This window comes from Bidens hawaiensis, unplaced genomic scaffold (genome assembly GCF_021521415.1).
Source record: "Bidens hawaiensis isolate Kalapana, Puna unplaced genomic scaffold, B.hawaiensis_p1.1 tig00007860_1, whole genome shotgun sequence".
In the NCBI taxonomy this organism is placed as follows: Eukaryota; Viridiplantae; Streptophyta; class Magnoliopsida; order Asterales; family Asteraceae; genus Bidens; species Bidens hawaiensis.
The window spans coordinates 21,272-93,360 of NW_027491547.1; the positions used below are offsets into that span (position 1 = coordinate 21,272).

Genomic DNA, 72,089 nt, shown 5'->3' on the forward strand with positions numbered 1-72,089 from the left:
GAGGTGTCCTCAGATGACGACATCTAGTAATGATGATGCTTAGATGGAGGGGTTGTCTCCATCCTAACTATTATTATTTCTATGATTTTAAGGATTGATTGGAAATACTTTGTGGCGGATACAATGGTTTTAATCATGAGTTTTATTTAGACTAATGTGTGGTTGTGATGTGATGTTTTTTTTTTTCTTACCTATCTTTTATTACATGTATGGTGTGTTGTATATGAAAGAAAAATTCATGTTTAACATTTTATACTGTGATTCTAGGAAATGGCCGGAAGAAACGCTGGACGAGGACGTGGTAACATCAACATGACTGCAGCTGAACTCCAAACTCTGCTGAATGACCATGTGGCGGCCGCTTTAGCCGCACACGTTCAGAATCAAACTGGAGGTCCGAGTGGAACGTGTACCTTCAAGAACTATCTTGACTGCAAGCCCAGTACGTTTAAGGGCACTGAGGGAGCTATAGGCTTCCTGCGTTGGGCTGAGAAGGCCGAGTCGGCCTTTGAGATGTGTAACTGTCCCCCTGCCAGTAGAGTCAAATTCGCTGCTGGGACACTTGAGGATTCCGCCCTCACTTGGTGGAATTCGAACGTCCAGATCCTTGGATTGGAACTGGCTAACGCGATGAACTGGGAGGAGTTCAAAAACATGATGCGAGAGGAGTACTGTCCGAGGGAAGAAATTGCGAAGTTAGAATCGGAGTTTTGGTCGTTGAAGATGGTGGGTTCGGAGATTGAAGCCTACACTACTCGTTCGCACGAGTTGGCAGTGATGTGTCCGCGGATGGTGGATCCGCCGAGCAAGAGAATAGAGTTGTACATTGATGGGTTAGCACCACAGATTCAGGGCATGGTGACGTCTTCCCGACCAGCCACGATCCAACAAGCGATCCGTTTAGCTCACAAACTGACGGATCAGGCTGTGACCCAGGGTGCGTTACCACCAAGGGGTTCGACTGTTAAGGCCCGTGACAACCCGAGTAATGACCACGTCAGCAACAGTAACAACAACAGCAACCCGAACAGCGGGAAGAGAAAGTTTGACAACACCAGATCTTCATCCTCAAACCTCCCACCGCAACACCACTACCGTAAGCCCGAATTTACTCGGAGTTTCAACACTCAGAATCACAACAACAACAACAACGGTAGCGGGCAGGTTTCGAGCGGATATGCTGGGAAATATCCAAAGTGCAACAGGTGCAACTTTCATCATGTTGGTCAGTGTGACCGTGTCAAGTGTCAAAGATGCGGAAAGATAGGTCACCAAGCGAAGGAATGTAGAGTTGACCTTGCGGCGAAGGGTGCTCCTAAGCCACCGATGACGACTAAGGGATGTTTTGAATGCGGACAGGAAGGTCATTTCCGGAAGGATTGCCCCAAGCTGAAACAGAATGACAATAATGGGGGTAATGGAAGTAGCAGTAACGGTGGAGGAAATGGCAAAGGAAGAGCGTTTGTGATTGGATCGGGTCAAGCCCGCAATGATCCGCATGTGGTGTCTGGTAAGTTCCCTGTAAACGATTGTTTTGCTTCTGTTTTGTTTGACACTGGAGCTGATAGGAGTTTTGTGTCAAAAGCTTTTAGCCAACTTTTAAACCTTACTCCAACCCCGTTAGACGCTAAGTTTCCTGTTGAATTAGCTAACGGTAAAACTGTAGTAACAACTCATATACTTGCGGGATGTAAGTTGAAACTGTCAGGTCATGTCTTTGACATCGACCTTATTCCTTTCACGCTTAGTAGTTTCGATGTCGTTGTCGGCATGGACTGGTTATTCGAGAACCGAGCGGAGATTATATGCCATGATAAGATAGTCCATATTACCACCCCTTCCGGCGAGATCATTTCGGTCCGAGGCGAGAGAAGCGGCATGACCACCAGCGTCATTACCCTTTTGAAGGCACAGAAGTATTTACGAAAGGGTCATCCGGCAATTTTGGCGCAGATTGTTGAGAAACCCGCGGAGGAGAAACGAGTTGAGGACATACCGGTTGTGCGAGACTTTCCGGAAATTTTCCCGGAGGATTTGCCCGGACTCCCTCCTATTCGTCAAGTCGAATTCCAAATCGAGTTGACACCCGGTGCAGCACCCATAGCACGAGCCCCGTATCGACTCGCACCGGCGGAACTTCAGGAGTTGTCCACTCAGTTGCAAGATTTTTTGGATAAAGGTTTTATCCGACCTAGCTCATCGCCATGGGGAGCCCCTGTCTTGTTTGTCCGAAAGAAAGACGGGACTTTCCGAATGTGCATCGACTACCGGGAGTTGAACAAGGTGACGGTCAAGAACCGTTATCCTTTACCCCGAATTGATGATTTGTTTGACCAGCTTCAGGGATCGAGTTACTACTCAAAGATCGATCTACGATCCGGTTACCACCAGCTGAGAGTGCGCGAGGAAGATATTTCAAAGACGGCTTTCAGAACACGGTATGGTCACTACGAGTTTTCGGTTATGCCTTTTGGCCTAACCAACGCGCCAGCCGTATTTATGGATCTCATGAATCGAGTATGCAAGGCGTACCTCGACAAATTTGTGATTGTTTTCATTGATGATATTCTCGTCTACTCCAAGAACGAGACTGACCACGAAGAGCACTTAAGGATAATTCTGGAACTACTGAAGAAGGAACAACTGTATGCTAAGCTCTCGAAATGTGAATTTTGGCTTCGCGAGGTTCACTTTTTAGGACATGTGATCAACGAGAATGGTATCCATGTCGATCCAGGTAAGGTAGAGGCCATCGAAAACTGGGAAGCACCTAAGACTCCGACTGAGGTGCGACAATTCCTAGGACTGACCGGCTACTACCGGCGTTTCATCGAGGGATTTTCAAAGATTGCTCAACCCCTCACCGCTTTGACTCACAAGGGCACTAAGTACAATTGGGGTGACGCGCAAGAATCCGCTTTCCAACTGTTGAAAACCAAACTTTGTAGCGCCCCTATTTTAGCTCTCCCCGAGGGAACGGAAAATTTTGAGGTACACTGTGACGCATCTATACAAGGTCTCGGTTGTGTGCTGATGCAACTCGAGAAGGTTATAGCCTACGCCTCTAGACAACTACGGGTTCACGAGAAGAACTACACGACCCATGATTTGGAACTCGGAGCTGTAGTGTTTGCTCTTAAGATATGGAGGCATTACTTGTACGGTACCAAGTTTACCATTTACACCGACCACAAGAGTCTCCAACATATCTACGATCAAAAGGAGCTGAACATGCGACAGCGTCGTTGGGTCGAGCTGCTTAAAGATTATGATTGTGCCATCAAGTACCACCCTGGCAAGGCCAATGTGGTGGCCGACGCCCTCAGCAGAAAAGAAACAGATAAACCCAGACGGGTGAGAGCATTGCAACTCACGATTCATGCCAGCTTACCCGATCAGATTCGCGATGCGCAACTGGAAGCTTTGAAAGATGATAATCTTCCATCGGAACTCATGCGGGGCATGAACAAGCAACTTGAAACCAGATCGGACGGGGTCCGATATTTTGAGAACCGGATTTGGGTTCCACGATACGGAGAGTTGAGAACTCTAGTGATGGACGAAGCTCACAAGTCCCGATATTCTATCCACCCTGGCTCAGATAAAATGTATCATGATTTAAAGGCACTTTACTGGTGGCCGAACATGAAAGCCGACATTGCCACCTACGTGAGCAAATGTTTGACTTGTGCCAGAGTCAAGATAGAATACCAGAAACCATCTGGTCTTCTGCAACAACCGGAACTCCCAATGTGGAAATGGGAACACATCTCTATGGACTTTATTACGGGTTTGCCTAAGACACCGACGGGATGCGATACCATCTGGGTGATCGTTGACCGGTTGACTAAATCGGCACACTTCCTAGCGATTAAAGAAACAGACAAAATGGAAAGACTGACTCGAGTATACATGAAAGAAGTGGTGTCTAGACACGGAGTGCCTGTCTCGATCATTTCCGATCGAGATTCTCGTTTCACCTCACACTTTTGGAAGTCGCTGCAAAGCGCACTGGGCACCCGTCTCGATATGAGTACAGCATACCATCCTCAGACGGATGGGCAAAGTGAACGGACTATTCAGACCCTGGAGGATATGTTGCGTGCATGCGTTTTAGATTTCGGAAAAAGTTGGGAACCCCACTTACCCTTGGTAGAGTTTTCGTATAATAACAGCTACCACGCAAGTATTAAGGCAGCGCCGTTTGAAGCGCTGTACGGACGGAAGTGTCGATCACCACTCTGCTGGGCAGAGGTGGGTGACAGCCAAATCACTGGTCCGGAACTGGTACTCGAAACCTCGGAAAAGATTGTTCAAATCCGAAATCGCATGGCAGCAGCACGAGATCGCCAAAAGAGTTACGCCGACAAGCGCCGAAAACATCTCGAATTTCAAGTGAACGATCGGGTGTTACTCAAAGTCTCACCTTGGAAAGGTGTGGTTCGCTTTGGGAAGCGAAACAAACTCAACCCACGATATGTTGGCCCGTACCGGATAACTGAGCGCATTGGTCCGGTGGCGTACCGACTGGACCTACCAACAGAACTCAGTGGCGTACACGATGTATTTCACGTATCAAATTTGAAGAAATGCCTATCTGATGAATCCCAAGTAGTCCCTTTGGAGGAACTACAAGTTGATGAACAGTTACGTTTCATTGAAGAACCAGTCGAGGTTTTGGATTGGGAAACCAAAACGCCCAAACACAGCAAAATTCAAATCGTTAAGGTTCGTTGGAACTCGAGACGTGGACCGGAGTTCACGTGGGAACGCGAGGATCAAATGATGAAAAAGTATCCTCACCTTTTTGAAGGGCTAACCAAACACCGAAAACCGCGAAACCCGGCAAACCGTCAAACATCACCGGAGGTATGAACTAAATTTCGGGACGAAATTTCTTTCTACTAAGGGATGATATGACAAACTGAAAATTTTTTCTTACTTTTTCAGGCTCTCATCACGACTTGACTCAAATTTTCGGGACGAAAATTCTTTAACATGGGAATGATGTGACAATCGTCAATTTCAGGTTAACCCCGTTAACTCAACTCCGTCAATTCAAACTTTAAGATTGTTGAATCTATAACGCACACTTCATTACATTTAAACTAGGGTTTAAATGACGCGTAACACTTACTACATGTGTAGTCTTTCGGGATTTGCACCGAAACGCAAACGAGTTGACGCGAACGATTGATAAATAAACGACAAACGTCAAAACACTAATTATGTGATTATTATGTGTTAGATATATGTGTGCTACTTGATTGTTATGTGGAATGTTAAACAAGAAACAAGAACCAACTAGTTTAGGAGATGTAACACTTGGAAGATTAGGGGCTAGAGTGTAACTTGTATTATTATAAATATAACCTATTCACAAAACCCTAACCCATTCACCCCCACCCGATCGCCTCTCTCTCTCTCCTTGTTCTTCACGGCTGCCGTCCACCAAGATCACACATACACACATCAAATCAAGAGATTAATCCAAGAACTAGGTGCTAGGAAGGTATACTTGATCACCTCTTACCTCTTTGTTGTTTAATTTTGATGTTTAATGGGTTGTGTGTAAACCCTAATCGGCCGATCATGTGCATGTAGGTGATTAATATGCTTGTTGTTAGTTGGATTATGGATTGATAACTAGATTGATGTTGTTGCATGATTCATTGTTGTCTTTGATTTGAATTAGAACACAAACCCTAATCTTGTATGTATGGTGTGATTGATATGCATGGATAGTAGTTATAGTGTCTAGAGGGTTATATGGATGCATGATAGTTCATAAATTGTTATTATGTTGAGTTTTGATGTGAACAGATTCTGGACAGAATGTATATACGATGTTTAAACTGACTGTAACGAAGTGTAAACGTGAAAATTGATTGAGATTGTGGGTACTGCAGTAAACTAGGTTGAGTCTAGTTTCTATAAAGTATAAATTCGTAATTTTTGGATAAGTGGAAGTATACTTTTATGATTTTACAAAAACGTGATGCAAAGCTGAGCTGTTAGACCTGCTGTTAGGTTATGTTGTAAATGTTATATCTCATGAACTACGAGACCAATTGGGTTGGTTCCACTTCTGGAAGTTGACTCATTGAGTTAGGAACCAAACCCAAGTGGTCTTGCATTTATTGGATTTTTCGTTTAATGGGAATTGCAAATAAAATTCTGTTGTGCATGAATCTGACTGATATGAGTTTGCTGTAATGTTTTGGTCATTATAGGAAAAATATGAGGAATAAAAATAAGATAAAATATGTTCTGTAAACCTAAGATATGTATGCTTATGTGCTGATTTTTGGTGAATTAATTGAGACGTTATGATCGGTGAACTAGTGCAATCTTTCAAGTAGAAATTCTGTCAAAACGAAACTAGCTGCTGAGTTGTGTAGGAATGCATGAAATATGATAGTTTTTGTATAATTGTTGTATTTTGACCAAAATACCTTTGCGGGGAATAGTTGTTAGTTGATTGCCATGAATTGACCAAATTGCCCTTATGGGGAATAATGGTTAGTTAATCTTTGTTTGTTGACCAAAATGCCCTTACGGGAATAATTGCTAGTAAAGTATGTTATTAGTACGTGACACGAAAGTAATTGCTCACTCATGTATCGTATCACAATTGTACTTGTTTAAGTCACACACAATTCACAAACGAAACACGAAATCTGTTACGTGCATAGGTATTATGTGCCGAGTCTAGAGACTCGTTAAACGTACCGATACTTAGAAAATCTCTTTGTTATTTAGAACGCTAGAGAGTTTCTACGACGCACATCACTTGGTGATCTAGATCGGGATATTCTTCGCAAACAGTGAGTTTCACTTACCCCGCTCTTTGAACTGTTTTCAAACGTTTTTCACTTGGGGGAGATAACATACTCCGATAAACATATTTTCTGAGATAAACGCATATTTAAGATTTTGTTATAAATTATATATCACTTGTAAAGGGCTAAGCGGCAAACGTAACATTTGAAGTCCCACACATCGGACCGGTTAATATTTGGAATAGCGAGTCACTGTTGAGTAGTACTACTGGGTTTGACAAACCCCACCCGATGTTAAGCTCAACTGGAGGTTGAGTGGGTGTAATTTTGGCTAACACTTACCATGGTCTGGATTGACCTGGTGACGGGCACTTGATAAATAGTCAGCTTCGGTCGCGAACCACTTAGCGATACTTGTTGTATAGATTAGCTACCTATCGATATATAATTTGACATAACACTATCTGGTAATGCAAAACACTTAAACGTTGTGTAACGTGGTTACACAACACTTAAACGTCGTAACGAGGTTACGCAACACTTAAACGTCGTAACGTGGTTACGCAAAACACTGAATCGTCGTAACGAGGTTACGCAAAACGCTAAACGATTTATCTTATTTAACTTGTGAACTCACCAACCTTGTGTTGACACTTTTAGTATGTTATTCTCAGGTAGCCGAGGCGGGCGCGCGGTTTAGGAGCATGCATTAAATGAAAACACTTTTATTTTGCAAACATACTTTTAACAGTTATCTTTGGTTTTAAGTCGTCCTGCGTGACGCAGCTTTTGAATTAAGGTTTTTACGCTTCCGCACTTATTTGCATTTAAACGTTTTTATGGTTTGATTATAACTGATGATTCCGATCCTGCCAGTTCACACCCTCTGACGGTAAAACTCCGTTAGTGGATTTTGAGGGTGTGACACTCTTGGACCCCGCTGCAGGGGCGCTGCCCCCGGACCCCCGCTCGTTGAGGGTAATAACTAAACTAGAAATACAATATGGATAGGATATATATATTGATACGAATAATTAATGTACAGTCACCCGAGCTCAGTTAAGGAAAGGAATAACAATAAACGGAGAACGAAACTGGATTCAGGTGAGTTTCTAGCCCCATTTTCTTGTTATGTTTTCGGGGCTGTGTGCATACCTGATGTAATAGTTAATACATTTACCTTAAATGGTAAGTGTATGCCATGTATGATTTATGTGTTAGATATTATGTTATGAATGTGAATGAAAGCTTGTCGGCACGTGAACGGTCTTCGGATATTGCACGTATCGACAAGGGAGGTATGTATATGAAAGATGAATGTGTATGATAAGTATATATGTACAACATATGAATATGTATGAACGATTAAAGAAAGTACATGTACATTATGAGTATGTAAAGACAATATGTGCGAAGATGAAGAAGTAAGGGATTTGACCCTAATAATGTCTGAGATAGAGAAAAAAGGGATCAGACCCTAATAATATCTATGATAGAGAAGAAAAGAGGGATCAGACCCTAATAATATCTGAGATAGACAAGAAAGGGATCAGACCCTAATAATGTCTGAGATAGACAAGGAAAGAGGGATCAGCCCTAATAATATCTGAGATAGAAAAGGACAGTAACTATATAGTATGAAGGTAATACAGTATGAACGTATGTATGAAATTATGTAATGAAAGTAAATAGATGTATCTTCGGATGCATGATTGTAGGTAAGTATATGTATTGTATGATGTACTATTAACTAGAACTCACTCAGCGTAGCTGACTTTTAGTATGCACGCAGGTGAGTAGAATGAGACAGTTGGCTTGAGCGGGGACACATGACAGAAGAATAAGAGTCTGGCATCTGAAGACGCAAGTTGTTTTATGTCTAATGTTTTAATTTGAAAGACAAGAATGTTTGATTAAGACAAGTTATGAATTATTTTGTAATGTTTATTAAAGTTTTATGTTCTGCGTAAAGTTTTAATTAACTCTCATATTTAGAATTGTGTTTATGAGTAAATCAAACGTCCAAAGTAGGGAACCGGTAACGGGGCCTTACAACCCATTTATTCATCATTCTATCAATGATAATTTTATTATTTCACCATTCTTATCAATGGGAATTTAATTTTCCACTTTTCCTAACATAGCTATGTATGTCTTAAACAAAGCGTGCTAGTTGTAAATGAGCAAAGAGTACAACACATGTATGACTATCATATATGATAAACCTGATACATATCAAAATCCAAATATTCCCACCTTTTCCAACCAGAGCGACTGGAAGAGTGGGGGGCGTCACCCCGATAGATCTAGCAATATTTTTAGGCCCTTTCACTATAGGTTAACGGTTTTTCCTTTTATAATGACTCATCCCATTTAACACAATTTGTAAAATATATAGCCCTTTTCTTTACATACTTCTCCCCCGAAAACAATTATAAATCATTAAAATATTTAAAGTGGGGATTTACGAGAAAACTCACCTTTGCCTCATCTCAAATAACATTTAAGTGCGATAATATGCCAATCAACGTCAAGATCTTATTAATAGTCAATCAAATGATAACCGGATTCCTATGTTTAATATCAAGTATATTAATACATAAACATAGATATAAATCGAATCTTATTATAACTTAACTTATTATCCTCACGTGTCTTATTTATGATTATTCTAATAACTAAATTACAAACTTTTATTGTTTAAGAAAAATCGTAATTGAATCGAACGTTTTAAGATATCTTATAAATATATTAGAACAGCATAGTTTCAAATATTCGCTGTAAAACTAATATATGTTTTCGAAACTAAACTTGTACGTTATTTAATAAAAAGTATATATTTATTATTTTAAAATATAATCTTCTTTTATAAATACATTATTTGTCATATAGACGAGTGCTTGAATTCTAACAAATATATTACATACCATTTTTTTAACAAAACATAATATAACCATTACTATTATTTATACCGAAACGTGTTATATTAATATTCTTAATATAAAAATTTTGTTATCATATTTTATACAAAAGTTTACATGTTCTAAAAGTATATTTATTTTTAATATTATTGGTGGTCACTATTCGGATAAACTATTTCAGTCCAAATATCATGTGTATAAATATATACAAATACACGAAATCGTCCAAGTCTCAATTGTACCATTTTTATTACTCGATATTATCTAGTGGTTTTCTAAATAATTATCAACAACATTTTGTCCAGGTAATTTTCGATAACATTATTTATATTAATCTCGTGTTATCTATCTTTTTCAACACTTAAATGTATACCTCCTCACGCACGGTTCGAGTCTATAAATCTGCTCAAAAGCCGCATGAAATGCGATCCGGATATACCAACGCGTTCGTTTTTGTGGCACGAACGTTTCTCCGGTCTCGGATCATCCGTACGACACATCAAAATCTACATGCAACTCGTTTTAAGAAACTATTTTCATTCAGGAATCTGACTAGTAAATGACGGAGCCTATAACTCACCATCCAGACATCTGATCATCGATTTTTTTGGGGGAATCAAATATCTATAGTTTAGGAAGATTCACCGAAATTTTCAGCTCGATCCGAATGTCAGATCTCCGGAAATCTGAATTTCTTTAAAGCTGCGTTTCAAAAATCCGCACATCTAAACACGAAAACGGCTTTAGAAACCCAACTTAAACAACTCTGATCTTCATCTCCACCACTCAAAATGATTATATATGGGTTTTGAATCCTCTATATAAAAATCAGGATGATTGGACTGTTAGATCTTTCATTTTAGAGCAATCTTTGTGGACAAGCAAAACTAATACAATCTGTCCAGATTTTAAAACTCTTTTTTAACAAACTTTAGCTCAAAATTAGGTCAATCGGAGCTTACCATTGCGTTCGGGAGGTCGAAAAATGGTTCCAGGTAAAAGACGGACATCGGTCGCCACCGGACCACCACCGGCCGCCGCCAGACTGTCACACACCACCGCCGGACCACCGCGCACAACCATCGGAATTCTCTGACTTCTCTCTACTCTCTCTCTCTAGATTTCAGAAAATATGTTGTTAAATGAGTGAACAGTGGGGTGACCCACCTTATATAGGTGCGGTTTGAAACGTATTTTTACGATCGCGTTTCGGTTACTCGTTTTAACGAACCCGCTACTACATATGACGTTATATTATCCAAATATATATCATCAAAATATTTATTTTGTTCCCGACTTAAAGTTTCTCGTTAGATTATTATTTCCGTTAATGAGTTATTGACGATTGTTACCCGATGTCGGTTCCGTATTACTCCGAACTTAATGAAAGTAGTGTAGTTGTTTTTCCTAAAAACATCTCATCCAAACTTATGGTGACTATTTGATTTATTTTATCTAAATAATAAACATCAAATACGGAGATCATATCAACTTTTACAAGCTCATCGGTACATATGTTTTAATGATCGTGTTCGAAAATACTAATTTGCATTTTCCCGCTTTGTTATAACTCAGACTTGAGCCACGTTTTCGCCTACGTGCTCGATTTTCGATCCTCTAAAATATTCAAATGGATTCACTCCTGGACACTTTCTCGAATATCGGGTTGAATATTCACATGTTTAACCGAATACGTTCATTTCTCCATTATTTATCATCGAAATTTCTTTATCCCGTCTCACTTCTCACGTGTTTTACAATGTATATTCCCTTTACTCTTATATTAAAATACTATATTTAACTTATGGGTCTTAATCTTCACTTAATCTAGCCTAAACATGTCTTAATCTCATTTATGGAATATAATAATGCTTTTATTTTACCGGGTATCACAGTTATGAGCCACATGAACATGACCAACAATACCTCCTAATCTAAAAACACAGAATCCCTAATTTCAGTCAACAATCACAAGTACACAAAGATGGCAGAACAAATCAAACACATAAACTTTACCAAAATTAATAATATAGTGACTCCTTCCATTATGAAATACAGTTGGCGGCGGGCGGTGGCTATGGCAGCGGAGGACGAAGACGGCAAAGGTTGGTCTCGCCGCCGCTGGTGGTTAATTGGAATTGCATCTCTGTTCCGAAACGTAGGAGCCATGGCTTTGTTATAACAACCTTTAAAACTATAAATTATGGATATGTGGGTATGTAAGACTGAAAAATGAAATTGGAGGATAGAGGTGTTGTGACGACACGTCATGGCTAGGGCTTTGGGGAAAGGGAGAATCAGGGAGATGTGTTGAGAAGGTGAAGAAAAGGCCGCTGGAATACCAGGGTGGATGAAAATTAGGGTTTAGATAGCTAGCCTGTTTGAAATGTGACGAGAGAGAGGGGTTTGAGTGTAAACTATGCTTAAAACTTGTAAAACTCTTATTTTTAAGAGTTTTGGTAAAATGACTATCCTATTCTTGCTATATGTATTTTAATATAGTGTATATATATATATATTGGTTGATTAAATTGGTGATGTTGTCAAGAAATCCGGATTCGAGACGAGAGCTTCAGTTTACGCATTTAGCTTCAATGGGGAAAAAGCTTCTGAAATATCTTGTTTTAGCAATAAATAGGACTTCATTTGTTAGTTTTATGTGTGTGCTTTTATGGTGTAAATCACCCACCAAATGGAAGCTCACCTTGGGTAGGTTCGGTTCGTTTATTTTATATTTAATCTTTTGCAACCGGTAACGAGATCTTTTATTATTATATTATCTGTTTATTATTTACCCAATCGTTTGATTTACCGCACCCGTCTTGATCGTTTATCAAGAACAAGATCCGTTCATTTGTCGGATCCGGTGTCGGGACCTGAAGTATGCACACTGTACAATATAAAAATAGGGGAGGCATGTGACCCTTTTACTTGTTTATATTGTAACTTGATATTTATGATATGATAATGTAAACATAGGGAAGGCCTGGAAACCTTGTACATCTTTACTGTATAGAAAGGGTCCTACGGGACATGTGGAATGATAATGACGATGGTGAATTGGTGATTGCGCGACGCGATTGTATGGAACCTACGAGACGTGTGGGACGTATTAGGTGAATATAGGGAAGGTTTGTGATCCTTGTACTTGTTCACAATAGGATGTATGAATGTATGGGATATGTGATGTTATGACGTTACAATTATGAATATGCTATGATGACGCGGTATGATGTTATATAGATAGTATATGATACGTTATGAATGTTTGACATATCCTATAAAATTAGTACTCACTTAGTGTAGTTGGTTTTAGTATGCACATTAGGTTGATGCACGTAACACCGTGAGTAATGAGAAGTGGTTCGGTGGGCTATCCGGAATAAAGAATGACATCCATTTAGCAGTGTTATGCTTGATTATGTTTTGGTTAGGACCTTTTTTTTATTTATTATGTTTTATGGCTTGGATATGATTCCGTTGCAAATATTTAATGAATTTCTCTGATTTAAGAACTATGTCTCATGTGTAAATCCAATGATGAGACTACCCGAGTTCAAACCGTTTCACTCGTCCTTTGCGATTTAAACAAATATTGATTAATTAAAAGAATATGAGTACAATAAGTAACAAATATTAATAAAAGAACATCTCTGATTCATTGAATGATGCTATTAATCCTTACATAATCATTGAAAAATTAAACACACCAACAAACAATAATCATCTTTTTTAAATAAATTTTTGTTCAACAAATTAAAGCGTAATATCCATAAGCAACTCCAAATTAAGAATCGACGTCCTCTCAAGAAGTATTCATCGATTCATCCATCAACTAGTTACCATGCCTGCAAAATGGATCAATGCATTCATAAGAACTCAATAATTACTATTTAAGAGTGCTCTACATATAAACCACGTGAATCATGAATCAAAGTCACACTACACTAGCTTTATATATATATATAGTGTAGTTGCACATTAATATTAAACATACTGGTTTACCCAATGTGCATGAAAACCTATAAAATAAACAGTTATTTTATTGGTGAAAAAAGGTTAGCAATTCAAGACTGAGCTGGGGTTAGGGTTTAATGAAAATACTATAAACAGAAAGTTACCTGAGTAAGGGCCTTGTAAATTTATAGGGGGCAAGTATAACCAGGAGGAGGGGTCTTGCCACAAGTAACAAGCAGTTGAAGAGCGAGTGGAAGATAAATTTTGAGGTTCAAAAGCTTAATCTTTAGAGTTGTGCACAAGCAAACTGCAGCCTCTAGCTCTGCTAATCCCGCTATAATTGGGCAGCATTTGTTAACCACGGGGTCACCCAAACCAACGTGGACTAACCCTCCAAGAAGATCTACACATGCTCCCAGCTTTAGAGTGTCGATTGGGCATGTTGCTGGAGGCTTAGATGTTGGTGGGCATGGTTTTCCCTTTGGTGGTGTGACACTTGGTGGGAGAGGGAGTACTGGTGGTAGGGGGAGTGGTGGGAGATCAATTGGCGGTTTCACAGGCGGGAGTGGGAGAGGGAGTGTAGGTGGTTGTGGAAGTGGTGGGAGATCGACTGGCGGTTTCACAGGTGGGAGTGGGACTGTAGGTGGTATCGGGAGTGGTGGGAGGGGGACTGTAGGTGGTATTGGGAGTGGTGGGAGAGGGAGTTTAGGTGGTATTGGGAGTGGTGGAAGATCGACTGGTGGTTTCACAGGTGGGAGTGGGACTGTAGGTGGTATCGGGAGTGGTGGGAGGGGGACTCTAGGTGGTATTGGGAGTGGTGGGAGAGGGAGTTTAGGTGGTATTGGGAGTGGTGGAAGATCGACTGGTGGTTTCACTGGTGGGAGTGGGAGTGGGAGTGGTGGAAGATCCACCGGGGGTTTCACTGGTGGGAGAGGGAGTGGTGGAAGATTCACCGGTGGTTTTTTGACGGGTGGTATTTTGGTGGGTGGTTTTTTGGAGGGTGGCTTTGGTTGGCCACAATCAAGAACGGGACTTGCTGAAGAAACCAAGAACATAGAGATGAAGAAAAGAGCCGTAAGCTTGTTAGAGGGCTCCATGTTTGGTGGATGCAAAATGAGGTGATATGACGAAGGAGTTATATAGAGTGCATGCATGTTTTTACTATTTATTTGTTATTTTTAGTTAATTTGTTTTACTTTAATTAGGAACATGCTGTTCAGAAAAGTAACAAAAAAAATTTAATGAGACAGCAAGAGAAAAGTTAGGGCACATGTACCTCTTTTGTGCATATTGGAGATGACAAAGTTTGCTAGTTGGCAAATAATTTATCATTTTATGCCTCATATTTGTTTTTCCTTTTACATATACGACTCTACATCTGATATTATATGTCACAATTTCTACTCAAGCTTCATAACTAACAAGTTTATCACTCTTCGTTAATGAAATTGCAAATTGGTGCAAAACTACAATTTGCAATGCAGTTATCCTCTGTTAAACATGATTAATGTTTACTATGAAATTGAGCTTTATTATTGAACATAGCGACTATAAATATATTGTGAAAAGCTCGTAGCATCTCTAATAATTACTTAGTTTTGGGATGCTTTATTGTGTTCGGAGTTCAATAAACGAAAGAAAATAAGGGAAGGAGAATTGAGAGAAGAAATGGAGTTCAAGAGAAAAATGCAATTAACTATGGTGTTCCCGTGTCTGAATGAAATTTAAATAAAAAAATTAAAGATTTTATGTGTTAAAAATAATTTCCTTTCAATCTCTCTAACATGGAAGGATTTGGAATGAAGGAAATAAGAATAAATTTTCATTTGTCTTCATTTGTTTACTTCAAAAATGTGAAACCCAGTACTTTTGCTTGATATTCTCTTATATTCATTCTTTTTTAATTTCCTCACTAAATGAGACTTGGGGCATGAAGAAGAGAGGAAAGAGAGAAGCTAGCTTTCGAGGAAGGATGTCTTGAAACGAGTTTATGCTTACTTGGTTTTGAGACCCACGTACTATTGTGGATTTGTGGGTGCACCCAACCAAGTTTTGTATATTGTTATGTGAATATAATTATATAATTTATACATAAGCTTTATCTCCAATTAAAGGATGGTACATTATGTTCAAGGCATAATGCGTACGTATTTTTTGTTACGTGGATAGATATTATTGCTTGCAAAAGTACAGAATTTTCCTCGATGTGGAAGGTTTATCTCCATACATGGTTATTGTGGTGAATGCATGTTTTCTTCTATTATAGCTCTTGCTTATGGACTACAATTCATTTGTTACAAGAATATTTAATTGTTTATTAAAAATTATTTACTTTTGCCGCGTTATATACATGTTCAGGTATTGTTTTTTCCTCTTTCTTCTTTATTGAAGTTAATTAATGAGTTAATTTTTTAATTTAGAAAAGAAAAATGCACGTATCTGGTTATATTGTAAATCAGATTAAAAAGGCCAGGTGACGTGTGTGCATTGTAAATATATCCAGAGTGTTCATAGAATGTATAAACGTATCTGATTATATTGTGTTCTCTATTAGTTCTTTTATCACCCGTTTGTTCCAGGCTTAATATGAAAGTCAATAAGATTCTGATTTCTGAAGGCTTTTCCTTCCACTCAAAGGCTTAATTACGTAATTAGAAAATAGTTAGTTTAATTATCTCTACCAAATTATAACTAGTTATGTGGATTTTACATCACTAGAGAATTAACATTGAAAACCAACTGTCTTCTTGTCTCAACCACATACCCTGAAATGTTGTTGTGGCGGGTGGTGGCAGTAGCGGAATTGGCGGTGTGTGGAGCTGGTGGTGGGTGGAAGCGACACGCGGTGGTGGTGGCTGGCAGCGATGGTAGGAGGCAGCGGGGGCGGTGGCGCTAGTCGAAGGCAGCGATGACGACGATTGGTGGTGGTGGTGATCGGTGACGGTGGTGATGGTGGGTGGTAGTGGTGGGTGGGTGGCGGCAACGATGCTCTATGATAGTGGTGGGAGGATAGTGGAGGTGATTTAGGGTGCATTATGAAATGGAATGCAAAAAAAAGAAAAAAATAAATGTGTGAATGAAATGAATTTAGGGTGCTAGGCAATAGATAATCCTATTCCAATATTCCATTAACTAGTCAAACACTATTTATTTCATTCTTTCGCGATGATCTATTTCACTTCATCTCTTATTCCAGCATACCAAACGTCAACTTACTACATACATAGTAGCATATAATTAAAAACACTACATACGTAGATAACAATGACAAATCACCATTTCATACAAATGCTAAATATAATTGCTTACATATTTTATATAATTTATTCATCGACAGAATTAACATGTGATCATACTATTAACATCAAGAAATGTGGGTGCTAAAAATTGATTGATATGGTTTTTATTGTGAATTGACCATAAAAGATTAGTTGTTCTTAAAGGATGGACTTACACAGTGCTGTAGTCAGAAATTTTTTTTATAGGTTTGGAATTTTTGATGCTCAATTCTTTTCTGGCGTTAAAGTTTCCGGGTCGAGATAGGTCGAGTTGGTCATTCGGTCAGATAAATAAAGTGTCATATCAATATAATAACAAAAGTACATCATTAACATTCAAAATTGCACAAAGCCATATTAAATAAAAAGAAATAGTTGGTCGACCGTTGTTGTCAGGTTGAAGTCCGTCAGATGAGTGCTGAGGTCGTGAGGCGATGGTTGTAGCCCTGAGGCGAACTGGTGAAGGCAATGAGACGAAGAACGTACTCTCCTGTTCGATATATAGAAACATAAGTTGGCCGATCTTGTTTTTGTTTTTGTTTTTGATTATTTATTTAATTTTTATTTAGGTATTTTGTTTAAAAATGTTAATTGGGTTGGGTTTATTAACCAATTCTATTAATTATTTTATTTTTTTTATTATGTATATCCGGGTTATTATTGGCCAATTTATAATGTTTGTTAGTAATTTTTATAATATTTTTTAAGTTTTTTAATATTTTATAAAAGAAATATTCATTATTAAAAAAAATTAACTAAAATTTTCATAACCAGTGAAGGGATGAGCGGCTACCAATACTGAAATGTTTGGTTCAGTACTAGTATTGAAGGCAAAATTTGGAAAATACCGGTACCGGTACTGAAAACTCAAAAACTTGGTATAGATTTGTTATTGACAATACCAATTTCGGGAACACAAGTACCCATTTTGTTCATCCTTAAATTAATGGGTTCAAGTGATTTTTATTAGATGATATCAGGTTCGTTCACCGAAAATAATGGGTTCGCTTGTTAGTTCCACACTACAGGTTGTATATAAAACCGAGAAAAGACCGAGTTCAGCCGAACCCGGTGTACTTAATGTGGCTCCGCCACTAGACTTACAGGATAAATAACTAATGCAACATATATTTTGGGTCCTATAGGCTATAGATAATAATAAAGGACGTTTGATATACTGATATTTATATATATTTCCCTTGTATATTAGTTGTATTATATTATTAATTTTTGTTTGTTTTTAGTTAATATTTGTATACTAATAACATATTTGTGTTGAACGTGGTTGAAAAGGACGACAAACGAGTCAAACTAAGCTTAAACGAGAAACCAGAACAAATCAGTAAGGAACCAGTTGTAACATTCGTCAATTTTCGGACCCGAAAACCCGACTCGTTTAATTTTTTTATTATTAATTTATTTGATTTTAGTTATAAGATTGTACAAAACCAACCCTTAGCCAACTTTGATTAACTTTTGCATCCAACACCATAAATCAAGGACCATATTGCAAATATTTTTTTTCAACTTCCTTTTCCTCCTCTTCTCCCCCTCCCGTCAGCAGCCAACCCCCCCTTCAATTTCGGACTGTTTTACGCGTAATTGATGATGCCCAATCAATCCCTTACCTTAATTCGATCCTACTGATACCCTAAACTTGGTAAACTATTGACAATTGATAGCTATTGACTCGTTATTGAAACTAAACAAACCGCGTCCTTAATCAACCTTGTAACACTATAAATACTCGCCATCGTTTCAATTAAACCTGCACACACAATCACCTTAACCTCACGACTCTAAGCCCTAACCTAATTGCAGCAAACGAAGCCATCAAGGTTGGTTTTGATAAGCAACTTGAGCCGCAAGCCCTTGGTTCGTTGTCTGCCCCGTTCCGATCATCGTGTGAGGTAATTAGGTACATCGTGTTGATCGCGAGTTGATGTTCTTCGTTAACCCCATGGTTGATTTGATCAAATATATAAGGTTTGATCCAATCAGTTTCTAGGATTTATATAATCAAGATTGTTCATATATGTATGTGTATTTAAATTATAAGAACTGGGTTTATTTGCCTCTGCTGGATAGCCCAGTTGGTAAAACACTAAAGTTATGGGGTGGAGGTCAAGGTTCGACCCCTGCATTCCCAAATTTTTAGTTATATTTTGTTAAAATGCTTTTTAAATCAATTAACAAATAAATAATAACTAATAAGGATTATTTTGATAAAAACCGACTTAGCAACACTCGTTTAATTTTCGTTTTCATTCATGTACGTGTTAACTAAAATGTATAATTTTATGTGTGTGTGTGTATATATATATACATATATATATAAAGTATATTATAAATTAAATACTAATGTTTTAACATATATAAAAAATCATGTAAACTAATTATATATATATATATATATATATATATATATATAACTACAAGTAATAATTAATAAGTTATGTTTTTTTTAAATCAAAATGATTATTCTATATAATAAAAGCTTATATATATTATTATATTATTTAACTAGTTGTCGTAATAAATATCGTACTTAAGCATATCTGTTACTCGTTTCTTTTAGGCTTTAACGTTCTCGCGTGATTCACTTTCGTCTTGTTATCTTTTCATCTTTTGCTCGTCTTTGAGGTGAGTTTACATATTCTACTTTTTCCATCTTTTATATTTTGGGGATGGAATGTATACCCTATTTACATTACTCATATTTTTTCCACATCTATTCAAAACACAATTAAATATATGTTTATGTGTGATTATTGCATGCTCTACGATAATGCTCTATGTGCTTAATTGTTTATTTTATGTTTGGTGGTTGGTATCTCATCCTCATCTATCCACATCTAGTATGATCATACATTTACCCAAGTACTTTGATTTCGTATCAATAAGAACGGGTCCACATCTATTTAGTTGTTTACATTTTCATAAGAATTGTAATACTCATCATTTACATATGAATTGTGATTTATCTCTCTCTATATATATAAAACTAAAACTTATGTATTTTCACCAACATTCGTGTTAACAAACTCTATTTTCATACATGTTACAGGTACAAGTAGTTGATATTATTCAAGATTAAAGACAATAGTTTGACCGTAGGATATTTATTCAAACAATAAATATGATGTAATTGTTTTGATTATTTAATTGTGTACATGTTTTGATATTAATGAATTAAATAATAATTGCCACATTAATTAGTGTCTTTGAGCTACTGTCCAATCTATACGTTATGCCTCGGCATGTTCCGCCTTTGGTCGGGGTGTGACATATTGGTATCAGAGCTGAAGGCTGTAAGATAGGTGGTTAGATATAACAGCCTAGTAGCATGCTTAGGGTCCCTATACGTGATATGTCTTTACGAGTTTGCACCCTGAATTATATTATTGATTGCAGTAGCTTAAATACTATTTAATGATTTAATTGTTATACACAAAAGCACACACTTAATCCGAGGCTATGCCTCACTCTTAAAATTATTTTCAAAACTTTAGGACTATTTTTAAAAATAAATGGGAAATTCCTTAAGAAATCCCGCCTTTTCACTCCCATCTCCTTGAGGAAGATTCGTGTGACGGATATATAGTAAACTGTAACAGTGACAAACTTGTTTACCGAACACTTGACACCAAGGCTTGCGAGCCTAAGGAAGTGCAATGCGCATAAATCTCAATCAATCGCGAGACCCGGTTGCCTTCCTGGAGTGTTTAGTAAGGGTGTGGAACTTATTAAGCCAAAGCATATCACACCAAACGAAACCGAATCTACTACCCTCATTGTATCAAACGTGGTCATGTGACGATCATACTCTTAAATAAACGATGAGGTTTTTGTCTAATTTTTTTTTATTTTTTTAAAAATGAATATTTTCTCAAATTATCAATTTCATCAACACTCTAAGTTAAGGTTTTTAAAATTTTATCTTGTATTCTCATGAATTTTCACAAAACTAGAAACTTCACATAGTTATACAATTTTTTTTCCAAAACATAATAAATTTTTCACGTGTCGTCATTGTAGCATGTCTTTTTCCCTCCTTATCAACCGTAACCGTCGCACCAGCAACTCGGGCCGTAGCATGTCATTCCGCATTGCTAAGGCAATCGTGGAGTCCCTCCCAACAATAATCTCTCAACTCCAAATTGTGACTGCTCCTACATCATCCACAACTTCGAACCCTATTGTTTGCTCCATCAAACAATTCAAGAGTGCCAACCCGCTTGAATACTTTGGTATCCACGGTGCTACTATTCTCCTCCAATGGTTCGAAGAAATTGAGAGCGTGTTCCTTCACTGTGAATGTTCCGAGGACAAGAAAATCTGAGATTCCGTCCTAAGTCGTGACCCTCAAACCCTCCATGATGCCATCACCCTAGCCGGTACCCTCACCTAGAATCACGTTAAGGCCGGGACCTTGAAGCGGAAAAATTTTAAGAAGCCCAATGATAAGCCTGCATCCGAGCCCACCAAAGAACCCAAGCCTGAATCTTCCAAACCCGAGTCTTCTAAGCCCGAATCCTTCAAGCACAACAACAACAACCCTCCCCCACTACCACAACAATAAAAGAAAGTCCAATTCCCAGAACTATGTCTTGGCCCAAACGCAAACCCAACCCACCAAGAAGCCCTAAATAGGACCCCCACCCATTATGCGATACATGTAACTTTCACCATTCTCCTAACCTCAACTGTCGACAATGCACCCATTGCAATCGATTTGATCACCTCTTTACCACATGTCGTGAACGCAACCAACTCATGATGCAACCATTTACCTCACCTCTTACCCAACCCCAAACTTTATCTTATGCTCAACCGTTTACTCAAGCACCCTCAACTATTAGAGCTTGTTACAATTGTGGAGACCCTAGCCATTATCGCAATGCATGCCCAAGACTCGCACACATGAACCAAATCCAATCCTACCCAACCTAAACCGCTCAATATCAAGCTTACCAAGCCCAAGTAAATCAACTTCAACCAATCCAAGCTCAACCCATCCAAGCAATTCAATCCCAACCAATTCAACCAATTCAAGTCAACCAACCTCAAGTTAACCAAGCTACTCAAGGTGCTCAAGGACAAGTGTGTTACGTTAACGGTTCCCAAGTTTAAGCCTAACCATTTATGAAGACATGCTATGCAAAAGACGTTTCTTTTATATAGTTTTTTTTTTAAATCTAATGTATTGACTTCATTAAATATCCAGTTTTGTTATAAATGAGAATTTTGGTTATTTATAATGACATTCAATCTCTCATTTATTTCTATTTTGTCGTTTAGTGCACTATTTATTATTATACAATTTATTATCATGATTTAAGTGGTCTATGACCGGTTATTTACCGGGACTATGTGCATGGTGATGTGCATAGTTATCTAATAGCACCGTATTTGTATCATAAACTACATATGACCGATTTCCTACAAACCTTTTGGAAATAGGGACTATGAACATGTGTTGTACATAGTTATCTAATAGGGGTCACATGTAAAAATTTTATTTTGATATTTTAATACATGGCTACCCAAACCCTCCAAACTCACCTCATTCTCACGGTACTCTTTCCTCATCTGATTTTATAATCTTGATTTCTAGCCTCATATGTTATTGTATTTCTCTAATCATGTGATTCGTTTGATATGTGAACCTGACTATGTGACTACTTATTCGTAAACTTTGTTGTCATCCTAAGTATTTCTATTTATTAAATTTAAAAATTCCCTCTATCTAATTATTTAATTTAGTTATTATTACTTTTGACGATTAACTTAGTAATTTCGTTTAATTTTGCAAAAAAATAAAAATAAAAAATTACTAGCTGTTTATGCTAATCAAATTTCACCTATTTATTTATTTATTTATTAATTTATTTTATTTATTGCTCTTGCTCAGATAGTTCAATTTATTTATCGACTTAAAAGTTTTCATTTACCTTTTTATTTTCGAACTCGCACAACGGGACGAACCATGTGCATCATGCGACGATCTAAATAATTATGAGTGCACGCATAATTATCGAAATCCTCGCATGGAACTTATAGTGAATACGGTTGTGTGTTATAACCCAGAACCGAGGGTGATTTGGGTAACGATACAAATGTCGATATTGTAAGGGCATGGTGGATACGCTGCTGGTACATCCTATATATAAGTGTCCTTATCATGTCTTCCGTTTGTAGCGTTTTTGGGTCACCTGAAGATCTGTGTTATTTTTTTTATATATATAAACAAACTCTTGACAATTACCTACGAACCAGAGACGAATTTGGAGTTTTTTGGAGCTTATGATTGCATTGTTTGGCGGTTTTGAAGGCAAAGAATCATCCGGTGAAGTGCTATTCGATCGAGATTAATGACTACGGGTTTTATCACATTTAATCTTTCGTTTATACTATTTTTTAACATGTTTTCCTTTATTATTATTTTGTTTGATTTTACGATGCTAGGCAAAACGTTATAGATTGCCTAGGCTATCGATGAACCTTCGTTGAGGTTTGATTTTATTTAGATTATACTTTTTTGTTGTGGTTTTATGAATCAGTAAATTGTTTGGTTTATTTAATGCATGTGTACTTGGATTTGATTGATTTAGTTTTTAATTCTACATTTTCCTTGATAATCGTTTCATATAATAGGATTTTGTTAGGTCGTTTACTGTGTGTTTTTTACTAGTTTATGATTGAATTCGAATAAGATCATAGGAATAATATTATTAGTCAAACGAATAAAAGTGTGCTGCTAACCTAAAAAGTTGTAAGGTGATAGGTTATTTGTTAGATCTTTGTTGATTAAGATTGCTAGATTTAGTTCTGCGTAAGGAGACCCTTTAGGTTTGATTGGTTAACATCGTCTATCCAGTCAATTGAGTTTATTAAATTACCTTTGATTTCCGCGCTGTAAGGTAGGATTTCATTATAAAGGTACTCGTTCAAAGTATTTAAATAACCCTAAGGGAGTTTAATATATATAACTGGTGTGTCATAAAACTTGTTAGAAACCTATAGGTGTCTTCTTGAAAAGGGTCAGGGGTCTTGTTCAATATTTCTGTCAAGTGTCTATTTTATGATCTCAGATCCATAAACAAGTATTTTCCAAATTAATTGATAACTTAAACTTAGAAAATTCAAGCCTAGGTGATTTTTCATAATCATCTGATTCAGTCAAACTATATCGTCTTGTGTTTTGTTACTTGTGTTTTCTAAATTAGTTAATTTATTAGTTTAATATTAGTAATTAAACCCCCCTTTAAAGATTTATTAAAATAAATAGTCGTGTCGGTTTGTCGAGTCTAATTAGTTATTATACGTAATTTAAAGAGTCTCGTGGGTTCGATATCCGAACATACTTAGCTTTACTAGAGTCGATTGGTTAAGTTGCTGGTTAGTAGTTTAGTCGAGTTTTAAAGAGTCTAGAGTATTACTTAGTGTCTAGTTTAGCGTAATTTAGCTAGTAATTATATAACTACCTTTAGCACATCAAGTTTTTGGCGCCGTTCCCGGGGATTCTTTGCGATTGCGTTATTAACTTCGATTAGACTTACTTGCTACATACGTGCTATTTGATTTCTTTCATGTTTTGTCTAAGTTTTAGGAGTCTAATTTACGTTTTAGTTTATTTTTGTTTTAATTTTTAAGTTTTCTCTTTAGTCTACTAACTTGGTCTTTTGTGTTGTTCAGGTATATGCCACATCTTCATTCACAAGGGCCACCAGCAGTAATTCTTGATCTGATACATTTGAAAACGAAGTCCAGATCATCATCAGGTTCAGAGTCACCTCTTTGAGAGAAAAGTCCAGTTGATTTGGATACTACACCAAAGTCATCACCACCGTCATGTCCGAAGAGTATACCATATATTCAAATGGTTAACAACAACAGAACTGTTTACCAACATGCTTCTAATGGTTTCACCCGAAACCACTCGCCCATCTTCATTCCCAAAAACGATAACCTGAATTCATGGCAAATTCCATCTTATGTCATGGGCCACTCTTACCCAACATAACCAATTTCATGGGAGTGAAGATGAAGATGCACTTGCACAAGTTAGTCGTCTCATCCGCATTCTCAAGACTTTCAATTTGAAATGTGCTACTGAAGATGCTATTTTCTTACACTTGTTCCATTCTCACTTTCAGGATGGACCACCATGTGGCTCGATTCGAAACCAGTGGGGGCATTTACTACTTGGGAGGCACTTCGGTAAGCATTTATTAAGAAGTATTTTCCACCTGCCAAAGCGTATCTCTTCGTGATCAAATCCACTCATTTAATATGGAGTCGGATGAACTTTATTGTCAGGCATGGGAACGTTTCCATAATTTGGTATATCGTTGTTCGCAACATGGTATCACTCCTTGTGCCCTTGTTGAGAAGTTTTACAACAGGTTGAACTATGAAACTCAAGATCGTTTCGAAACTACTGTGGGGTAATCTAATTGATAGAAAGAATGTCACCATGCAATGATTTGTTTGAAAGTTTTGCCCAATCGGAGTATGCGAAAAAGCCACGCAACAGGAATTCCACTCCCGTCAACAGCACACCCTAATCTACTCGAGGTGTGCACTAGGTTAATCTGGACATTGGTATGGTTGCTACTTTGGAAAACTAACTCAAGAGATGAAGGAGCTCAAAGCTAAGGTTGATAAATATGAGTTGTGTAGGGGTGGTCATGGTACTCTGTAGTGTCCGTGGATTAATCAAGAGGTGGATTTTGTGGCTGGTCAGAACATATTCCGAAATCCTTATAAATTTAACAACAATTAAAATTGGAACAACTACAAGAACTCTAATGAAGGCAATTCAAATTGTGGCCCCTCCGGTGAATCGCTTGGTTTGCAAGATGCTTATAGCTGGGGGTAAGGTCAGTATAATAATGGGAGTTCTAATGTTCAAAGTTCAAGTAATGGGCAAGATTTGAGCGGTGGTATGAGATGATTGGAAGATATGATGTTGCAGATTCTTGCTAGTAATCAGGTCCACCAAAAGACGTTTTCCGAGCATGATCTACTTTTAAAGAATCATCAGTCATTACTGCTTGACCATCAGAGGTCTGTTGGTGATATTGCTCGGTGTTTAGATGAGAGACCTCCGGGATAGTTTTCAGGTACCACTCAGCGAATCAGGCCGCTCATTTGAAAGTAATTACTACTCGTAGCGGAAGGGTTTTGGGTCCCGAGGTAATCAAAGATAAGGTTGAAGTTGAAGATGAAGAGGTGGTGGATGAAGTAATAGAGATGGAGGTTCCGAGTAAGATACTATGCAACACACTAGTTTTTGGACCATAAGTTGATAGCAGCATCAAGAAGAAGGCGGTTGAAGTCCGCCCATCACATGTAATTGATCACTCTCATATCCCGTATCCCGCTCGCCTTAAGCATCAAAAGTATACGAGGGAGTATGGGCATTTTCTTGATATGTTCCTACAGTTGAAAATTAATCTCTCGTTCATTGAAGCCCGCCAACATATGCCAAAGTATGCGAAGTTATTGGAAGATTTGTTAATACGAAAAGATCATTTCGGGGAGGTGTCATCTATTCCTTTAAATGGGGATTGTTTAGTGTTGTGTTGAATCGGTTACCGGAAAAGTTTTTGTTTGTTTGGTAGTGACATGATGATTCAAGCGTTGGCGGATTGGGTGCAAGTATTAATCTCATGCCATATTCTTTGTACGAAAAGTTAGAGTTATGCTGTAACACCCCCGCTTTAAGCGGAATATGCCCGGGTGTAACGTATGGATCACTCATAGCTCGTAACACTATTAAAGCGACAATAATTATATTTATTTCATTTCATAACGTAACAAGTACACAATTATTTATAAATAAAAATAACATGAAAAACCCTTCATCAAAACAATAAATGAGTTCTTTATTCAAATAACCTAAGGTATACTAATGATCTTCATCCTTAGCACGCCATCGATTCAACCTGTAGCATGTTGAAAATAACAGATTTGTCAACAATTAAGTTGGTGAGTTTTCATAAGTTTTTGCGTATATATATATATATATATAAGGCGCGAGTCAAATTTCATAATGCAATAAATATTCAAGCGTAAAGTAAATGAAATCAATTAATGTCGTCCTGCCGTTCCCTTAGACGAGGCCATAGTAATAGGGGAAATGAGAACCACCTTATGAACAACCGAATTCATAACGTTAGACTACGCGGGTACGTCCCGTCGGACCCTCCCACTATGTGTATGGGTATGTGTATGTGTATGTGTATGTGTATGCGTTTGCGTAACTTCCACCATAAGAATAGTAAACACGTTGCAAGCAAGTTCACGTATAATCATAAACAATATGCAAGGATAATATTAACATGTACGCTAATTGTGAATCAGTTTTATAAATAAACACATAACTAACGAGATAAAACTTGTGGCATGCTACACCCTAAAAATATTAAAAGCATTAAAATGAGGTTATGAATAACTCACTTGGAATAGGGAAAACGGTAACGAGGAGATGGTAATGATTAAAGCAACTAGATGTTTCCGCAAGAAGTCCAGACAATGTGTCCTAGTTATTAAAGTATATACAAAATAAATATCTAAAAGAATGGAAATGAACTAACACGGGATCAAACGTGGGTTTATAATATATTTGGGATTTAAAGGATTCTCATAAAATTTGTGTATTATAAATTTTAAATATCTTAAAAGTCGTTATTATTATTATTATTGTTGTTGTTGTTATAGAAAAAAAATGTATGTATTTATAAAATGATTATGTATATATGTATGTATACTCATAAACATTTAATGAGAATTTATTATTGAAAGTTTAATAGTGTTTGGTTTGTTAAACAAGTGTAAATATTATTAGGTGTTAATATAATTAAAGTTTTAAGTAAAAATAATACATTTGATTAACAAATAATAATAAAAATGAAAGAAATAAAAGGAATAAAGAAAATACCAAAAAACAGACCAGGTTGGATTCGAATCTACGCCCCTGGACGGGTCTTGATTAAACATCAAGAGCGTTGGCCAACTGAGCCAGTGGTAGATTTTTTTAGTTTATGAAACGAAAAGTATATAACCCTTCATTCCAGTTAACCCTTAAACCATAAGAACCCTAGAACGAAAACAATCCCAATTCAAGATCATTTGCCCTCTATCACATGATCAAAATGCATGTCACCATTACCTTAATTGGTTATGGATTGCACGAGGATGACGAGTTAGGGTTTCGGCCACAAAACGAATCCAAACGAGTTCAAGAAGTACTTAATGGCTACAATTGTCTTAGGCTTTATGTTCGGGATTGTGAGGAGGTGGTGTATCCTCATAAAACTGCATTTTGGGTTTGTATTTATAGGCTAACAAGATCAATATTAGCCGCATTCAGTGTTAACGAAATTGATTCTTACTTGATTCGTTTTGGTTGTCAATTACGACTTATATTATAATAGGATGGAGCATGTATGTTTAGAATCATCCTAATTAATCCAAAACCCGCGATTTATGGGTCAAATGAAATCAAAACTAGAAGGGGGGGTGCTGTCGACGATGGGGAGAAGGGAAAGAAGGGGGAAAAACTTTTGTTAAATTGCTAAATGGCCCTTCATGTTTGGTTTGGCAATCAATTGGTGTAACTAGTAAGATGTAGGGGCTAAAAGCGCCCGTAATAGATACTTTAAATGATTATAAATTATATTATAATGAGTCACGCGTAAATAAAACAATAACGATAAACATAATTAATAAATGAACGTTTTTATTAAATATGAAGATCCGAATATGAATGGGTAATAAAAACAGACACAAACACGACACCAAATTTGACGAATGTCACAACATTCCCAACTTTTAGGAAATTTCGTCCTGAAATTAGGAATTAACATCTGTAGAAAAAAGTACGGATACTTAGTTTTCATTTGGTCTTCACGTTCCTAAGTGACTTCCGCACCGTGCTTAGATTCCCAACGAACCTTGACCAAAGGGATTTGGCTACGCTTGGTTTTCCTTATCCATTCGATCCACTTTTTCCACCGATCTCTCAACAAAGTGCATTGTCTTAACGATACGTACCTCGTTGAGAGGGATATGAAGGTTCTTATCAGCTAGACACTTTCGAAGGTTCGAAACATGAAATACATGATGGATGCCTTGAAGCTCTTGCGGGAGCTCGAGGCGATCAGAAACATCTCCGATTCGTTCAAGGATTTTGAATGAACCAACAAAACACGGGGCTAGTTTACCCTTCATACCGAAACCGACTACTCCTTTCCAAGGTGAAACTTTAAGGAGGACAAGGTCACCAACTCCGAATTCCAAGGGTCATCATCGCTTATCAGCGTAAGATTTTTGACGACTTCTAGTAGTAAGCAAATTATTACGAATTTGAGCTATTTTGTCGGTGGTGTCTTGTACCATTTCGGGTCCAGTGAGCTGAGTCTCACCGATCTCATTCCAACAAATAGGATAACGGCATTTACGGCCATAGAGCTCTTCGAATGGAGACATTTTGATGCTCGAGTGATAACTATTATTGTATGAAAACTCATCCTACGGAAGATGAGTATCCCAATTACCTCCAAAATCATGCACACAAGTTCTTAGCATGTCCTCAAGGGTTTGATTGTTTCTTTCAGACTGACCATCCATTTGAGGATGATAGCGGTGCTAAGATCTAGACGTGTTCCCAAAACGGTTTGAAGCGAATTCCAAAAAGGAGACACGAAACGACCATCACGGTCAGATGTAATACTCAAAGGTATACCATGGCGACAAACAATCTCGTTGATATAGATTTAAGTGAGCTGATCGATCGAAAGCTTTTCCCGAATGGGAATGAAATGGGCTGATTGGTTAATCGATCGACGATTACCCAAATATTATCATGTTGCCTCTTGGTGGTGGGAAGTTTTGTGACGAAGTACATCGTAATGTTCTCCCACTTCCAGACTGGAATAAAAGGTTGCACGAGCAAACCAGCAGGTTTTTGGTGCTCGAATTTTACCATAGCACATGTTAAACATTTTCCGACATAAGTAGCGATATCTTTCTTCATGCCGGGCCACCAGAAATTAGTTTGAAGGTCGAAATACATTTTATCCGCACCAGGGTGGATAGAATATCATGACTTGTGAGCTTCGTCCATTATAAACGTGCGAAGATTGTCAAGATCTGGGACCCAAAGGCGGTTAAGAAAATAGAGCAAACCATCACACTTGGTTTCGAGTTGGAGTTCAGCACTACACGACAACTCTTTGTACAAGTTGTCTTCAGTAACGGAGATGTGTTGGGCCCCAAAGATACGTAGCTGAAGATCGATCTAGATAACAACACTTAGAAGAAGAATGCTTTTGACATGGGTTTTGCGACTAAGGGCATCAGCTACTACATTTGCTTTACCGGGGTGGTAACGTATTTTGCAATCGTAGTCACTAAGGAGTTCAGCCCATCATCGTTGCCTCATGTTTAAATCTTTTTGGTCAAAAATATGTTGGAGGCTCTTGTGGTCGGTGTATACCACGCATTTCTTTCCATACGAATAGTGTCTCCAAACTTTCAACGCGAATACAACAACACCGAGCTCAAGATCGTGTGTCGTATAATTCTTTTCATGAACCTTAAGTTGTCGTGGCATAGGCGATGACCTTGCCTCATTGCATGAGAACACAACCAAGACCTTGATTTGAGACATCACAATAGACAACAAAATCCTCGTTTCCTTCAGGAAGGGCTAGGATAGGAGCGTCGCAAAGCATACGCTTCAAGGTTTGAAAATCTTCATCTTGCTTAGCCCCCCACTCATAAGGTTAACCCTTATGAGTTAAGGCGGTGAGGTAAAGCGATCTTGGACAAGTTCAAAATGAAACGACAGTAATAACCAGCGAGACCAAGAAAGGATCGAACTTCCATAGGTGAAGTCGGGGTCTTTCAATTTTTAACGGCTCCGATTTTAACGGGATCTACATGAATGCCTTTTTCGTTAACGATATGACCTAGGAATTGAACTTCGTTTAACCAAAACTCGCATTTGAAAAACTTGGCAAAAAGTTGTTCTTTCTTCAACAACAAGAGGATATCATGCAAATGTTTTTCATGCTCAACTTTAGATTTCGAGTAAATGAGAATGTCCTCAATAAACACGATCACGAACTTATCAAGATAAGGCTTGCATATGCGGTTCATGAGGTCCATAAACACCGCTGGTGCATTGGTCAAGCCGAAAGGCATAACCATAAATTCGTAAAGACCGTAACGAGTTCAAAAAGCGATTTCGGGTATATCATCCTCATGAACGCGCAATTGGTGATAACCCGAACGAAGATAGATTTTTGAAAAGCATAATGCGCCTTGAAGTTGATCAAAAAGGTCGTCAATTCTAGGCAAAGGGTAACAGTTCTTCATCGTGAGTTTATTGAGTTCACGATAATCGATACACATTCGAAAGGAACCATCCTTCTTTTTAACGAAAAGAATAGGTGCACCCCAAGGCGACGAGCTTGGGCGGATGAAACCTTTGCTAGAGAGTTCTTGGAGTTGACTCGCTAGCTCTTACATTTTCGAAGGTGCGAGACGATAAGGAGCTTTGGTGATGGGGTTCACACTAGGCACAAGATCAATAAGAAACTCCACTTCACGAGTAGTAGGTAAACCAGAAACATCTTCAGGGAAAACTTCGGGAAAATCACGAACTTCCAGAATGTCTTTTTTTGTCTTTTTTTCTTTTTTACTTTCCAAGATGTTGGCAAGAATAGCCCCATACTTTTTACGTATGTATTTTTGGGCTTGAGTACATGACATAAGCTTAAGCCCATTGGAAGGCTTTTCGCCGAAAATACGCAAAATCTGATCGTTGTCTAGCAGGATACGAATATACTTCTCAAAGCACACGATTTCGGCATGGTGTTGAGCTATCCAATCCATGCCTACTTTGATATCAAAACTTCCGAGTTGCATAGGAATGAGGTAGAAAGAAAAATCATAGTCGTTGTGATTTAGAGTACAACCGCGAATAACTGAGTTAATAAAGATAGTTTTACCATTCGCGACTTCAACCGTAAAGGACCTTTCGAGTTTAGAACGAGATGACGAAAAAATAGGCTCAAAATCAAAAGACACAAAACTCATATCGGCACCGGTATCGAATAAAATGGATGCATACACGTTATTAACCAAGAACGTACCGTTCACCACATTATTGTTATGCTGGGCTTGATTTTCATTGATCAAGAATGCCCTCTAGCGAGCATTAGGGAAGACTGGTGTAGCTTGAAAAGTGGAGGCTTGATTGGCTTGAACCGGTTGAACAACTTGGTTGGCTATAAGTTGCGGAACTGGTTGAAAGGCCTGATCATGATAGGCTTGAGCAGGGTACACAGGCGGAGCGACCATTTGGACTTGATATGCGAGTTGGAGACACGCGTTGCGGAAATGACTAGGATCTCCACAATTGAAACACGCTCGAGGGGTGGGGTAGGCTTGAGAAATGGGTTGAGCTTGAGTTAAAACACGATTTTGGTTGAAAGCATGGGGAGTGCGGGGTGGTTTGGTGAGGGTTGGTTGGGTACGCATGAGTTCAAAACATGCGCTTAGCAGGTATCCAAAATGGCCACAATGGGTGCATTGTCGTCAAGGGATGCCGAGTTGATGGTGTCGTTGACAAATTTGGCAAAACGGGCGAGGTCCATGGTAAGGTTTCTTTGGGGGTGGGGCTTGAAGGTTTTGGGTTTGGGTTTGTTGGTATTGAGGTTGAGGTGGGTTTTGATGGGTTAAGGCATATTTTTTGCTTTCATTTATTGGAATGGTTGTTGTTGTTATTGCGGTTTGGTTTGGGTGTGGCTTCTGCCTGGACCTCTTTGGAAGGTTCGACCTCGGTTTTCTCAACAGTCTTCTTGTTGCCTTTGAGGGTTCCCACTTTAACGTGGTTGTCAGACAAGGATGCGGCAAGGACAACCGTCTCCAGAAGAGTTTTGGGAGCACTGCTTTGAACCGATTCTTGTATTTTTCTTGGTAAGCCCCGGGTATACTTGCTAATCCCAAGAGAGAGAGGAGTGACAAGATGTGGCACCAAGATGCTAAGCTCGTTGAAGCGAGCAGTGTAAGTAACGTTATCACCACCCTCTTGGTTAAGATTCCAAAATTCCACCTCAAGATTCATGAGTTCATTGGGTGGATAGAAATCTTCGGTCATGATTGCCTTAAGTTCCTCCCATGGCATGGCCATGGCTACTTCAGCACCACGAGTGGATTTTTCTTGCACCCACCAATTTATGGCTCTTTTTTCGAAGACACTTGAAGCAAAGCGTGTCTTCTTGTCCTCGGGACATTCGATATGAAGGAAAGTACTCTCCATACTTTGGTACCATTCCATTAGGGCAGTGGCACCTTCAAAGCCATCAAACTTAAGAGGATTTGTATCGGTGAAGGACTTGTATCGACAAGAGTTGGAGTTCGAACCCGAAGTGGCTGAGTTTGAATTGGAGGCAATGGTTTGGTGCATTTAAGCCACCATTTCCGGAAGAACAGCAGCTAGTTGCTTAGTGATCTGGGCTGTCATCTTGCAGCTGGAGTTTCTTGCGGGTTGACGAGGGAAACGAGAAGACATGCTAAAAAAAGAGTACTACGCGCGTGAGTTATCGAGTGACGATTTTGATAAGTGGAATACTTAAACCAAAAATAAGAAAAAATAAATAAAATTTGATAATACTAAAATCACATGTAAATTATATTGAAATCATAACTTGTATGTAATTTAAGAGCAGGAGTGCAACCATTCTCTATTCACAAAGGAAAATGGTCACGTTTGACAACTTAAAGTTATGATTCATATAACGTTTGGTGTGGTATGATTTGGCCTAATAAGTTCCAGCACCCTTTTCGAACCCTCCAGGTAAGCAGTCGGGTTCCGCGTCTGATTTAGATTTATGCGCATTGCTTATCCTTAGGTTTAAAAACCTTGGTGTCAAGGGTTCGAAAAACAAGTGTGTCACTCTTTCAGTTACGACATACCCATCACGTAGAACCATCCTTAAGAGGATTGAAAATCGTTTTATTAAATAAAATAAATAAATAAGTAGAAAATGAAATAAATGTTTAGGCATAAGCCTTGGAGTTTGTGTGTGAATATGTGTACATGTGATGCTATAAAACATAATAAATTCGAGCGTATGAATGAACTTTTAATAAAAGTACGAGCACATAGCACATATGGTATACATGCAATTCGGGGCCCTAAAATAAACTATAACTATAGTAGGTCGATACGTCTAACAACCTATCTTATAGTTACGGCTTTGATACCAATTTATAACACCCCGACTTTAAGCGTAATACGCCCGAGTGTAACGTACAGATCACTCATAGCTCGTAACACTATTAAAGCGACGGTAATTATATTTATTTCATTTCGTAACGTAACAAGTACCAATTATTCATAAATAAAAATAACATGAAAAACCCTTCATCAAAACAATAAATGAGTTCTTTATTCAAATAACCTAAGGTATAATAATGATCTTCATCCTTAGCACGCCATCGATTCAACCTGTAGCACGTTGAAAATAATAGATTTGTCAACAAATAAGTTGGTGAGTTTTCATAAGTTTTTGCGTATACATATACATATATATATATATAAGGTGCGAGTCAACTTTCGTAATGCAATAAATATTCAAGCGTAAAGTAAATGAAATCAATTAATGCCGTCCTCCCGTTCCCTTAGTCGAGGCCGTATTAATAGGGGAAATGAGAACCACCTTACGAACAACCGAAGTCATAACGTTAGACGGCGCGGGTAAGTCCCGTCGGACCCTCCCACTATGTGTATTTGTTTGCGTAACTTCCACCATAAGAATAGTTAACACGTTGCAAGCAAGTTCACGTATAATCATAAACAATATGCAAGGATAATATTAACATGTACACTAATTGTGAATCGGTTTTATAAATAAACACATAACTAAAGAGATAAAACTTGGGGTATGCTACTCCCCAAAAATATTAAAAGCGTTAAAGTGGGGTTATGAATAACTCACTTGGAATAGGGAAATCAGAAATGAGGAGATGGTAACGATTAAAGCAACTAGATGTTTCCGCGAGAAATCCCGACAATGTGTCCTACTTATTAAAGTATATACGAAATAAATAACTAAAACAATTTAAACGAACTAACACGGAAGCAAACGTGGGTTTATAATATATTTGGGATCGTTAAAGGATTCTCATAAAATTTGTGTATTTTAAATTTAAATATCTTAAAAGTCGTTGTTGTTGTTGTTTGTTGTTGTTTGTTTTTGTTGTAGAAAAAAAATGTATATATTTTAAATTGATTATGTATATATGTATATATACTCGTAAACATTTAACGAGAATTTATTATTGAAAGTTTAATAGTGTTTGGTTCGTTAAACAAGTGTAAATATTATTAGGTGTTAATATCATTTAAGGTTTAAGTAAAAATAATACATTTGATTAACAAATAATAATAAAAATGAAAGAAATAAAAGAAATAAAGAAAATACCAAAAACGGACCAGGGGGGATTCGAACCCGCGCCCCTGGCCGGGTCTTGATTAAACATCATTAGCGCTGGCCAACTGAGCCAGTGGCAGATTTTTTTAGTTTATGAAACGAAAAGTATATAACCCTTCATTCCAGTTAACCCTTAAACCATAAGAACCCTAGAACGAAATCAATCCCAATTCAAGATAATTTTCCCTCTATCACATGAAATTAATAGAGGGCTTTTAATCCCTACAGAAATCCGGCCAAAATGCATGTCACCATTACCTTAATTGGTTACGGATTGCAGGAGGATGACGAGTTAGGGTTTCGTCCAGAAAACGAATCCAAACGAGTTCAAGAACTACTTAATGGCTGCAATTGTCTTAGGGTTTATGTTCGGGATTGTGAGGAGGTGGTGCATGCTCATTTAATTGCATTTTGGAATTGTATTTATAGGCTAACAAGATCAAAATTACCCGCGTTCAATTTTAACGATATTGATTCGTTTGGTTGTCAATTACGCGTTATATTATAATAGGAAGGAGCGTGTATGTTTAAAATCATCCTAATTAATCCAAACCCCCTGATTTATGGGTCAAACGAAATCAAAACGGGAAAGGGGGTGATGTCGGCGACGGGGAGAAGGGAAAGGGGGGGGGGACTTTTGTTAAATAGCTAAATGGCCCTTCATGTTTGGTTTGGCAATCAATTGTTGTAACTTGTAAGGTGTAGGGGCTAAAAGCGCACACAATAGATACTTTAAACGATTATAAGTTATATTATAAATGAGACACGCGTAAATAAAACAATAATGATAAACATAATTAATAAATGAATGTTTTTATAAAATATATGATGATCCGAATACGAATGGGTAATAAAAACAGACACAAACACGACACCAAATTTAACGAATGTCACATATGCAAGCTTACACCGACTCACACATCTTTGTCATGGGCGGATCGCTCGGTTAAGTACCCATGGGGTAATATTGAAATTCTTTTAGTAAAGGTTGACAAGTTCGTTTTTCTGGTGGATTTTGTGGTGCTTGATATGGAATTCGGCGAGAGGGTCCCTATTATTCTTGGTCGTCCATTTTTGCGTACCACGAAGGAGCTTAATGATGTGTATGACAGAAGGATCTTCGGATTAGTGATGAGAATGTTACATATGATGTCGCTAGGTCGATGAAACATCCGGGGAATCAGTATGATTTTAGCGATTCATGTCATTTCTTTTATTTTCTTAACTTTTTGATTCCAGGTTTTGACACATGCCTAGATTACATTTGTGGAGCCGATCTTGTTGGAATGTGTATTGGTGAAGAGTTGAAGGAAGAACTGTTGGAAGAAAGTTCTTGTTTGTCCGAGATTATGGAGGTTAGTGAAGTTATTTTTGAGAAAGATGCAGAAAAACCCTCTTCGTTGGAATTGAAAGTTCTGTCGTCACATTTGGAGTATTCTTATCTTGTAGATGGTTCGAATTTTCCGGTTATTGTGTAATTCAAGTTGACGGAGGAAGAAGAGAAGAAGGTTTTAGAGGTATTGAGGATGCATAAAGGGAAAATTGCATGGAGACTTTAGGATATTCTTGGTATTAGTCCCACTTATTGTACCCACCTAATTTTGATGGAAGACGAATACAAATAGGTGGTCCAACCCCAAAAGGCGTCTTAACCAGAACATGTAAGAAGTTGTTAAGAAAGTGGTGTTAAAGTTGATGGATACCGAAATGATTTATCTGATTTCGGATTCTCCATGGGTGAGCCCGACCCAAGTTGTTTTGAAGAAAGGGGGTATGACAGTTGTTATGAATGAGAATAATAAGCATATCCCTTCACGTACGGTACTGGTTGGCGTGTGTTCATTTATTATCGAAGGTTAAATGATGCCACCCGGAAGGACCATTTTCCGTTGCCATATATTGATAAAATGTTGGAGCGTCTTGCATGTCAGCAGTTTTATTGTTTTCTTGATGGTTTTTCATGTTATTTTCATATTCATATGGCACGAAGATCAAAGAAAACGACTTTTACTTGTCCTTATTGCACGTTTGCATATCTTCGCATGCCATTTGGGTTGTGTAATGCTCCGGCCACATTTCAGCGATGTATGTTGGCCATTTTTCAAGATATGATAGAGACGTCCATGGAGGTTTTTATGGATGAATTTTGGTCTACGGTATTGAGACAAAGTTGATGTTGAATTGGGATAAATGTCACTTTACGGTGACAGAAGGGATCATGATGATTCATAAGATTTCAAGAGACGATGTTGAGGTGGATCAGGCGAAGATTGATAAGATTAGTAAACTTCCTCCACCAACAAGTGTCAAGGCTATAAGGAGTTTTCTTGGTCATGCAAGTTTCCATTGGCGATTCCTTAAATACTTTTCCAATATTACCCGCCCCATGACCTGACACCTTGAGATAGATGTCCCGTTTGTTTTGATGAAGAATGTTTGAAAGTTTTTAAGTATTTGAAAGAGAAAATCGTGAGGGCTCCCATTCGTGTTTCACCCTACTGGAGCTTGCCTTATTAGCTCATGTGCTATGCTAGCGATTATGCAGTTGGGGCGGTTTTTGGGCAAAGGAGAGAAACATTTTCTTCAGATTTATTATGCAAGCAAGACGTTTAATGTTTCCCAAGAGAATTATACCACCACCGAAAAAGAACATTTAGTCGTTTTTGCATTTGACAAGTTTCGGTCCTATCTTGTGCTATCCAAGACCACCTTTTTTACCGATCCTTCAGCTTTGCGTTTTCTCTTTTAAAAGAAAGATGCGAAGCCTCGTCTTATACGGTGGATTCTTCTACTTTCCGAGTTTGACATAGAAATCAAAAAATAGAAGGGGCAAAGAATGTAGCGGCTGGTCATCTTTCCTGTTTAGGAGATCCGAAGATAGAAGACATTCGTGAAGAAGAAATTGGGGACAAATTTCCTAATGAATCGATTTATTTTGTTGCGGCCAAAAAGTAAGGTATGCCATGGTTCACTGATTTTTTCCTAACTACAGTAGAAACTCTATAAAATAATATACTTGGGACCACCAAAATTTATTAATTAAAAGAGTTATTATTTAATCAATAAATTAATAATTATTAATTTATATATTAACTAATATTTTATTAATTTATAGTAGAATACTTAGTTTACAAACACCTTTCAAGCTTCCACTTAATTATTGTATACAATGCATGTATATCAAATGAACGACCCAATTTGAAAGAAACCTTCAATCTCCCACCTTATTATGCTTCTTGTGTTCAATGTATCATTTTATGGACATTAAAAATATTTTCTATATAAATACAAGATCAAAATAGGTTAACACAAACAAATCATACACACAACATGGCTTCTCATCATAAAGGTGTGAAAAAAACAACAATGACAGACGAGATTCAAAGACCAATATGCAAGCACAACAATGATAATCCAAGTCTTACTCAAAAGAAATTGCAAGAATGGGTTCATAGTAGCTAAGGAAAATTAGAGACGAGATTCAAGGGGAAATTGATTTCAACAAAAAACAAAAGACAATTGAGTCATTTTTCAAGAAACCTTCATAAATCATTCATGTAATATGCTATATATAAGGAATTATTAATTTATATTTTATATGGGGTCTAAAGAAATTATCAAAAATGTATTAACTTATAATTTTAGCGAATTATTAATTTAGCACCCTATCCCCGAGTCGGGACCGGTAAAAATATTATCTTAGAGAGTTTATTAAATAATCGAGTATTAATTTATCGAGTTTCTACTGTATTTGGCTATTGGTTTTGTGTTGAAGGGGATGAATACGTAAAAAAGAAAAGAAGAAGTTTTTCCGAGATGTTACTAGGTATGTTTGGCATGATCCGTTCTTGTTCAAGATCGGTGGAAATCGGATTCTTAGAAGGTGTGTCACGATAGAAGAAGGGTTGGACATTCTAAAGCATGTTCATGAAGGTTTGACGGGAGGTTATCATAGTGCGCATGCTACATCGCAAAAGGTATTTGTTTTTTTTATCGGCCAGCGGTTGTGAAGGATGCAGTGGAGTTTGTGAAGATGCGTGATTCTTATCAACGTACCGGTAATATTTCATCTAAAAACGAGATGCCCCAAAACCCAATACAAACTCTTGAATTTTTTTAAGTTTGGGGCATCGATTTTATGGGACCGTTTCCTATTTATGGTGGTCATAAGTATATTCTAGTGGCGATCGATTATTTTTCTAAGTGGGTTGAAGCCCAAGCATTGGATACTAATGATGCTCGGGTTGTTGTTAAGTTTCTTAAGAATTTTTTTACTTTTTTGTGACTCCGAAAGCTATTATTAGTGATCGAGGTACTCATTTTTAACACCCATATGGAAAAGACATTGGCTCATTATGGAGTGACTCATCGTACCTATATTGCTTACCATCCTCAAACGAATGGTCAAGTCTAGAATGCAAATTGAGGAGTGAAGAGGATTTTGGAGTAGACGGTGGGAATAAGTTAGAAAGATTGGTTAGAGAAGTTGGATGACACGTTATGGGCATTCATAACCACGTATAAAACACCTTTGGGTACCACACCGTTCATGCTCATGTACGGTAAATCTTGTCATCTTCCCGTTGAGTTGGAGCACTGGGAATTTTAGGCATTGAAGACGGTAATCTTGATCTTACCAAGGCTGCGAAGAAGAGATACTTTAAGATTCACGAGTTGGAAGAGCTTCGTGATGCAGCATGTTCTCGATGACTAAATATCAAAGACATGATGAAAGTTTTGCATGATCGATGGTTAAAGGGAGGTAGAGAGTTTACGAAAGGTGATAAAGTTTTATTATTTAACTCTCATTTGAAGTTCTTTGTAGGGACACCATCATCAAAGTGGACGGGACCATATTTGGTGAAAAAATTCTTCCCGTATTGAGTGGTGGAGCTAGAGAATCCAGACAAAGGAACTTCTTGGAATGTGAACGACCATAGTTTAAAGCACTATCTTGGAGGGCAGGAGGACTCAATCGAGGTGGAGGAAACTCCCCTCGATCCATCAATTTGAATCATTACATGTGTTATTGAGTGAAAACTGAAGTGTAGAGTTTGTATTTTATTTTATTTATATTTATATTTGCGTTTTTATTTTTCTTTGAGTCTCTAACAGTAGTTTTTCGTAGTTTTGTTTGCGTCTTTGAGTCATGTCAAATAATCATTACAATCATGGAGAAAGGAATTTACGAGTATTCGGATGTTTCAGGATGTTAGGTGCGCAGTCGTCTCAAGGAGCGGGAAAACGTAGAAGACGTCCTGCTCCGCACACACAAAGCGCGCCAACTGATGTTGAGATTGCTGGACCAAAGATACGGGTTATTAATTATCAAGAAATATCTATTATTCTGAAAAGAAAAACTTCTAATATCCATTAAAAGCTCGTTACTTCACTTTACAAGAACGAATATGCCAAGTTGGATAATCTAGTTTCTTCAGACTTGCTTACTTTCAAGACCATTGATTGGAATTTGTTGGATATTATTGGACAGATGGAAGAAGTTGAAGAATTGTTGGGCCCGAAGAATTTGGGAGACGATTGCGAGTTTTCCATTTTCCGGAAGTATGTTGAGTTTGGAAATTCGGGACCCGGTTTTTCGTTGTATTAATAAGATTTTAGCGACCACACTTATTGGAAGAGGTTTGGGTGAGAACAAGATTAACTGGTTAGATTTATTTGTTTGTTGGTAATGGTTGAGAAAATGCCGGTTAATTTGGCGAGTGTGTTGGCGTGGTCGTTTCATCGCGCGAGACAAGGGGGCGTGAAAAAGAGGCGAAGCTTGATATGGGCCCGTATATTACTAGGATTGCTTGAAATTTGGGGGTTTTTACAAAGTTTAAACCAGAACACATGAGAAAGGGACCTGAGGTGGAGTTCATTGGTTTTTATGATTTGAGGAATGCAGGGATTTTAATGCTTAATGACCCGCTAGCTTGGGAAGAAATAAAAGCGGGTCCACAAGTACAACCACCACCACAGTCTGAAGCTGTTGCGGCAACGAGGGCCGGACTTCCTACACGTCATCAGAGACATTTGCATCGTTCTGAGAGGCTAACTATGCAGTTTTCGGTAAAGAGCCCTGCCCCCAAGACCCTTACACTTGATTTGTTATATGATTGAATGGAGTCAGGATTCGATCAGATGTAGGGATATATGACCGAGCAATGTGACGATTTGAGGAGGATCATGACAAAAAATCAACAGAGGCAAGATGGCACTTTGAAACACATGATGACTGGGTTGAACATTGGTTTGCTTGATTTTATTCGACATTAGGATGTGGCAGGTTTGAGTGGTCCAGGTGTTCTGGGTGGTTATGGTTATGGTTATAGAGCACCGTTTTACATGTCGGGATCACATGAGTTTGATAATGAAGACCCATATCGCACTATTAAGGATAGTGATACGGAAGAAGAGGTAGAAGATGATGAGGATTGAATGTGGGTACATGGCAGCATCATTGGGAGTTTGTATCTTTTGTTCTTTTATTTTTCTTTTTATGGTGTTTTTATTTTATTTTGGTTTGTACTAATATTGCTCTAAACTAGTTGGTCGGGAAGGTGAGATGGAGTTTTATTAGTGCACGGTTTTGGTGTTCGTAGCGATCGAATAAGTTATAGGTTGTCTAGTCTTTATATTTAATGTATATTTATTGTGAATGAGCATATGGCCAATAAATAGGTAGCTCATGTCATAATTTAGTGAGAGAGCTTGTGTATATAGTAGAGAGATGTAAGTTATTGTTATTATGCTCTCCATAAGTTAATCTCCATCATAATGTATTCTATCCATATTTATCAATTCAACTATCTATTTAGCGTATTGATGGATCTCGTGTTTATAGTATAATCTTTGTATCGACGCGGCTAGATCTGAGATGGATCCAAACAAGTTTGGTGACTTTTAAGACTTATAAGTAACTTCTATTTTCTAGATATTGTGTATGATGTCACTTAGGTATGTCGAGAGGAGTGTTTGTGTCCATTCAGAAAAAGAGAATGAGGTACTAAAATTGGTGAGCGGTCGGTAAGGAGATCACTTATGGAAACAGATTGGCATATGACAGTCTCGCATATTACCAGCTAAATCTTTTCCATTGTACTTTTTTTTATAGTTTTATGTTTTTCTTTTTATGTTTTTGTTTTTCTTTAAATTATTTATAATTGATAGGGTTTTGATTTTAATTTTATTGAGTCGTGCTTCCATTCATGCATTGGGGGAAATGCAAAATTTAAGTGTAGTGATGCGACACAAGTGTTTAACTAACTAGGTTAAAAAAAGATAAACATAAAAAAAATAAAAAAGTTTTGAAAAATGTCCCTTATTTATAATTTTTTACGTTAAAATGGGAGATGATAATTATCGGAAATTATATTTCCAAACTAATAATAATATGAGATAATATAAAAGAAAACGCACTTAACTTGGGATATGTTGGTAGGCTCTACCTTAAGAATGATTGGGCAATTTGATAAATGGGTAACGAATTGGATATGATTTATATTGGGTGATGCGTGTTGTCCGTGGAAAATAAGTAATGAAAGGTCGGGCCATACTCAAACCTCAATTTTTTGTATGAATGTGAATATATCATATATTATGAATTTTAAAAATTGAATACATTATCATATGATGCTTGGGTAGGTTTAACGTTAGAGTATGCTAAGTAGCCGGTGATATAACTTAAACCTTTTATTTCTAGTTTTAGTGTTTTAAACTTCATTGGCGTATGATTTTATAACCTTAAGTCTTGTATTGATGGGACGCCTCGGGTTCAGAGACTATGGATTCTGTTTATCATCTAGGTATTCACAATTCCTAAGTGGATTGTGAATATTAAAAAGCTAAAAAAAGAGCACACCCGCAGCATTCTGCCAAAACATAAGTCATTAAACTTATAATCATGTACTTAAAGTACAAATAAACTACAAACTTGATCATCCACAATGTTAGCCATGTGGGGTCTCTTTGCTCACGTCTCATTACCATTTAGAAAAAGACCACAAGGAACACACCACATGTAGACCCTACAGATGAATTCGTGCATACTCACCTATGGTGATGGTTTTGGGGTATTGCTTGATAATGGGGGTATGTCTTGTTGTGGGGAACACTTGCTAATTAATTAATTAAATATACCTTAATTGTATCTATTGGCTGCTTTGGTATACTCTGATGCTTAAGTTTAGGTGGATAAACAATACACTTGATCGTCCTAACTATTCATGCAAAAAGAGCAACAAAATTTTATATCTGCTAATTTTTAGGTTTAACTCAAGTTGGAGTGGTATGAAATGTTGGTGTGGTGAGTGGTGGTGGTACCGGATGGCAGTGTGTCGAGGTGGTGGTGGGTGGAAGCGGCGGGCGGTGGTGGTGGCTGGCGGTGATGGTAGGAGGCAGAGGTGGCAGTGGCAATAATCGGAGGCAGCGGTGACGACGGTAGGTGGTGGTGGTGAGCAGTGGCGGTGGTGATGGTGGGTGGCGGTGGTGGTAAGTGGCAGTGGTGGGAGGATATTGGAGGTGATGTACGGTGAATTATGGAATGGAATTAAAGAAAAACAAAAAAAAAACAAATGGGTGAATGGTGTGAATTTGAGGTGTTTTAGAGGAATCGAAAACAACAGAAAATAGATAATTTTATTCCAATATTACATTAATTAGTCAAACACTATTTATTTTATTCTTTCGCAATGAACCATTTCATTTAATCTCTTATTCATGCATACCAAACGTTACTTTACTACGTAAATAGTGACATATAATTAAATGCACTACGTATGTAGATAACAATGACATATCACCGTTTCATTCAAATGCTAAATATAATAGCTTACATATTTATATCATTTAATCAGAGAAAGAATTACCATGTGATCATACTATTGAATAACATCAAGAAATGTGGGTGCTAAAAATTGATTGATGCGTCATTGATTGTGAATTGACCACAAAAGATAGTTGTTCTTAATGGATGGACTTGCACAGTGGCAGAGTTAGGTATTTTTTCTTATGGGTTCGGAATTTTTTAGTGCTCTATTCTTTTTTGGCCTCAAATTTTTCGGGTCGGGATGGGTCGGGTTGGTCATTCGGTCAGATAAATAAAGTGTCATATCACTATAATAACAAAAGTACATCATTAACATTCAAAATTGCACAAAGTCATATTAAATAAAAAGAAATAGTCGGCCGACCATTGTTGTCAGGTTGAAGTCCGTCAGATGGGTGCTGAGGTTATGAGGCGATGGTTGTAGCCCTGAGATGAACTAGCTAGTTCAATGAGTATTACAATATCTTAACCATTGCATCTAAACACTAGATATATATTTCACTACAAGTAAAAATAGAAGATCCCTTAGCAAACTTCCATGAGATGATGAAGACAGGAGACCTCATGAAACAATAGATCTAAATCCCGTTCATGCGTATGCATCTTCTGATCTATGTTTGTATATAGTGATGGTGCCTGAAATTAAAATAAATAAAGTAGTTGTTATCATCTAATTGAAACTAAAAAAGTTAATTGTGTCACGTAAATTTTGTGATCGGAATTGTTTAGTGAAAAATATTAAAATTGCCAGCTCTATGCAAGTATGCAACAAGAATGAATGTGCATTTAGGTTACTTTGAGTATAAGTGTGCTATCTGCACTGAGATTACATATGCTGGGGGGTCTGTCATCTGCCCATTTCTCATACATGTAACAACTTGGAAATTCCAACTAAGACTGCATCCGTAACCCGACCCATTTTGATTTCTCAGATAATTTAATCAATTAAAAACCGCGTTTATCGAGTTATTATTTTAATGTTATTACATTTATTAGATAAATCCGTTGTATCTTTGAAATATATTCAAAACTAACCCTAAACTCTAGTTTAATCCGTTTATGTATCCATCCAATAATTTCAGGGACTAACCTACAAATATAATTATACTTGTATTATAACCCATACCCATAACCCATTAACCCAATACCCGTATCCGTATCCTAACCCTAACTCGCAACCCATTTATCAAGCTTATACCACAATTAATGTCCTAAACTTGTAATTGATTATAGGGGATCGTTCCTACGCGTTATAACAACTCCACCGACGTTCTTAATTTGGAAAACTCGATCTGGTTAATATGAATTTGCTATTAAACAGCCTGTCAAGTATCATAATAGCAATATATGATTAACAGTTGTTAAAACACAATTAAGCATATTCACAGCTGCGAATCAAGCCAGCGATCCTTAACCCTAACCTCAATTATATTCTAATCAGTCCGTTGTATCGTAATCTATTCGTCTTTGGCCGTCACTTCATGTTCGCTGTTCATCATCCATACTTCGATGATTAAGGTAATTGTTTAGTGTTTTATAGTAGTCTTCTATCAAGGATCAAAAACCCTAACATTAATTTAACAATTGATAAACAGATTTAACCAGTTGAAGATTCTAGGGTTTATAACAATTTAGGGGTTTTTGGTCGCACCTGCACATAATAGTTAGTTTCTGTTTAAAACTCAATTAGCTTGGAGGCTCAGTTGGTTTGGTGTGTGGGTTGAGATCAGATGGTCGCTGGTTCGAACCTAAGCATCCCGATTTTTAGGTTTTAATTATTTTATTGTTGTAATTTGTTTAAGGACTTTAAAATCAATATTAATTATTAATAAAAAAAGTATTTTATTAAACCGACACCTTTAAGTTTTCGGTTCCTGCAAATTAATCTCGTTTCAAGTTTCTGTAAATATATATATATATATATATATATATATATATATATATATATATATATATATATATATATATATATAAAATTAATTTTAAGCGATAATATGATAAACAAATTAAAAACGTTAAATAGCTTCTTATCTTTAAAGTTTCGTTGACGGTTCAAGGTGTATTTTTATTTAGACATTATTATTATAAATTATTTATTTACTTTTATTACTATATCTTAAACCATGTTTATATATTTAAAAAAATTATTTATTTATTTAAATTGCTTAATTAGTTATTTTATCAAGTATAAGATCAATGGCATTTTGTAATAATTCTCCTAAACAAAGGATAACAATAATATTGGTTTGCAATAATAAAAACAATAGTAAGCAATCGTTCAATCCATATTATAAATCACAAACATAACTTAAATCACATCGAAATCCGAAATTCGTTATACATGTTATCTCATTATTAGTTAATTCATAATATTATATTATTAGGAATCCTTGACGGTAATTTCCGAAGGGTTCGTCATTCTTACATCCTCACTTGTGTTTTGTTCTACTAATCAGGTGAGTAATCACTCCCCTATCTTACTTGTTTTCAAATCTTTTTGGGACACTTGTGTACCATTTATCAAATTATTTATCTTATTATTTCTCAAACACAAAATGTGATCTTTGTGTTGTGTATCAATTGAATGACTGCCTGTTACTTGCTATTTGCTTACTTGCTTTCTTGAACCGCATTCGGAGAGGTCCAACATAATCTCATTATAGTATGATCATACGACCGTCGTAGTGGCGGAGCCCGATCGCATTGGCAATGGTTTCACCGACATCTCATTACTTGCTTAACGATTTCATTGTTTATACTCACAGATAACAGTTTTGCCTATTTTTATACATTTATATCATTATATATTATTACCATTTTGTTTCTGTCAAAACTGGTGATCTACTCACTCAACATGTGTTGTTGACAAATATATATTTTGTACGCCTTTGCATGTTATAGATTTGGATTGCTTATCGAACTGAAGCTCATGTAGAGATGACTTTAGGATAATAAATGTATACAAGAATAGTTGGTTTTGTATTTGTAAATTTTCTTTATTTTTGTTGTATTTAAATGTTGTTTGATAATAAATAAATTAATTAGATATTGCCGCTTTATAATTTCATTATAATACCTTGAGAGCTGTGGCAATCAGTTCGCGCCCCGGCATTTCCGCCGTAAGTTGGGGTGTGACAATACATACCAAGTTTCCTTGTAATATGTTAAGCTCAAAAAAGTCAGATAAGAAAACTTAGTTTGTATATTACAAATATTCAAACAAAGATCCATCATATGTTGTCACTAACATTTCAAAAGTTAAACACACACGCTTTGCAAATAGTCAGACATGGTCTTTCAATTTTTAGTTAAACACCACAGTTTCTACACATAAGAGGGAGAATGAATTTATAAGAATCTACAACTACTTAACAAAGAGAAATAACGAATAAGAGCATTTCTAAACTACATATCAATGAAATTAGAACTTGATTTGTACTAATTCAAGAATAAGATTCAACTAAATGTACCTTGTCATATAATCCATTGAAACTCTGTTTGTCGCTTGAGACGCTGTATTATCAACTTCTTTCCCATTTTCAATCATAGCCTCATTGCTAGACATAATATATATTAGCATCAAGGACAATAATCTATAATAACAAAAACTACATTAGTATGGTTTAAAGACTACAAACTTGTAATTGAAATTAATATGCGTTTAAATTTAACCTTATCCAAGGCATCAATTAGTATTAAAATTAAGCCTACAAATTCATTGTGAGTATACAAGAAGAGAAACATCTAAATTAGACATTTTATCGAACACGTGATGTTGAAAGTTGAATTAAACGAAAAACTTAACATATGTTTCTCAATTAAGCCCCAAAATTCACTAGTATAAACAAGATTCATGCTAACTCGCAAGTATTATTGGCATTTAATCTCACTAGCCATTTGTCATCAAATTTTAGCAATATTCAGTGGATAAATTTAAGGGAATTTACCTTTGAATACAATCTTAATCACTTGATTCGTGTTTTCTTCTCTCGATCATTCACATTCTATACGAAGAACCGAATCTTCGCCTTAGATAGGAAACATATGATCTAGAGAAGCTTGGTGTTGAGAGGCAGTGAGCAATCGATTGGTGGGAAGAGTCTAGAGGCCTTACAAGAGTGATATGCAAATCCCCCTTTCGTTTAAAGGCCTATTTAGGGTTAGAGTGTGTGAGCGGGACTTTGAATTCGTTTTTGCCAGATGAAAATTTTAAGTTCTTATGTTCAATACCGATGTTTATAATTTGAATATTAGTAATAACTACACTAAAAAATACTATTTGTTTTCATAAAAGTTAAATAATAGCATTTGTATAAATAATTACTCATTCTAATTAACCAATTAATTGTACTCGTCATGATTTTTAATTGACCCTCATTGATACATTTATCATGAATCAGCCTTACTTTTATTTATATATAAAATTAATTTTGGCCCAATGTATTTTAGATGATTGTGATTCATACATGTACAAGAACAACCATACAAGTAAAAGTGATTCAGAGCATTCTCAATCCATTATTCATTCTCCATCTCTATAATTACACTAAAAACACCATCTTTTCTCTCTCATTTTCAATTAAATAATATTTTTTATACTTTTATCATTACATTTTCTCTCCATTCACTCACAAACACTTTCAAAAATATTAAAAAATTATAGAGATGAACAGTGTATTTCTCCAAATTTAACCATAAATAGTAACATTTTCTCTCTCCTCCCCTCACAACCACTTTTAACAATCTCTAAAAAATAGAAAATTCTCTCACATAATTTGGAGAATCGGTTGGGAATGCTCTCATACATATGTTATAAAAAAAGTTAAAAACGTATATAAAAGTATTTTGGCTCCCGAAAATTACGAGTCTCGGCCGATTGTTCAGCTCCCCTAGCATAGAACCGGCTACGTAATTGACCATAATTAATTAGGGACTAAATATCAATCGTTATTTTTTTCTGTCTACTAAATACTTAATATCATTGGAGACTGAATATTATTCGTTAACCCTTTCATCTACAAAAAAGCATCGGAGACTGCAAATTAGTTCAAATGAGAGATGAGCGAGTATCGGTACCAAAAATACAGGTACCGAAGTTTGGTTCGGTACCCATACCGGGACGGAACCGACATTGAAGGTACCTTACTCGTACCGAATACTCAAAACTTGGTACCGAGATATCAAATTGGTACCTGTAGCGAATCGGTACCAGTACTCGTTTTGCTCATCTATAGTTCCAAATACGACCCGTTAAAAGATTTTGAGACTGATTTCAATCTCCAACGTTATAATTTTGCGACAAAATAATTGGGGTCTGAATATCAGTCCCTAACTTGAATAATGTTAGGAATATTAAGAATTGATTTTCAGTTTCTAATATGTTTTCATCATATTAGACACTGACGATCAATCGCCCATACATTTATGTAATTGTTTTTTATAGATGAAACGTATTTGAGACTGAAAATTAGTTGCTTATAATTTTTCATTAAAAATATTATTTTGTGCAAGCATACTTGTGACTAAAATTAAGTCTCAATTAAGGCGATAGGTTATTGGAGACTGATCGTCGGTCATTAACATCAGTCACAAGAAAATTAGTCCCAAATGTTATTCATAACTGAAAAACTGTCTCAGATATCATATATTTGAGACTGATATATCAGTCCTTAACACTTTAGTCTCGAATGGTCACTTTTTTGTAGTGGCGTAGGCGATGAGACGAAGAACATACGTACTCTCCTAGTCGATATATAGAAACAGAAGTTGGATGGTCTTGTTTTTGTTTTTGATTATGTATTTAATTTTTATATAGGTATGTTGTTTAAAATTTTAATTGGGTTGGGTTTATTGACCAATTCTATTAATTATTTTGGATTTTTTATTATACATATGCGGGTTATTATTGGCCAATTTATAATGTTTATTAGTAATTTTTATAACTTTTTTAAGTTTTTTATATTTTATAATGAAATATTCATTAGTAACAAAGTTTTAACTAAAATTTTCATAATCAGTGTAGGGATGAGCGGCTACAGATACTGAGATGTTCGGTTCAATGCTGATATTGAAGGCAAAATTTTGGAAATACCGGTACCGGTACCGAAAACTCAAAAACTTGGTATCGATTTGGTACTGACGACACCAATTTCGGTACACCAGTATCCGTTTAACTCTTCCCTAAATTAATTGGTTCAAATTCTTTTTTTTAAATGATACCGGTTCATTTTCCGAAAAAGAATGAATTTTCTTGTTAGTTCCACACTGCACGTTGTGTATAAAAATGAGAAAAGACCGAGTTCGGCCTAACCCGGTGTATTCAATGTGGCTCCGCCATTGGACTTACTGAATTAATAACTAATGCAACATCTATTTTAGGTTATATAGTATATAGATAAGTCTTTTGCTTGGCGACTGAAAATAATAAAGGACGTTTGATATATATATATATATATATATATATATATATATATATATATATATTCCCTTGTATATTTTTTTTTGTTTTATATTATTAGTTTTTGTTTGTTTTTAGTTAAGATTTGTATACTACTAGCATATTTGTGTGTTGTAGGTTCCGGAAGTTGAATGTGGTTTAAAAGGGCAAAAAACGAGTCAAAATAAGCTTAAGCGAGAAACCAGAACAAATCAGGATGGAATACATAAGATAGCCGGTCGGATCGGCCATAGCCAACCCCCCTTAAGCATGTCGCGCCACGTGGCCAGGGAGAGCATGCCTGGTCACACAGCGCCTAGAGGGTATTCTTCAAGAAAGTTTGTCGGTTTGGTCAGATTTAAGGCTGAGTTTCCCTATATAAACGCCCTTAACCTTAACCTTGTAGGTTCCCTACCGAATCTACACAGGAGTATCTCGTAACACAAGGGTACGGAATCCCCTACGTATAAGATATGAGTGTTTACACGAGTAATACGAGAACAACACACAAACACGCAAACACAAAAGAACACTTGTTATATTGCAATATTGAGAACCAAGGACACCAAAACACGTAACACTCTTTGTTACAAAACTCAACTGACAAGTTCACCCCATAATAGCCGAAGCTAGGTTTAAATATAGTGACAACTTCGCCTAACATACTAAGCGAAGTTTTCTCTAACATCGCTGATAACCAAGTTCGCTAAAACATAAAACAAACAAACACGTCCAACAAAACATAAGAATAATGTAACGATTACAGACACAATAGACACGAGATAAATGAACTATTGTCATCATGCACCAACAAACTCCCCCCTTAACAGTAGCTTCATATCTCTAACACCTTTGCCGTGTCATGTAATCCAAAAAGCACGTACCCTTCATCTTCAAGCATGAACTCCTTGTCTCATACAAACTGAGACCACCCTCTGGTATTTCTTTGCTTCATCTTTCCAAGCGGGTATATAGAAACTCTTCTTATCATTGAGTACCTGCGAATCAGCTTGAGACAAATTAACCAAGTGCATTGGATCATACACTCTCAAGATCTCCTGTTCGTCTTGATCTTCCATCACAGCTTCGGCAGTCTGGCAATCAACATACCACCACTTGAGATCCTTCAACACATCTTGAGGCATAAGCTTCATTGGAACCTCTTTCAAATAACGAATCGGTTTGTACTTCATCACCATCCAGGGCTTGCCATCAGCCCGCATTCCTCGTTCCTTATCTTCAATCAGCTTCCCCTTTTGAAGCTTCAATAACTCAAACTTTTTCTCCTTAACACTTTCCTTCCACACAATCTTTCCAACCCATCTCGCAAAATCATCATCACTTCTATTGATCAACCTTAACCGAGCTAAATCCTTCACTTCACATTCAGGCAACGTGTTGAATGACTTAAATCTCTTCGCAAAGTACTGGATCCCATCATATCTTTTCACCACAAAAAACTTTAACTGTTCATCACACAACCAGCAAATAATCCCTTTCTTTGATTCAGCATAACCCTTGATATTGTAACTTTTCTTGAACATCACCGGTACCACTGGTTTCTTTGTTTTGAAGAACCATTGAGCACAACCTACTTTCCACCTTGGCTGCTCCTCCCACTCAGAATCACCCGACACATTTTCATCTTGAACCAATCTCTCTTGACCAGCACTGGGAATATCATGCTCAACACTATCATCAAGTATCTCTCCTTCCTCTAACCCACTATTGATCTCTATCTGTTCACCAATTTTCTTAATCTCACTAATAGTCAGCACATCATCACCCAAATCATCCTCATCATCGACAACCACTGTCTCACCACCTGCACTACCTGATGAACCTCTAGACTCCCCCTGAGATGTGGAAGCCCCAAGAGTTTGTTCAGTTCTTAGCAGCTCACCACCTGCATCTTTCGATGCATTGGGATCATCATCTCTGTCCTATCGCTTCTTTGTTCTTAACTCGTCACCCTTGCAACTCGACTCCCCCCTGAGATGCTAAGAACTGTTTCAGCTTATCAAACAACTTACCATGCTCAACAAGAAGTGCAGTCTGAAGTTGATTCTCTGCCACCAGACGATTAATAGCTTGAGTTTGAATAACATTCACCCTTGACTGCTCAGCAACCACCCTTTCAAGAGCTGCAATCCTCTCTGAATCCGACTGAGTAGAATCAAAATCGAAAGACATGTGAGAAATATCCTGTGCATATGGAGGTGGGATTTCCAAGCTTACTGGAATAGCAGACGTAGATGGTGTAGTGAGTGTAGGTGAAACAGAGCCAGATACCCCAGCGGTAGCCACCGGTGTGGACTCAACAAACATTGCAACCGCCTCCGATGGAGTAACAGAAGGAGGTGGTAGAGAAACAATCGCTGGTGTAGATAACTTTACCGTATTTGGTGCAAGAGACGGTGCTAACGAAGCTACCGACAGAGGACTTGATGACACTAGTAAGTGAAGACATACCAGACAACCGTGGAGGAGCAAAATGAATAGTACCCGAGCTTTCACCAGCTTTAGCCTTCTTAGATCTACGTACTAAACGATACATCTCCTCCTCATAATCTGATTCACTATCGTCTGAATCTTTCTTCCGTTTACCTTGGATCCTTTCTTGTTAGGCAAGAACTCTCTGTGCTTCAACAATGTCATCAGTGGAGGAATCAGATAAAGTATCCTCAGAATCCTCCACATATGAAACAGACGGACCCACAGAAGCATCAACTGTAGAAACATGCGCAGTTGAAACATCAACCACTGAGGCATGAATTTCAGCAGGATCAACCCTATACATGTCAACGAAACCATTCCCTCCAAAGGCAACTTCAAGATCAACCTGTTCGGCGGGAGCTGCAACTGGGTCAACAATAGGAATATCTTGAACCACCTGTGGCGGTTGAACCACAGGAGGTGGGTGGGGGATATCAACTTGTTGCGGGTCTGGATCAATAAACTCATCCTCTGGTGGAGCAACATAAGCAGGATTCACTAAATACCCAAATAAAGCTGTGTGCCTTGGCCGAAGTTCAGGCTTGCTTCGTGCACTGGATGACTTACATTGTGCAAAAATCCTCTTGCTTATACTTTCAACATAAGAGATAGGGCGACGTTGCAGTAGATTGGGAGAAACATGATTAAGAATCATCTGTAAGAATCTGGGATACATCAAGAACCATTCACGTGCCACAGCTCTCCTCTGACGGTCAATCTCGTAGAATATGATCTGACTGAAACTACACGGCTAGTTGTAAGTCAAGGCAGTCATTGCAGACTGCATCGTCGCACCCATACCATCAGATCCAGCCTTGCGACCAAACATGCACACTATCAACACGTGCATTAAGAAACGCCACTGATCCAACATAAAACCCTTTCGACGTTGAGAATCGTCCAACGGACCCGAATACCCCATATGAAGAAAGGCTCCGTTTCTGAATGTAGCTGAAAACTCGGTAGGATCCTGAGTTGTTTCAACCCCGAACTGTAGAGCTTCCCTGATCTGATTGGCCGAGAACTGCACCACTTGATTGTTCACTGTAGCACGCATAACTGGAGGTTCAACTCTATAGTCATATTCCACCGTCCTCCAAAAGTGTTCAATGTGTGGGAGAGATATCGGCAGAGTAGTTGTGATAGCATGGAATATACGTGAACGCATGAGAAACGAGATGATCTCAGTAAATCCTTCAGCTCCACGACTATCAGGATCCAAAGTGACATACATGTTGTGACCTGGAAAGAACTGTCTCTTATCACCGTCACCTTCGTCACCACATGTACCACCAGTACCAGCCACAACAGCCATATCTGCAAAAACAAACGTGCTAAGTTAGACAAATGGGCATACAACTTATAACTTCGCTAAGACGATATAGGCGAAGTTGTGCCTTTAGCGAAGTTGGTAACTTCGCTTGTGATATAACTTCGCTAGGTATGTAACACATTTACACAGTTCTGTACCCAAGTTTACAGTACAAGCGAAGATGAAGTTACTGGAAACATGTGGTTATGCAGCGAAGTTCTTATTTGAGCGAAGTTAAGGTTAACTTCTCCTTAAACCTAACTTCGCCGCATAAACGGTGCATCTGTAACACCCAGTTAATTTGAGAAATGGACAATCAGATGTTGTCCATAGGTATAGGGCAGTGCGATTAAGATTCCAAACTACCAGAGATTTACAAAAACAAACTCAAACCGATGATGATTAGGGTTTTAAGGGTTTGCCAATAAAACCGATTATGAACAAACATTTTGGAACTGACAAACAACCAAAAGATATAAATTATGATACAAAATAGGCTGACGAACCTTTATTGCACACGAGAAACAGATTACAATGAGTTTGATTCACAGGTTAAGTTCGCCGAGGGTTTAAGAAACAAAGGTTTGACCTAGTTTGACCAGTATTTGCCTATTATATAGTTTAAAAACCCCACGGGCGAAGTTATGGTAACTTCGCCCATGTACTTAAGTTCGCCTGAAAGTTAAGTTCGCCACAGCGTAGAGAAAAGTTATTAATCGATAAAAAACGAGTAACCAAGATTTTAATGAAGATAAACCATATAACATACTACATAACAAAAGTTAAATAAAAGGACGGGATCACATTTCAGTCTTCCAGAAACCCTGCATGTTTATGAAAAGATCCGAACAGGAATCATACTGATTACGAGGCTGTCACACGGATTCATGTTCAGCATTATTATGACATAGAGAAACAGGTTGTAGGGAGGTATAAAACTTAGTATGGTTTTCATTGCTTATGTGATACGGGTTATGTTCAATTAAGCTCAAAATTTAGATAGACATCACTTGAGAAATTTGTGATGCCTCCTATCTATTCTCAAGGCGTATTTGGCTTTTTCCAGATCACCCCGATTTGACTTTGACACGTAGTGCCTGATCAAACAATATACACGAGTCGTCTTTACAATAATTTCAATTTGCTTTCACAAGACTCAGTCGATGCCTCAACCTTGATATTTGTGACTTGATGATCTTCGTAAGACATAATTATAATATGTTTTTTTAAACATAATAGACAACTGCAAGTCCCTAATCTGGATCACTGCAGAAAAATAACACAATCTTCGCGGGGATCAAGACACTCACGGGCTCGTGTATGAGTGGGTAATCACTTTTCTGCCTATCATTCGGAGAGATATATGTGGAGACATGCACATTTCAAAATGACTCTCCACAGTAAATCGAGTAGTTTTAGTTTGTATCACTTCTACTTTTACGCACCATAGAAAGCTACCACACCAGACAATGACTATTCTAGAGTCTTTTATTGTTGGGTCAAGAGTTTGACCCAAATGAGGAGATTTGACCTAAACGAAGAATTTGGAAGATTGGAATCTTCTCAACCTCCTCAGAAACTGCTATGTATTGAATCCGAGCACACCTTGGACCTTCGAGTAAGCTTTTACTTAGCCGAGTACGAGATTTTGCCTTCCGGGCAAGGTTTACCTCAAATAGTCTTCTTAAGTGGATATCCGGGCAAGGTATGCTTTTTGGTGATTTCCCGAGTAAGGTTCATTAATTTGGCATATCCGAGCAAGGTTCACTTTGTCAAGCAGGGTTGTTCTTCAAGACCAAGTATTTTACTCTTCCGAGTAAGGTATGGTCACCAAGTCCAAGAAGCCAAGTAATTGGAAGACCGGGCAAGGTATTCTTTAATAATTATGGTCCGAGTATACTTGATGAGTTAATAGAATATCTTTAAGTTATCTCGAGTAAGATTCTGCTCAAGTAAGGTATGTACTCCCGAGTACGCCTTATCAATAAGTTGTTCAACTGACAATGAGCCGAACAGGATCATAGAAGAACAAGGTTGCTCGTAAGGATTTGTCGAGCAAAGTTTGATAAGTCCAAGAAGATTGAAGTCTACTCGGTGAATATTTTACTTGGTAAAATATTCTTTAAGTAAAGTCTACCCGGAAACTGATTCCGAGTACACTTCTATGTTTACCAAGTCTGAAGGAAGGCCGAGTACACTGCGTACTCGGAGACTGAAGTTTAATGAAAAGCCTACCCGGAAGACTTGTTTTACACTTAGTATATTTTTGAATATGTAAATTGAATATGTACTATCGGATAGGGTTTCTAGAAGGAATGACAGCTGTCCTAGGTTGGCAGACCTATAAATAGAATAATTAGGGCACGCCGCAATAAAAGGACAGAGACGGAAAATACGGATAAGACCGACACATTATCTGAGAGAATATTGTGTGTGTGACGGCTGTCCTAGGATTCCTCATAAACCCTAAATCGATTACTCCTTTTGTATGATTAACATTATATAAATGGAAATCTTTTGAGTGAATCATGTGTGGGTCTTCTGTCATTGAATATTCATTGCAACCGTATGTTTGTTATTGATTCCGCCTTTAACAAACGGTCATCTTTCTAAACATAGTAACCCGCCATTAACTTGCTTGTCAACACGATTAATTTTGTGTGAGTTATGACATGATTGATTAAGATCCGATCCGAATCGATCATCAAAAGTTGGGACCTGACAAGTGGTATCAAAGCATGTTACTGCTATTTTTTGAATGATTGTTGCTGATTGAAGATTTGAAGAATGACGTAAGTAGAGCACTGTTCGATTGATTTGTGACGTCAGCTGCCATGTTCTTCATTTTTCTTCCAGATCTACAATTTTGATAAAATTTCTCTTCATTGTTTCATTTAAAGTTTTAGTCTTTATATCTAAATCTTATTCTCATCACATCAGACGTATCAGATCTGAGCACTCTGGTTCCAGATCTGGTTATTTTGAAAATTTTTTAATAAGAAACTGATTTTTGATTTCTCAAAATGTCTGGATATGAGGAACAAGAGGTGTCTACTAATAAGATACCAAGATTATATGGACAGGAAAACTTTATCAAATGGAAGGTACTCTTTGAAGCAGCTGTTTGCTACAATGACATTGACATGTGGAACTCCATCAAGAATGGTCCACAAACTACTGTTGAAGAAGGTACAAATGCTACTGCAACTGCTGCTATAAGAGAAAAGATGAGAAAGGTGGATGACAAAGCCTTGGCTATGATTAAGCTAGGTTTGTCTTGGGAGATTCTGACCAAGGTGGCTCATCACACAACTGCTAAACAAATGTATGATGCCATCCTTGAGATGTATGAAGGGAACACTGAACTGAAGAACATTAAGAAGCAAAGATTGAAGCAACAGTTGGAAAGGTTCAAGTATAGAGATGGAGAAAGGTTGAAATCAATACTAGAACGTTTTCTAAGTATTGTGAATGAGTTGAGAACAACTGATTATGTAATGACTGACTTTGATTTGAATACAAAGTTGCTTAACTCAATGCCAAAAGAATGGTATACTGCTTGCAAATTCATCCTTCAGAAGCAGAACTTCAATGAATTGAAATTGGATGATGTGGTATGTTTTCTTCAAGCTGCTGAACTTGAAATGATTGAAAATGAAATGATAAAGGAAGATAGACCAAACTTCAGTATTTCAAATGCATTAATTGCACATATGGGAAACCTGTCAACAAAGAACCAACAACAAATTCCATCATAGAAGAACCTGCTGAACATAATGTTATGACTCCAAAGTCTTTCATTGGGGGTAGTACAAGTACTCAAGGAAATCAGCAGAGGTTCAATGTGCAATTAATTGATGATTCTGACTCAGTCACTGTGTCTAATGGAAATGTTCCTAACCCTGGAACAGGACATGTTCAAAACAATGAAACACAAGCATTGCTGTCTATGTTCGCTGAGTCTTACAATGCATTTGTGGCCAAAAACTTGATTCACACAAGTGTAGTGCTGGATGATTTGGAACAAATAGATGCTGATGACCTTGAAGACATGGATATCAAATGGCAAGCTGCAATGTTGGCTTTGAGAAGCAAGAGACTGTACAATAGAACTGGTAGATCACTAGTTTCTGGTCCAAATGAGAGAATAGGATTTGACAAGTCCAAGGCTATATGTTACAACTGTCAACAGCCTGGACACTTTGCAAGAGAGTGCAATATGCCAAGAAACTTTCAAGTCAATCAATTCCAACAGCCAAGAAACCAACAATAATACCAGCAGAATGTGCAAAGAAACAACAACCAGCAGAACTTCAACAATAACCAAAGCTTCAATTCCAACAACAACAACTTCCATCCAAATAACAACTTCCATCCAAACAACAACTTTAATCCCAATTTTAACAACCAATATCAGCCTCAGATGAACAACCAGCAGGGTATGCATCAGAATCAAGTGTATCCAATGAACAACACTTAGAATCAAGCTGTTCAAAACTCTGCAACTAACAACATTCCAGCAAACCAAAATCAACCAAGAAATCAAGGCAATGTGGCTGTAACAACTCAGCATGAGGGAAGCTTTGACTGGAGTAACCATGAGGAAGATATGGCAGATGATATCAGAAGAGCTAATGTGGCATTCATGGCCATAGACTCTGCATCTTCATCTAAGGTACACTCTGCTCCTACAGTTGATTTAAATGAACTTGTCAGTGAATTGAAAACAAAAGTGGGCAAGCTGGAAAATAAGTGTTTTAGAAAACAAAGTATCATAAATGAGTATGAGGCAAGTGAGATGATAAGTGATGAAAAAATTAAGAGCCTTGAAGATGATTGCATGATCATTTATAGATCTCAAACCAGATACATCACTGAGATTGATGGTTTAAAAAAGATGTTAATTGAAGAAAAGGTGCAAAATACAAGACTAAAGGTTGAAACTAAATTTCTTAAGAATTTGATCTCAACTGGGAACATATGTGGAATACTGAATCAAGTGAAAGAACAGGACAAATACAAGACAGTACCACCTCCATTCAACAACAATTTTATGCCAAAAGTTGACAAGGAGAAAAGAGAGGCATACTTGCAACAATTCAAGGATGTTTTTCAAGACAGGGAAGAAATTGTTAATTTATACAAAAAGGTAGAAGTGAATGAAGGTGGAGAGTTTGTTATTAAGAAAGAAGTGAAAGAGGAAAAGTCAATTGGAGTTCAAGTCTCTGAGGATGACTTTGATTCAGATGAGTTGGATCAAGATGATCTGAGTGATTTGAGTGATCAAATTATTGAAAAGGAAATTCAAGCTGCTGATAAGGGAAGAAAGTATAAAAAACCTGAATATGTTGATAAGCTTCCAAAGTATCCACCAATCCCACCAAAATCAAAGAAACTAAATGATAACATTAAAAGGAAACATGTCTCTTTTGACATCTGTGAAAGAAGAAAGATAAACTACAATGCAGTCAGACCTCCAAGCAAGACTGTATTGAATAGGATAAAGCAGAACAACAAGAAGAAGAAGATGAATGAAGAAACTGATACAGAAAGTTTTATCCCAGTTTATCCAATCTTTTCTAGCCATGAGGTGTTGGATGTTGGGGAAGTGGTAACAATGGAAGAATATGAGAAAAGACAGTCAAAGGTTAGAGAAAGCAGTGTTGAGGAACCTATGATTATGAAGAAGATGGTCTTTGTCAAAAGAAATGTTGAAAGACAAGACATCAAGATTGAGGAATTTGTTCCCTTTTCAATTGACTTTGATGGCTGAAGAATCAGAAGACTTTAGGAGTCAATACACTTAAGCCAAGTGAAAGATTCAAGAAACCAAAAGAACATGAAGTCTTCAAAGGAAAGGTTTGGTGCAGAAAGTGTGATGAATATGGTCACCACACAGATTCATGCCATGAAAGATTTAAACTCAAACCATTTCATGTGCCAGATGGAAAAGTGTATGGTCAAGACTTTGCATTGTACAAACAGAAGTATGAAATATATTTGGAAAAAGGAAATGTCTGTGGAAAGAAGACAAGTAATGAAGAGAATGTTAAAATCAAAGGAAAGAAACAAGTGACTGAGTATGCAAGAAAAAGTAAGTCACCACCAAAGCACAAGAAGATGACAAAGAAGAAAAATCTGTCATTGGAGATTAATCAAGACACTCAATCAGTTAAATCTGATGAGTCTCAAGAATCCTCAAATAGTGAGAGGACAAGAAAGAAAGAAACTTATCAGAGAATGAAACCAACTGAACTTACTGGTGATGAGAAGTTCTTGATGAAGCATGGATATGAACCACAAGGTTTCACTTGGAAACCTAAAACAGAAACTAAAATTGAAGCTGTGACTGATGTAAGAGACTTCTCAAAAACTAAGGACTATGTCTTACAAGAGAAGATGACTGACTCAGTTGAGCTTAACAATTCAGCTTCACTTGTTAAAACACCAAGAGAGTGTGGTTATGAAACTGACCATTCAGACAACTTGGAAATCACTCATGAAGATCTTGAACCTTCAACACTCACTTCCCAAGCTGCCACTGAAATTGACACTGATAAGTTGCAAGTTGCTGAAGCTTGCATCTCATCACTGAACTAATCAAATTTCTCTTTGTGCAGGAATAGGCCACTCCATTGAATGATATATGGTATATGGATAGTGGTTGTTCTAGTCACATGACTTGTGACAAGAGGTCACTTGTGAACTATGAAGAGAAATATGAAGGTCCTGTTGCTTTTGGGAGTGATGAAAATGGTGGAAAGATTGTGGGAAAAGGAATCTTGACAAATGGAAAAGTGTCATTTGATAATGTGTTTCATGTTGAGGGACTTCAATACAATCTTCTGAGCATATCACAGATGTGTGATAAAGGTTACAAAGTTAGTTTTGATGATTCTCATTGTTTCATCTTAAAACCTGAGTTTGTAATTCCACCTGAGATTATTATGATGATGGCACCCAGAAATGGCAACTTGTATGAGTTGAATTTGAAAGAAGCTATTTCAAGAGGTGGTACATGTTTTGTTTCCAAAGCCACTGAAAATGAGTCAAAATTGTGGCATAGGAAACTGTGTCATGTAAACTTAAAGAACATGAATAGACTGGTCAAGGGTGAACATGTGATTGGTTTACCTACAAGAGAATATAAATTAGATGATCATTGTGACTCATGTCAGAATGGAAAAACAACACAAGTCTACTCATAAGACAAAGCTCATCAACTCAATTGATCAACCACTTGAGTTACTTCACATGGATCTTTTTGGTCCTGTGAGTGTGCCAAGTATTGGAAAGAAGAGATACTGTCTGGTGATCATTCAAGATATACTTGGGTTTATTTCCTAAGTACCAAGGATGAGACTGCTGAGTTGATCAAAGGTTGTGTCACAATGATTGAGAATAAGCTGAATAAGAAAGTCAAGATGATGAGAAGTGACAATGGTACAGAATTCAAGAATGGAGTTATGGAAGAATTCTGCACACAGAAAGGAACTTCAACAATTCTCAGCTCCTAGAACTCCTGAACAAAATGGTGTGGCAGAAAGAAGAAACAGAACTTTGATAGAAGCTGCCAGAACCATGTTGGCTGATGCAAATCTGCCTGTCACTTTTTGGGCTGAAGCAATCAATACAGCATGTTATGTTCAGAACAGGGTACTTGTAAACAAAAGGTACAAAAAGACTCCATATGAAATTTTCAATAACAGAAAGCCTTACATCAAATTTTTCAAGCCCTTTGGTTGCAAATGTTTTCTATTGAACACTAGAGATTATTTGAACAAGTTTCAAACTAAGTCACTAGATTGTTTCTTTGTTGGATATTCTACTCACTCAAAGGCATACAGAGTATATGTGAGAGATCACTTGAGTGTGATAGAGTCATCTGACATCATTTTAATGAGAATCAATTCAACACAGTCAGTGGTGCAACATGGCTGTTTGATCATGAGAGGTTAATTAAGTCATTCAAGATTTACTCTAAAGACTTTGATGATACATTCTACAAGACCAGTGTACTTGAAGAGAATAAGAAGAAAGAATTGGACTTGGAAGAATTGTGGAAAAAGGTTGCTAGGAAAAAAAAGGAATACAATTTTGTGAAAAGCTCCTCAAACAATGACATTGAACAAGATCAGGAAATGACAAGTCAAGATAGTCCTTATGTACAAAATGATCATGTTCAGAATGGGAGTGACACAAGCAACCAATCAAATGAAGTTGAGAATGCTTCCACAACAAGATTTCAAGACTTGTTTCAAAGTTTGAATCTGGGAAACAATGGTGCATCTACTTCAGGACAGACCAATGATGAAGCACCAGAGTTTCATGATGCAGAAGCTGATTTGATCATTGAAGAACCTGAAATCAATGAATCAAATCTTGACACAAATTTGTCTACAAATATGATAATACAAACTCCTACTGTTGAAAAGAATCATCCTGCTGAAAATATCATTGGTGACTTGCATGAAAGAGTAACAAGAAGTCATTCTGAGATAGCAAACATCTGTCTGTACTCTTGCTTTCTATCCCAATTAGAACCAAAGAATATTGCTCAAGCTTTAAAAGACAATAGTTGGGTAGAGGCAATGCAAGAGGAATTGGCCCAGTTTAGAGATTTACATGTATGGGATCTTGTAGATAAGCCACATGACAGATATGCAATTGGAACCAAATGGGTGTTCAGAAACAAAAGGGATGAAAGGGGTTTGGTGATTAAGAACAAAGCTAGACTTCTAGTACTGGGATGTCTTCAAAAGGAAGGGATAGACTTTGAAGAAGTGTTTGCACCAGTTGCAAGACTGGAAGCCATAAAAATTTTTCTTGCATATGCTGCCTCAAAGAACATAAATGTATTCCAGCTTGATGTCAAATCTGCATTCCTTAATGGAAAGATTGATGAAGAAGTGTATGTGGCTCAACCACCAGGTTTTGAGGATCCTATGTATCCAAACAGGGTGTATAAGTTGAACAAAGCCCTTTATGGATTGCATCAGGCTCCTAGAGCATGGTATGATGAGTTATCAACTCATTTACTTGAAAATGGCTTCACAAGGGGAGCCATTGACAAGACACTCTTCTACAGAAGAAAAGGGTCAGATTTGCTGCTTTTACAAGTCTATGTTGATGATATCATCTTTGGATCTGCAAATGAAAATATGTGTTTGGAGTTTGAAGAGGTGATGAAGTCCAAGTACAGCATGAGTTCCATGGGTGAAATGAATTTCTTTCTGGGACTGCAAGTTCAATAAAAGGATGAAGGAATCTTTATTCACCAAGCTAAGTATGTGCAGGACATTTTGAATAAGTTCAACTGTCATGATTACAAGGCTGCCTCAACTCCAATGGACACCAAAGAAAAGATGATAGCTGATGAAAAGGGGGAGTCAGTTGATGAACATGAATACAGAGCCAAGATTGGATCTCTGATGTATTTGAGTGCAACAAGACCAGATATCATGTTTACTGTTTGTGTATGTGCTAGGTTCCAATCAAATCTAAAAGTCTCCCACATGAATGCTGTGAAAAGAATATTCAGATATTTGAAGGGAAAACCAGACTTAGGGATTTGGTATCCAAAGAACCAATCCTTTGATCTGATTGCATATACAGACAGTGATTATGATGGATGCAATATGAGTAGAAAGTCAACATCAGGGGGATGCCAGTTTTTGGGTGAAAGGCTAGTATCATGGCAATGCAAGAAACAGACCACAGTGTCAATCTCTACTGCAGAAGCTGAATATGTTGCTGCATCTGCCTGCTGTGCACAAGTTCTCTGGATTCAGAATCAGATGCTGGACTATGGTTTGAATTTTCTAAACACCCCTATTCTGATTGATAATACAGCTGCATATTTTACTGTTAAGAATCTTGTGCAACATTCTAAGACTAAGCACATTGAAATCAGACATCACTTCATCAGAGATTGCAGTGAAAAAGGTTTGATTGAAATGCAAAGAGTTGATACAAGTGATAATCTGGCTGACCTATTAACCAAACCACTTGATAGAACCAGGTTCAACTTTCTTTTGAAAGCCCTGGGGATGATCAACTCTGATGAAATCTGATTAAGGATGTGTGCTTGGTTGTGTACCTCTATGTGCTACTTGAATATTTTAGAAGAGGTCACACATATTGAATATGTTGCTGAATATGTTGCTGAATATGTTGCTAAGTATGTTACTGAGTATGTTCTATGCTATGTGACTTAACTGTTTCTATGTGTGTCTCTCTGTGATAACTGATTATTTTCTTAGAGATTACACATATTGAATATGTTTCAACTGAATGTTGATTGAAAATGTTTTGATTATGTCACTATTTTGAAGTTAACTGATAGGTGGTTAAGTAACTATCTGTGCAATTTGTTTGAAATTGATGATAATTCTTGACTATCATGTTAACTGATCTGATGTTATGATAAGTAGTTTGATCAGTTTAGGTGAGATTAATTTCTTATATAATGTCATGAGTAATCACATGTTTATGGTTACTTGAATATGTTCTTAATCTGATCTTCTGAAGTTGTTAAGATAGAATAGACATTAAATGTGAGTACAGTCTGTTTTTCTTGATGATGAAAGAATGATTAAGATTTGAGTATGTGAAGCAACTGTTTGTGTCAAAATGTGTTTTATGTCAAAATTAAGTGATTCAATGAAATTTATAATGAATTTTGCATAAATACTATATTTTGGTCAAAACATGAGCAAGTTGATTAATGGTGTAGAGATATGATAAGATTATTCAGTTCAAGCTTTTAAGAAGCTTAAAAGAAGGATTTTTATAGGGAAAGGTCTCAAGTAGTTATTTTTGCTGAAAAATTATGTCATTTGCCCAGTTGGAAGGACATGCACCTATGTATGTTTGGTCCTTAAATCTCTATAGATTCAAAGGATAGCCATTGACCTGAAAACTAAATGCATTTGGGGCAATTATGACTTGTTTCTTATTTCTTCACTTAAAACTATGTCAATAACTCTGACTTTGATAGGACATATATTCACATGTATGTTTGGTCCTGTTGACCACCTTTGGTCAAACAGGATAGCCATTAACCTGACAATGAAGAGGCATTGGGGTGATTGAATATTAAACTGTATTTGTGAGAAATGATAGTACATTGACTACTTAACTGATCATATGGAATTAATAGGCTAAAAAGGCCTTAGTATAGTCATTAACATGTTTGGTTACTTTCCCATGATGATGTAAAATCTAAGGTGATATAAACATAATGAAAATGCTAATCTTTATGTGGAGATGCATAGTTGTTTTGCATGTCTCAAGATAGATCTCTCCGAATGATATGACAGAAAAGTGATTACCCAGTCATACACGAGTCTGTTGTTATTTGGTCAACCAAAATGAAACATTTTTTAAATATGACAAAGAACATGCTTTAAGAAAATTTGAGAAAATATCAAAAACAAGGGGAAGAATGAATAAATCAACCAAAAGTTGATAAATGTTTTAAATATTTTATCAAACAAGAGGGTTAAAACAAGAACTACAAAGATGTTGACAAAATCTGTCTCATCTTGAATGAAAGGCATGTTGCTAACTGTAAGTCCAACGTTCAACCTCTATACATGTTTGAATATCAAAAGTCCAAAAATACAATAAGTTCTGTCATAAGAAACTATTTTTGACCAAATACAGGAGGTTGGAGTCAAATTGGGGTGATCTGGGGAAAGCCAAATAAGCTTTGAGAAGAGATATGAGGCATCAGAGCACAATGTTGACCATTATTGCATTATGCTCAAATTGAACCTTAATCATATCACCAAAGAGATGAAAATCATGCTAAGTTTATACCTGCTGTTAACCTATCTAAGTTGTCATAATAATGCTGAGAGTGAAGTGTTGAGAAAGCTACTTAGTCAATATGATCCCATTCCTGAGATCTTTTCAGTTTATAAAAGAAATTGTTTTGAAGTGAAGTATAACTAAAATTTGATCTCTAAATGCACCATTTGCTCTTAAACTATGTTCTGAAATGATACATAACTTAGAAATGTCTTTGAAAAGTGGTTTAAGTCAAAAAGTGTTGCATTTTGCCTAAAATAGGCTGAATATGTAAGTTCGAGTAAGGTTTGATGATTTATAACCTTCTCGAGCACAAACTGTGTGAATATGTATTTTCGGGTAAGGTTTAACCTTTCCGAGTACAAAACAGTTGATTATGTGTGAATATGTAAGTTCGAGTAAGGTTTGATGATTTATAACCTTCTCAAGCACAAACTGTTTGAATATGTATTTTCGGGTAAGGTTAACCTTTCCGAGTACAAAACAGTTGTCTATGTGTGAATATGTTGTTTCGGGTAAGGTTGATAATTTTCAAACTTTCCGAGTAAGCTTAGTCATTTTTGACTAACTTTATGATTTTCGAGCATACTTTGAAGTGTTTACACTTCTCGGGTAGAGTACACTATTGTACTCATTTCCCGAGTAAGCTTGAAGTCTTGAGATGATTATGTGTTGAAATAGCTGTTTTTTTTTAAACAAGAAATTCTTGTTTCGAGCAAGCTATGCATGTTATATGCTAGTTTCGAGTAAACTATGCATGTTATGTGCTGATTGTGTTTCCAAGCAAACTTTGTGAACTTAAGTGAGTACACCGAGTAAGCTTTGTGTGAATATGTTGTTAGGAAAGGCTTGTTAATCTTTCCGGGCACGCTTAGATGTTACTATTTAAGTTTTGTCATTTTTCGGGTATGTTTTGATATGTTGAGTTTCCTTGAGCAAGGGAATACCTGATGATTGAATGTGTTTATCCTAGAAAGCTAAGTGCTAACATAGGATTTTCGAGCAAACTCTATGAAATTTTAGACTATTGCACACTTAAATGTGTTTAATTTCATTCCGATCATGCTCTGTGATATGTGTGTTTATGATCTCTTTGAAATTACTAGTGTTTTCGGGAAAACTTTGTTTTCCGAGCACACTTTATATTTCGGGTACACTTGTGTTCCTTCAATATACTTGGTAATTTCAAACTTTAACTTTCCGAGTACACTGTCTGCTAGAATTTCTTTCCGGGCACACTTTGTACTATATGAAGGTTATTCGGGTATACTTTGCATAAGATTGTTGTCCGAGCACACTTTAAATTTGAAAGAGTACTCGAGCACCCTATGTATTAAAGCATACTTGAATGAATGTGTTACCTGAATATGTTAGTATGATAAAATTGATTATGATTCTTTTTAGGGTTCATGCTAGATGAGTTTTAATTTGAATTTGAGAAATCATTGTGAGGATCTTAATTGATTCTTTGTAAGAATGTTTATTTGATAACTATATTTGATTATTAGTCTTGTGATTTATTTCTCAAGAAATCAAGTATTTCGGGTAAGCTTTCTTCATCAATGATTCAACTTTAAATTAATTTACTTAATCGAGCATGATTTGAAAATGAAAGTATTCGGGCAAACTTTATACATTCCAAAATGAAAATTTCCGAGCAAAGTTTGACCGAGTAAGGTTTGTTAGTGGAAGTAGACCGAGTTGACTTTGGATATATTAAGCTTTCGAGTAAGGTCTTATGATCTTAAATGAAATTAAAAGTTCTCAATATATCAAGTGGATAATGTTACTGGGTGACAGCTAATAATTCACAAAATGACAAAAAGCATTTAAAACCCACTTTCAAAATAAGTATAAAAGAGGGACTTAGGCAAATTTTTCAACATTATTTCCCTATCTCTCTCTCCTTCCATTGCAAATCCTTCCTCACTAAGAAACATAACCGACTTATCGAATTCAACATTAATCCAAACCCTAATTTTTGTCAGCCTTCTAATTCCGACTCGGTATGCATTAAATATTATGTTTTCCGATCACGATTAGATTGTAATGTGACTTGATTATGTATTCGAGTACTAACACTCTGTTTATGTGTTTAGGTTATTAATTTGCCGAAGAACAGGTTCTTGAAGATTTCTTTCTTTCTTCTTCATTTTTATAACTTGAAATTGTCTAAAGTATTAAACTTTATGTCTAATTTCACTCTGAATATGTTTGTTTGTGAATTTCAGCTATGGCAAACAACGAGCCGAAGTATGTTTTTGAGCCGAAGCACAATATGTGCGCATTATTACAAGTGACACCAGAAAATACACCAATGGCTCGAATGATTTCGTGGATGGCGCGGTAGAACATCAATTTTGCACTCACTGAAAGCCCGATTATTTACAGAAATCACTCCTTGGATTTCTGGAGATCAGCAGAGTTGGTTGAAGATGTTGATGGAAAAAGAATAGAAGCTACCGTGGCCAGACAAGAGATTCAGATCACAGAAAGAATGATCAGGAGGTGTTTAAGACTGAATGATGATGATCACAACCACATAAACTTCAACACAAAACACTTGTTGAAAATCTTTAAAGAAACGATGGGTTATCAGGGAAATGTCTATGAAGGACAGTTTCAGAAGGGTTTATTTCCAATGCTGTACAGATTTCTGATTCACCACATTATTCATGGATTTGCTCTGAGGAAGGGATCATGGACTCAGGTGAGTCTTGATCTAGCAAATGCCACTTTTGGAACAATTTTTGATCTGCCCTTTTACTTTTCCAAGATGATTTTTGATGGGTTGGTGGGGAATCTAAAGAAACCAGAAAGAAGGAGATTTTTACAGTACCCAAGATTCCTGCAGATCATATTTAATAGTGTATTACAAGACTTACCAATAATTGGAGACACACATAAACTGCAAGATACTGATGCGTACAAGAGAATAAAAAATCTAGGTGTCTCTAATAACTTTGATGCAAGTGTTCCATTTAAAATTTTACCTTGGTTGTTAAACCATGATCTGGATGTGATGCCTGTGCCTGAGCTGAGCTCAGAGGAGGAAGAAGGGGGTGATGATGACAGTGATGAAGGAGATTCTGATGATGATGTTGATGGAAATGAAGGTGGAGATGATTTGGAGATGGGAATTATGTCACAAGAACAGGGGGGCAAAGAGAAGAACCTGAACAACCAATCCCAACACTACCATACTCGCCATCACCAACCTCACCACATCAAACACCACCTCAATCCTTTACCTTAGACCAACCTGAAACCTCCACACAACACTCACCACAACCACATACTTCACCACTTATAAGCCAAATCCAATCAGAACCATTTATACCTAGCACACAACACACACAATCCCCATCCATCACTGAACAACCCACTTATGAACCATTACCTACAACCCCACCCTCAAGCCAACAAGATAACACACTTCAAAGAAATATTGATCTAATGTTGGAGAATGCTGAGTTAAGAAGGAGAATTGAGGAAGTGTTGAAAGAGAATCAGGAGTTGAAAATGAGGAATGAGGAGGTGACTGGAGAGAATGTGACGTTGCTGCAGAGGCTAGTAGAGGATGAATTGAAAGTTCAAACCCTGGTGCAGGAGCTTGAGAAGACCTCAGCTGCCCCAAAACAGGGGGAGAATATGGATGATAATGATGTGATTATGCCTGATGTTGTAAGTGTTGAAAATGTTGATGGTTTGAAGATGATCATGAATGAGTATGATGATAGTGATGAATCTGTAATGGATGTGAGAGAAGAAGTAACCAATGATGATGAGAATGTGTTAACAGAAGAATTGACAGAGATTATGGATGAGGAAATGGGTGTGGAGAATGTAAATGTGAATGCTGCTATTGAGGAACTAGAACACACTGAGCCAAATGATGATCAAGAAGCTAGTTCAAAGAGGGTAGACCATGACTCTGAATTGGAAAACTTATTTAGAGAGATTGATGAGTTTGGAAGTGATGAGCAAGAGGATGAAGAAGAGGTGAGAAAAAGGAAAGAAAAGGGAAAAGGTTTAGCAACTGATGATGAACCTATTGTATATGTTGAGAAGGAAGTATCCTTTGTAGATACTGCTGCTGCTGCTGCTCTTGCTGAGAAAGAAAGACTTATTAAAGAACCAATGGAAAGGGAAGCAATTGCCCATTCCTTGACAGAAGAAGAGTTAGCACAGCAGAACCTATTGATCAAAGAAGCCAATGTAGCAAAAGAGATATTTCAAGATGTGGCAGATCAAGAGGTGATTGAAATTTTGGTAAATATGAACAAAAATTAAGAGTTTGATGACTCTTTGGGAAGGGTGGTCAGCAAGTTTCAGGAGCAACAATCTGAGACTGCTGAACCATCAACCAATCTAAGTACTGACATGATTATACCTGAGGAGATTGGTGAAGCCATGGATGTACTGGCTTCAAGAAAGTGGACTGAGCAAGTCAAAGCTGATCAGAAAACAAACCCACAAGAAAGTTGTTCTCAAAAGGTTCAAACTGCTGAAACACAATAACCAGAAAAGGCGGTAGAACAAGAAGAAGCTGCTCAAGCTGAAGAGACAGAAACTATCCATGACAAGCAAGAAAGACTATCCAAGATGCATGGAGAGTTTGTTGCAAAAGCAGAAAGATTTGCACAGTTTTATCAAAGAAGGAAGAGATTTGCTGAGCAGGCTGAAGCTGAAAGAGCTGATAGGAGGGGTATATGGGATGAAAAGAATAAATGTTATGTGGAAACCCCAGAAGATGATGAACCAATCAGGGCAATCCCCCTACAAACACTGAAACCAGGAGAAAAATTACCAGGGGTCCCTGATGTTAATGTTTCTGATAAAGATGAAAATGATGATGAACTAGAGCATCCTGACTCTGATGAACCCAAAATAGATGCCATGATTGATTTATCAGATAATGAGGAGGATGACTCTGAGGAGTCTGATGAAGAGGGTGATGACAACCCTGATCAAGGAGGAGAGAAAGTTGGTACAAGCTCCACTTCTAAGACCCCTCAAGCTGAAAAGACTTATATTCAAAGAGGCAACATTGAAATCAATGCAGAGGAAGTCTTAAAGAAGGTTGAGAAGAGAAAGAAAAATGCTGAGCATTATAAAATTTATTTGAAAGTTAGAGGCTATCCTGAAGCTGCCTTGGAAAAATACACTATTGACCAAATTCAAGATCTTTACAACAGTGAGAAAGAGATAGTTTCAGAAAAGTTTGTAAAACAGGATGATAAGGTTGAATTGGAATAATTAAAGAAGAAATATGATGGTATGTGTGGATACCTGCTTGAGAAAGGCATGAAGCCTGAGGTTGTAAGAAATCTGAGTAAAGAGGCAGTATTTGACCAGTATTCCAAAAAGAAAGAGAAAGAATTAAAAAGGGTCTATACTGAGAGCTCAATCTTAAAAGAAACATCTGATGAGCCACCTGCTAAAAGAACAAGAAGACTCAGGACTGTGAGGGAAAAGGAGATGGAACAAGAAAAGACAACTGATCAACCTTCAATCCCTCAGCCAGAACAGCCTGAAGTTAAACCTGATGATGAACCATTCATGCCTTGGGAGAATGAGGAAATGATCAGCATCCTAAGAAACATAATGATAAACAAGAGAGGGATGACTGAAGCAGATTTTATTGTTTTGGAGAAAGAGGATTTGAAGACTTTTTTCTATCTGCAAAAAGATGAGTGGGAAAAGGCATTGAGGGAAGGAGAAAATCCCAGATATTATGCTGATGGCAGA

General features: G+C 37.1%; 2 protein-coding genes across 2 annotated transcripts; both read right to left on the minus strand.

Annotated features, from left to right (window-relative positions):
- Window positions 1–13,339: 13,339 nt before the first annotated feature.
- On the minus strand, window positions 13,340–14,786 carry LOC143636330 (uncharacterized). Its single transcript, XM_077103954.1, has 2 exons — window positions 13,825–14,786; window positions 13,340–13,551 (listed from the first exon to the last, which is right to left on the minus strand). The coding sequence occupies exon 1, from the start codon at window positions 14,755–14,757 to the stop codon at window positions 13,846–13,848; it is 912 nt and encodes a 303-aa protein (XP_076960069.1). The 5' UTR covers window positions 14,758–14,786; the 3' UTR covers window positions 13,340–13,551; window positions 13,825–13,845.
- Window positions 14,787–31,476: 16,690 nt separating this feature from the next.
- Window positions 31,477–32,052, minus strand: LOC143636329 (uncharacterized). Its single transcript, XM_077103953.1, has one exon. It carries the CDS (start codon window positions 32,050–32,052, stop codon window positions 31,477–31,479), a length of 576 nt encoding a protein of 191 aa, XP_076960068.1.
- Window positions 32,053–72,089: the final 40,037 nt, after the last annotated feature.

Bases quoted from the DNA above. Each gene is read 5' to 3' on its own strand.
- LOC143636330 (XM_077103954.1), bottom strand. From the start codon at position 14,757: ATGGAGCCCTCTAACAAGCTTACGGCTCTTTTCTTCATCTCTATGTTC.
- LOC143636329 (XM_077103953.1), bottom strand. From the start codon at position 32,052: ATGAGTTTTGTGTCTTTTGATTTTGAGCCTATTTTTTCGTCATCTCGT.